This window comes from Cannabis sativa, chromosome 5, assembly GCF_029168945.1.
Source record: "Cannabis sativa cultivar Pink pepper isolate KNU-18-1 chromosome 5, ASM2916894v1, whole genome shotgun sequence".
Classification (NCBI taxonomy): Eukaryota; Viridiplantae; Streptophyta; class Magnoliopsida; order Rosales; family Cannabaceae; genus Cannabis; species Cannabis sativa.
Genome location: NC_083605.1, coordinates 69,314,425 through 69,386,513, shown reverse-complemented (window position 1 = coordinate 69,386,513; position 72,089 = coordinate 69,314,425). Strand labels below are relative to the sequence as shown.

The following is a 72,089-nucleotide window of genomic DNA, read 5'->3' as shown; positions in this document are numbered from 1 at the left end:
TTGGCATAGGACTCAATATGGAAATATTGATGTTAGGATTAAAGAGCTTGAAAGTAAGTTGAATAACTTACAAATGCTCCCTACTGGCTCAAGAGACTGAAAAGCAGAAAGTGAGGCCTTAGACAGGAAAGAAATTTTTTGGAAACAACGTGCTCGAGTTTCTTGGCTAAAGGAAGGGGATAATTGCTACAAGTTTTTCTTTTTATCAGCTACTATTAGAGGAAGGCGCAACACAATTGAGAGTCTCCTGGATAAAAATGACATATGTATTTCCAGATGTAGCGACATTGGGAAAGCATTCGCCGAATTCTTGAGGGATATTTTTTCTAATTCAAGATCTAGGACGGACCTAAGCTGCTCTGATCTAATTCAGAATAGATTGTCCCCAGAGGAGCAGGAGGATCTGGTTAGAATCCCCAACTTTGACGAGATTCAGAAAACTTTGTTTGCCATGGGCAACCATAAGGCTACTGGACCGGATGGGATGTCAGTTATGTTCTTTAAGCATTACTGGGATTCTATGGAGAAGGATTTTTGCGAGGCCATCTCAAATTTTTTTTACCACTAGTAATATGCAAAAGGGGGTGAATGCTATGAATATAGTGCTTATTCCAAAGATTTGAAACCCGGAGCGGGTGCATCACTTTAGACCGATTTCTCTTTGCAATGTGTCTTATAAGGTGATATTGAAAGGGAAATTTAATTTTTCATGCTTACATATACTTATTTTTTTTCCCTAAACTCATAATATTTGATATTTGTGGAATATGTCACATTTTATAATATCCCTAAAATACCCCCCCTTTTACATCACCCCCTCTCTCTTCTTTTCTCTTTTTATTTCACTGCACTGTCGAGCCATCGGGCCCACTATCGGGCCCATCGGGCCATATCAAATTCTATTTTTTACACAGGCACCGGGCCCACCATTAGGCCCACCATCGGACCCATCGGGCCATATCAAATTCTATTTTTTCACACAGGCATCGGGCCAACTATTGGGCCCATCGGTTTAACCATCGGACCCATCGGACCTTTGTCTTCCTCAATTTTCCTGTGATACCATCGGACCGGTGTCGGGCCTGCATCGGGCTGCATCGGGCCCGACGAAATCAAACCCCAAACCCAGATTTTTTCCAAATCACATCTAACAAAAATAAAAAGAAAAGATCCGAACCTTCGACATCTCCGTTCAAAGATCAGTGGTAGAGGGTTGGAGTCGCATCTCACGGTGGTCAGTGGTCTGGGTAGGCGGTGATTTGGTGCTCGGTGGTGGTGATTTGGTGCTCAGTGAGGGTGAGATGATGAGAGAACAACGAGAGAGATAGAGGAAGAGGGAGAGAGTTGAGGTTTGAAAAATGAGAAGGGTATTTTTGGGTTTAATGTAAAGTGGTCATATTTTTTTAATTTTGAAATGCATAAGTTTAGGAAAATAATTTCCCCCATTAGTATGCATATATAATCAAATTTCTGTATTGAAAATCATTGCCAATAGGATTAAGCCTTTTTTGCCCCACCCAGGCAGCTTTTATTCAAAAGGTTTTTTTGCTATCAAAATTGATATGGTAAAAGCTTATGATAAGATTAGATGGCAGTTCATTGAGCATGTTCTCACTTGCTTTGGTTTGCTTGTCATGTTCAGAAATTGGGTTTCTTAATGTATATCCATTACTTCTCTTAATGTGTGCCTAAATGGGGTCAGGTTGGCACAATTCATCTGTCATGTGGTCTATGCCGGGGATCCACTCTCTCTGTACCTTTTATTTGGGCAGCTGAGATTTTGTCCAGTCTGTTTCAAGAGGCCAAATGTAATGGTAGTATCCGAGTCATTCGTCTTTCCTGGGGTGGTCCTACTCTGTCCTATATTTTCTTTGCAGATGATTTAATATTGGTTGGGAGAGCCTCTCTGGAAGAGGCTAAAGGATTCTGGCTTTGCTTTGAGAATTTTTGTGATTGGTTTGGGCAGCAGGTCAACAAGCTAAAAATGTAAATCTTTTTCAGCAACAATACATTGAAAGTTCTGAAGAAGCGCATTTAAGATGAGTTGGGGATTAGGGAACAGAAGGCAATGTGAAATATTTGGGGCTCCCTTTGTTCCGATCAAGGCAAAAAGATGCAGATTTCAAATTTATTCTAGATAGCCTCACTTCAAAGCTGGAAGGGTAGAAAGCAAAAGTGCTTTTGAAAGTAGGAAGAGCTACTTTGATAAAATCAATGGGGCTTTTGATGCCTTTGTACACAATGCAAACTACCAAGCTCTCTAACCGTCTTATTGCCAGGATTGACAACTTGGTCCAGGATTTTTGGTAGGGATCTGAGAAAGGAAACCATAGAATCCACCTGAAGGCATGGGAGAAATTGTGTCTCCCCAAGTCTAGGGGGACTTGGTTTTAGGAAAGAGAATGAGATGAATCAGGTCTTCCTGGCCAAGTGGGGATGGAACTTGCTAAATGATAATTGATCTCTTTATTGTAAGATCTTGAAAGCCAAGTATCTCAGAGGAAAGAAGCTGCTTAATTGCAACTACAATGACTTAGATTCCTGTATCTGGAAAAATGTGATAAAAGTGAAAGAGATCTTAAGAGAAGGAGCTTGTAAAAGGGTGTCTGATCGTAGGGATACAAGAATTTAGGATGATCCGTGGGTGGCTCATGGCAGATCCTTTTACCCTGTTTCTAATGGGCGGCCTGCTAAGGGTTTACACAAGGTGCCTGACCTTTTATCAGTCAATGGGAAATAGGATTTATAGAAATTGAAGTGTATTTTTGACAATGATACCATCTCTGCTATTTTGAAAGGAGGAAATCCAACTGGTCAAGGAAAGGAAAAATGGATATGGACTAAAGAGCATAATGGGCTATTCTTGTGAAAATTGGCCTCCTTATTCAAGCTTTTAAAAGAGTCCCTCATTGCGAGGTGTCCCCACCTCTTTGGAACAAGCTCTGGAATGGTAGAATCTTGGAGAGGCATAACGTGCTTTGGTAGAGTATCCTTTCTAATGCACTGCCTCTGAGGGCCATTATCAATTTAGAGATTCCGTGTGGATGATGTTAACTACCCAATTTGTGGGATGAAGGAGGAATCAACTGAACAATTATTTCTTAAGTGCAACTTGGCTTTCCACCTTTGGTGCTCTTCTCCGCGGGGTATTTTTTTGGTGTCAGACTCTGGTTTCCGTGTTTAGGACTGGGTCAAGTTCATATGGAGCTTAAAAAGTAAGGGCATCAATGCAGATGAAGTCTTTTTATATGCTTCGGTCGTGGTAGATACAATTTGGCGCGTTAGGAATGAAAATGTGCACAATAATTATCATTCTAATGTGAACCAATGTATTGATGTTATCCATTATTCTTATGCAAATTTGCAAGGTCCTCTCCTCCCTGCTGCTTCCTCGATCCAAAGAGATGTTTGGTGGCCTCCTCCTCAGGATTGGCTAAAACTTAATTGTGATGTTAATGTGGGATCAGAAAGCTCTTGCATTGCGGTGGTGGCTAAAAATCATTCTGGTGAGGTAGTTTGGGCTAATACAGCAAGTTTGGACTTATCTGATGCTTGTTGTGGCGAGGCAGTTGCGTGTTGTTTAGCTCTTGAAACGACAAAGCTTAAGAGGCACAAATTCATCATCGTGGATAGTGACTCAAGAGTGGCGGTCGATCTCGTAATCATGTGTCCTTGGTTTGGAAGATTGAAAACTATTCTTCTTTTTGTTGGAAACTCTCTAGATGTTTTGATGACTGTGTTTTTACTTGTATACCTAAATCTTGTAATTTTACCGCCCACAATGTGGCCAAGTAGGCCTTTACCCACAAACAATTTGGTAACTTAGAAATTTTTTCTATTTTGCAAGAATTATTTTGTAATAATCGTGAGGTCTAATTTTATTTATCAATGAACACTCATTTTTTTTTTTTAAAAAAAAAAAAAAAAAAAAAAAAAAAAACTAATTCATTTCTAGTTTAGCAATTAAAAGTAGTTTCATTCAATTCAACCATATAATCTCTCACTGGCCCTTAAGGGCATCTAAAAGCATCTCCTAGTAGTACATAAATAACTGAAATGCTTTTCCTTTTCCTTTTCCTTTTCCTATTCTTTTCTTTTTTTTATGGCTCTAGATCTAAGTAGAGAGTGGGAAGCAAATTAAGAAAGGCATTCCCACCAAACCCGCAAACCCTCAAAAAATTTCATTCTTTGTTCTTTCTTATATCTTTTTATTTATTTATTCATTCTTTTTAAAACTTTTGTTGTTGTTTTTAATATGAACCAAAAAAAAAAAAAGCTAGCGTAGGCATTCCAAAAGTAGAATCCTGACCACCTCCACGCAACCATTTGCCCCTCTCAATTTCTCTTCCCAAAATACCCTCATGCTAGATTCTCTATCCATCCTCATACATACTATGTATTTATCCTTCTACCATTTTTCCTCTTGCTCCAAATAAAAGTAAAATTCCTTTAATTTTTTATGTTATTATTCCACCATATTAGACAGAAGAAATCTCCATAAAAATTAGAAACTTAAAATTTTCTCAAAAAAAAAAAAAGAAAAGAAAATTAAAAATGTATACACAATACACATCAAATAAAACAAAACTGGTATAGTAGTTAACATTTGATGAGATGATGAGGAATGTCACATGCTTTTAATATGGGGTGCCCTAAACCTCTGTAGACCACTATTCACCTCAAACCTTTTTTTCCCCTAGAATTTTCCTTTGTACAAATTCCATACACATGAAATGTATGTAGCATGTGATTGTCCAAACACAAGTTTCAAATTATCATATTATACCATTTCTTTTTTCAAGCATTTACATTGGTCATTTAACTCTAGCTAGAATATGTATGTATCTTTTGGTCAAATCATAAGGAATTTTTTTATATATTGTGTGAATACAACAAGAATCGAATGCATATATAAATAATTTTCAATGATCAACCAACATATTTGACTAAGTTTGATGATGAAAATTAATGTTTATCCAACTCAAGGTCTTCGATCTGAATGTATAATTTAATAAGTGTGATTAATTATTACTTATGTAATTAAATTATTCATTTCCATTGAATTTACACATTAATTCTTATATATATATATGTATGTTTTCCAGTATGCATCGTATTCTAATTGTAAGAATGTAAAGAAAGGAGAATGGAAATGAAGCTCGACCTTGCAATGGTAGGCTTCAGGCTTTTGTATATCAATAGTTAGTTACATTAGATAAAACAATATACACCAACCACCAACGGAAACTGTAACAGACTTGTAACTAACTAACAGAAAATAAAAGCCAACGAGAAAACTAGTCCTGACTATCTCTAACATCTCCCCTCAAGTTATACTCATTTGTCTTGAGTGTTAACTTGTTTTTGAAATAGTTAAATTGAGGAATGTGAAGAGGTTTAGTGAGGATGTCTGTAATCTGGTATGAGGAATCCACGTATTGAACATCCAGCTTGTTATCAAGTACTCTGTTTCGAACAAAGTGAGCATCAATTTCTATATGCTTGGTTCGAGCCTGATAAACTAGATTTGAAGCTAGAGTACCAACTCCTAAGTTGTCACACTATAACACTGGGACTGTTGACACAGGAATAGACAACTCAGGGAGAATGGATTCCAACCATATGATTTATGATGTAGCTAAAGCAAGAGCTTGATATTTGGACTCAGTGCTGGATCGAGCAACCACACTTTACTTTTTGGAACACCAGCTAATGAGGTTACTGCCTAAGAACATGCAATAGCCAGAGGTGAACTTCCTGTCATCACTGCATCCTGCTTAATCAACATCTGAGTAACCATGAAGATTAGGATCAGAACCAGCTGTAAAATAGAGGCCTAGTGTTGAAATACCAACTAAATATCTCAGAATTCTCTTGTAGGCACCCCTATGATCAATTGTTGGAGTTTTGAGATACTGACTGAGTTTGTTGACAACAAAGGCTATGTTTGGCCTTGTCATTGTAAGGTACCACAAAGCCTCAATTACACTACGATACTATTTGGGATCAGCAAGAGGTGTGCCAGATGAACTAGACAACTTAGCGATTGCACACATTGGTGTTGGCTAAGGTTTGGCATCTGTCATATTAGTTTTTGTCAACAAGTCATTAATGTACTTGGTTTGAGTGAGATATATAGCATTGGAATCTCGAAGAACCTTAAAACCAAAAAAGTAATGAACTGAGCCAAGGATTATGAGAGCAAATTTGGTGTGAAGTGCAGTGATGATATTGCTTATTTGAGCTTGATTTTCTCCTGTTATTAAGATATCATCTACATATACTAACAGTAGTAGCAACTTGCCATCTATTCTTGTAAAGAACAACCTTGTGTCTGATGTAGAATTTTTGAATCCCCAGTAAAGCAAAGTGGATTTGAGAGTGTCAAACTAGGTCTTAAGGGCCTGTTTTAAACCGTATATTACCTTATTCAACTTGCAGATACAGTTGGGAAACTAAGGATCAATGAATCCTAAAGGTTGGTACTAGTGCTGCACACGGGTCGGATTTTCGGGTTTTTGGGTAGTCGGGTTCGGGTTTTTGGATTTCGGGTCTTGGAAATGCATAACCGAACCCGGTTTTCGGGTGGTCGGGTATGGCGGGTTTCGGGTCGGGTATGCGCGGGTTGGGCGTGGTCGGGTTCGGATGTTACTGGGCTGAGCCCGAATGTCATTTCTGAGCTTAAATATATATTAATTTTTAAAAATGCCATATTTTTTTTAATTTTACCACATTGGCTTTTGAATTCCCGAGAAAAGGCTCAACAACCAAGTTTCATTTATCACATTGGCTTTTTATTTTTATCTCATAGCTTTTGAGTTTCCAAAAAAAGTAGGTGGTCCCTACTACCAAAGAAGACAATACTTAATTGTTTGTAATAGTAGGTACGGTCTCCAAGCTCTCCTCTCTAATATAGTGTATTAGTGTGGAGCTTTTTTTTCTTGGAAAAAGATATTAATAAAGTAAACATCATCATATAATTATACATTGCACCTTTTTATAAACAAAATTAATTAATTAATTTTCTTTAGTATAAATGCGGATAGAGACTCCTTAATAATTAGAGTACTTCGTAAATGCCACTATTGTGTACATGACTCATGCTCTTTTATTGTTCTGAAAGACTATTCATCTACTGTATTGAATGAACAGTAAAAAGTAAAGTGTATAAACTAAAAATTAATATTATTTTTCGGGTCACGGGTTAGAACCCGACTAAAAAAAACAACTTTTTAATATCCGAACTCGAAACCCGTGTGGGGTAATTTCAAGTTGAACCCGATCCGACCACACGGGTTTTAATGTTTTCGGTTTTTTTGGCAGCGGGTCGGGGTGGGTGGCCGGGTTTTTTGGGTTTGCGGGTCTAAATGTTCAGCCCTAGTTGGTACATATAAACATCTTTCTTTAGATCACCATTAAAAAATACATTATTGACATCAACTTGTTGAATGTCCCAACCGTTTGTTGCTGCAAGAGAAATAATTATTCGAATTATAGCTTTATAACAAAACTGAATGTTTCTAGGAAATCTAGTGTTAGGCTATTTTTAGCCTAAGTTTTGGGTCACATTTTATAGTTGTTTTTCTTCTTTATTATTATTTTTGGAATAGAATTACGCTTGTTTTCTTTGATTTCAGGTTTCTACACTTGGAATGTATAAATTGGACAAATTTCGGAAAACAATGATCTATAAAATAGAGGAAATTTTGAAAGAGAAAAAAAGCTAAAACTTCAAGCCTAAATTCGACTATATTCTAATCAAATTTTAGATAAAGTCAAAACATAAAAGTTTTAGATCTCTTTTTTTCCTTTCCAACGCATCTTGAATTAGCTCATTTGGAGTTCGTATGAGAAAGTTATGCTAATTTTACTAAAAGAGGTCAAGGCAGAAAAAATTGGGTCCAGTGGCCGCGGCGATACCACTTTTGGCCGCGGCAGGGGACTACAGAAAGCTCGTTTTTTCACTTTTCTACAGTCGCCGCGGCGAGGACATTGCCCGCCGCGACGCCGACTTCGTACAGGTTAAGGATAACTTCGTATTTTCTCGTTTTTGGGCTAAAAAACTATATTTAAAGGAAAGAGGGTCGCAAATTAAAGAGGGGAGACCATATGGAACCCTAAAAACACAAGAAGAAGGTTTTTGGAGCGAGCATGGGCGATCTGCAACAATCCTCCATCTAGTTTCTTTCTCTTCTCTTGATTTTTTTTATGTTTTTATTTGTGTTTAGTTTAATTATGGATTCGATTATGAGCTAAACTCTCTAGTTAGGGATTTGATGGATATTGACTGAGATTATTCTATGGATTAATGTTATTTGATTGTTCTTTCTTCCTATATTATTGTGATTTATTCATATTTGTGCTTATTTCATGTTTAAGCTTGATCACCTTTTGCATGTTCTATGATCTCAATACAAAATCTGAAAAGTGAGTATTGAGAATGCTCTAAATGAATAGACATAGGTTTTGATGTGAAACGAGAGTATTCACATAGCTTATGTGACTTTTAGATTATTGCTTAATGCAAATTGTATGTCGTTCTATCTCAGAGATGCAGTAGTTGGCATACAATTTAGGACCTTTATGATCTGAAAAGAGTTTAGGTTAATTTATAATCTGTCATCACATAGGAGGAAGAAGAATGGTTAATTAGTGTTAATAATTGGGTAATCAAAGCAATTGAAATCATATCCCTAATTTCACATCCATTGTTAAACCTTTTATTTGTTTGTTTTATTTACTTTTGCTTAGTTTATTTTGTTCAAAGTTTATTTATTCGATTGCCAAATAGAAAGAAGAATTTAATTGATTGTTACTTAACTACAGTCCTCGTGGGAACGATCTCACTTACCTGAGTATTACTTGTTAAAACGATACGTATACTTGCGTGTTGGATTTATCACAACATCTAGTCCAGGTGTTTGCTGAAATCCTTTTACAACTAGGCAAGCTTTGTGTATGTTGACACCCCCATTTGTATTGTATTTAATTCTATAAAGCCATTTGTTAGGATAATTTTTATGTCTGTTGTTGAGGGAACAAGAATCCAAGTCTTTTTCTTTTTGAGAGCTTGGAATTCTTGGTTCATGGCTTTGTTCGAATGAGTGATAGCAAGGGCCTATTTTACTGTTGTTGGTTCTAATCTATTCTTGACTTGTGTAAAAAAAAGCTTTTGGTTTAAACACTCCTGCTTTAGATCTTGTAACCATAGAATGGTTGTTGATAGGTAGAGTGGGTAATGGCTATGTGAAAATAGAAGTTGAGGAATGTGACTCTTGTTGAGGTAAAGGGTATGGAAGTGTTGAGTCTGTGGATGGTGTTTGACTTAAGCTTGACTGAGCAGAGTATGAACTATGTACAGAGGATATTTTGTGTTAAGTTTGTCCAGGTGAATGAACAATATTATTTGAATTCTGAACAAACTGAGTGTTGTTAGCACTTTGGTGTGGTGTGGGGGCATTGATAAAGTTGTGTGCTTGAGGTACAGAAAATGAGTTAGAGTAGACCACAACAGAAGATGACTAGGAAGAATTTGATGCAGGGAAAAGTTGAGTGTATGGAAACTCAGACTCATTAAAGTTTACACTTCAGGCTACATAGACACGCCCATTTGGGTGTAGACATCTGTAGCCTTTTTGAATGCTACTGTACCCCAAGAGCAAGCTTTTGCTCGATCTAAAGGCCACTTTGTGAGAGTTATATGGTGTTAATAGAGAGAAACAGGAGCAGCCAAATACTTTTAACATGTTGTAATCAGGTGGCTATTTGTATAGTTTTTAAAGGGAGACATATTGTTGAGTATGGGGTGGGCAACCTATTAATCAAGTAGGTAGCTGAAGCATAAGCTTCCCACCAAAAATTGAGTGGCATATTAGCTTGAGCTAAAAGAGTGAGTCCCATATCAACTACATGTTTGTGTTTCCTCTCAACAAGACCTTGCTGTTGATGAGTATGAGCACAAGATTGTCTAAGTGTGATCCCTAGTTGATGAAACTGGATGTACAGAGGTGAGACTCTTTACCAAGGTCTATTTGGACACTTTTTAGTTTGGTTTCAAACATGATCAACAAATTTTATAAATGAGTGAACATATTTGTAACTTCATATTTTAATTGCATTAGAATATCCACACAAACCTAGCAAAGTTATCAACACAACTTAGATAGTACTTGTAGCCATCTCTAGAAGAGTAAAAAGAGGGGGCCCAAACATTTGTGTGAATCATTTCAAATGGAGCTCTTGTTTTATTGTCAGTAGCTTTAAAGCTAAACTAATGCATTTTGTTTTAATTGACAAGCATCACAAAACAAGGGTTCTTTTTTTACTCCAAGACACACTTGAGCTAAAACTCTTGCTAGAATTGGCTTGGTTGGGTGTCCCAACCTACAATACCATACAGAATTGGTTTTATTTTTATCAAGAACTGAAATACTAGAAGTTGTACAATTAAAGGCTGGAGAAATACAACTAAAATTAGGTTTACATGACTGTAACTTGGATGAGACAACAACATTGGAAGGGGCACATGAAGTTTGTAGAATCCATCACTAAGAGAGCCCTTTAGAACAACTTGCTTCGTTTTCTTGTCCTTGATAAGATAGCACATAAAGTTATATTCAAGAACAACACTATTATTAGCTAGTAAACTTAGAAATGCTTATTAAGTTTTTGGTGATATTTGGGACATGAAAGATATCTTTGAGCATTAAAGATTTAGTAGGAGTATTTGTAGGAATAGAATTAGAACCAACATGCAAGATTGGGATAGAGGCACCATTGCCTACAATTACTTTGGCGTTTTCTTTATAATCAGTGGTCTTGTTGAGATTATGTGTGTCTGTCGAGAGGTGATTTGTAGCTCCAGTGTCAAGATACCACGTGCCAGGTGATTCTTCAAGAATAGTAAATTCAGAGATGTTAGCTTGGGGATTCTTTGTCGGAGATGTTGAAGTAGAAGCACCTAGAAATTGAGGACTAGTAAATGTGATATCGAATCGATGATAACACTTTTGTGTAGTGTGTGTACGACCATACAATTGACACACAGATTTATTGCCTCTACCACCATGATTGGATGTTGATCCTCTGCCTCCTCTAACACCACCTCTGTATCCACAACCACGACCATTGATGGAAAGATTAGCAATGTTAGCTTGAACATTATTTAAGGCAGAATACAACAAACACCAACATAAACTATAACAGACTTGTAACTAATTAAAAGAAAATAAAAGCCAAAAGGAAAACTAGTCTTGACTATATCTATTACTAATAATTAATTACAAACACTCTTCATATTATAATTTTATTTTATTGCTTTTGGTTCACTTTTTATTTTTTACTTTGTATAATAAATTTCTTATGCTCTAAATATATGCATTGTTGTATATCGAAATCTATCAATTATGAAGAGTTATTTTCATAGATATTAAAGTTTGTGCTCTACTTATTTTTTAAAATATATTTCTTTCTCATATATTAGAAGTAATTTTAGTGTTGTAGTTTATCACTAGTGAGAATGGTACATATGTATTTTCAATAATTGGTTAGGTAGCTTATAAATTATACAATAAAAAACAACACACAATGTGTATAATATAACTATGACCATATGGTCTAATGAAGTAAAAGATATATTAAATTTAGCAAAAAAATAATAAATTCTATATTTACTATTTAGTATATTTTTTATAATTATGCTCCAACACATATAACAAATTAAGATGCAAATTCACATAAAAGATAATTATGATAATAAATTAAAAGAATTGTTAAAAAGTATTACTGGTACCCAGTACTTTTCTCAGTATCATATTACTATTGGTGTAATTAAGTATTAGGTCTTATATAACTTAAGAAAATAACTTTTAGGAAATATCGTTAATTAATCGTGGAGCGTCGCCTATAAAAAACACTAAACACTATTGGTGCCAATAACAATATTAATAAATTAAATATATTTTTATTAAAAAATAAGATAATATTTATATTATAACTAAAAAGTGTATTAAAGTAACTCATTAATACTAAATGAAAATAATATAAATAAAAAAAAGGGAATTTTACAAAAATACTGCTTTTTGACCAAAAGTTTACATTTATACTGGGACACGGCAAAAACAACTTTTGTACTGCCCAAGCCCAATTTCATTACTTTTGTACTGCCCAAGCCCAAGATCATTTCATTTGTCATGGAACGAGTACAACACACGGAAACGACCTTGTTCGTGTGTGAGGAGACGCCGGAGACGGAAATCACCAAGAAAAAACCATTAAATCCGGCGAAGAGTTTTTTGAAAAGGAATCAGAATTGAAGAACAACACGAACAGAAAACCGTCCCAACAAAATAACAGAGGTAAACACAACAAACCCAAAAAATAATTTAATTCTTAAGAAACCAAAAAAAATTAAAAATAAAAAAAAAAGGATTTAGATCTGAAGTTTTAAACAAAAAAACTAAAACACAACTGTGATATTCTTTAATTTATGATGCAAAAACATAAATGAGGGTTGTTCTATTGTTAATTTGATGTTTGCAACACAAAATGATTTCGAAAAAAAAAAATCGATAAATTGGAACAATTATTCAAACACAACATCAGGGTTGTTCAAATGTTGTTTTGCGGTCAGTACTACAACAACATTCATAAATATATGTATCAGACAAATATAATAATAAAAACTTTAAAAAAAATAATGGGTATTTCTGTTTGGTTGTTTTTGTGTTGTTTTATTGTTGTTGTTTTTTTTTTTGTTGATTTTTTTTTAAGTTGTTTTGCTATTGTTTTATTGTTGTTATACAATTGTTTTAACATTAAGTAAGACCCTGGAATGACAGGTAATGGAACGTGTACCAGTACTCATCAAGAGCAATGGACAATGGAATGAAGATCACAATTATGAGAACTATGTGGCTAGTGGAGAATTCATACCAACAAAATGCAAGTACGAAGAGCTATGCAAATGCGGTTACTTCATTGGGGTGCGAAAACACCGGCACAACACTACAAATACGATGCCGAAGCTAAAGAAGGAATACCACTTAGATCAAAATATGCAACGATCGAAGCCTCTACTTTTACTTGGAATTGAAAATGAAGGAAACGATTTCACAACATATCCACTATGTGTGAACCGGGAAAACAACAACAAAACACGTGCGCAACACCAAATTCGATATCCACAACAAGACCGAATGAATATAATGTCGCAATGATCGAAAACAACACAACAACGCTTGAAAACAACATAACAACAACAGAATCGTACACAACAGGACGGAAACGGTAGAAGGGGAAAAGTCGAAACAATAGAAGATGAGGAGGACAAATTCGACATAATTGACTATGCAAATGCAGTTCTTTGAAGAAATGGTGGAACAACTTGAAAACACCGATAAAAAGCCTGGATCCGAAATTGACATCAACAATGCAAAGTTAATAACGAGACAAGCAACACCCCGAAGTGGAAAAAGGACAGCATACAAAGACAAAGAAACACTAAAAATGTCCTCGGCTACTACGCAATCAAAACAACTTTCGGTACAAAGTGTGGAAGTCCTTGCTCTCGAAGAATACGATCCGAAATGTGTTTATGAAAGCCGCAATTAGTCACTTAAGAGCATCGAGAAATGGGCCAACAAACACATTCATAATCGGGAGGTTTGTTTTTTAATAGTTTTGTAATGTTGTTTTTTTGGCATCCTTAACAAATGACTGTTTTCACAATTTGTCTCTTGAAATACACATGATTGGTATACGCAACAGTTTTGTTTTAATATTTTTTAATGTTGTTTTTGTTGTTTTTTTTTTTTTCAATAGGTTCTCAAATATGCACACATGCCCCATAAATATAAGGCATGAAGACCAAAGGCAAGCAACATCGAAGCTGATAGGGGAATGCATAAAGCCGAAGTTCTTGAACATAAAGACCAAAGCAACGGCGATGGACATAAAAGGGGAGTTGAAATACGAGATTTGGCATCAAAATGAACTATATGAAAGCTTGGAGAAGTAAGGAACATGCGATAAACGACTTGAGAGGAAATCTTAGTGACTCGTACAGCCTAATACCGAGTTTCTTACACATGGTGGAAAAAACAAACCACGGATCATTTGTGGATCCGAAAACGGCGAGAAGACAACATGACTTGCTCTTTGTTTTCATGGCGTTGGATGCATCCATAAAAGGGTGGGGAGCATGCGGACCGATAGTTGTTGTGGACGGAACGTTCCTCAAAGCGACTTATGGGGAACTTTGTTGTGCGCATGCACACGAGATGCGACGGTCATATTTTTCCACTTTAGCGTTTTGTGTTGCGGTGCGAGAATGACCAATCTTGGAAATGGTTCTTCAAAAAATTTAAAGAAGCGTATGGTGTACGGGAACACCAATGCCTAATTTCAGACGAAATGAAAGCCTCATCAAACGACGAGAGAAATCTATCCGAAATTGCACACGATTCTTGCGGTTACCACATTTTGAGCAACCTTAAAACAAGCTTCAAACAACATGCCGCCAAATACACCGCCATTCTTTGGAAAGCGAGTGAAAGCCTACACGAGAAAAGCAATTCGAGTTCCACATGGCTGAATTGGATGGATTGGACAACGCATAAGACCTTACCTCGAAAAATCGGGTATGAAAAGTGGTCGAAATTCATAGCCAAAACAAGAGGTATTCCACAATGACATCAAACATATCGGAATCCTTTGAACAGCTGCAAATTTGGCAGCAAGGGAGCTACCCATTACAACGCTGCTAGAATGCTTGAGAGCATTGGTGCAACAATGGACGCATACTAATAGGACAAAAGCACAAAACACCTTCAACTAAGCTATCACCAATCGGAGAAGACATACCGTTGAAGAATTACACATACTCATTGAATGCGGAGGTAAAATATTAATTATGTTTTTTTTTTGTAGTGTTGTAGTGTTGTTGTAGTCTTTGTTTCAATAGTTTTGTATTGTTGTTATATGAATTATGACTAGGTTTGATTTTTTTTTTCAATAAAATTTAAAACGAGTTAAAGCGACAAACAGTTACTTGTTTGAGGTAACAAGAATGAAAGAATCGTGGGAAGTAGACCTAGAAAAAAGAACATGCACGTGCAACGAGTTCCAAATAGATGAAATGCCATGCGGGCACGCAAGGGCCGTGATGAGGAGATGAACATGGACCCGTACACACCACTGCTCGAATTCTACACAAAAAAATGGCCGGCAACTTATTCGGGGACGGTTTACCCGATAGGACACCAAAGTGAATGGGGAGGTACGGAAGAAGTGAAAAATATTACGATCTTGCCTCCACATGAAAGAGTAAAATCGAGAAGACCAAAAACATTAAGAAGGAAGAATTTGGATGGGAAAGGGATCAACACTGACAAGTGCGGCAAATGTGGAGCGGGGGCATAACAAAAGAACATGCGGCGAAGACGTAGAAGGGAATGAAAACAACAACGGAACAACAAAGTGAAACAACAAAAGAAAACTACACTTACGTTATGAGAATTAGATATTGAGGAATTTAAATTTACGAAATAAACAAGGGAATACGGTTTTTTATTTGAAAAACATTGATTACATTGGGAATTGTTGATACTTCAGATTGGATATTAAAAGATGTTGGATACTAAATTGAATATATATATGAAGTTTGTTATTGAAACGGTTTGTGCTTTTAATAGTGAAATGAATATTTGGATTCAAAAAACGAGATAAACTATAAGAAAAAAAAAAACAAAAAAAGAATGGATCGAAATGAAAAAACAAACAACTTTAACATACCAACTTGTTTGTACATAAAAATAATAAGAAAAAACATACAAAAATAAAAGATTACATATTGTCCACACAAAGCGTAAGGAAAAACAACAGAACACCAATGTTTGTTTACGAAAAACAACAAGAAAAACATTAAAACAACATTAAAAAACTATAAGAACAATAACGGTCGATTGAAAAAGCAAATCACTTCTTGGGGAAGGTTTGGGAGGGCCTCGGATTCACTTTCAATGTTCTCGGTTTGCTTCTTCATCCCATACTGATAAAATACGCAGCCAAACGATCGCGGTGAATTTCCACATCAAAATCAGAGGATGGGATGGGTTTGCCATCAATGAAATACTCAGCAAATGATGCAACAAAAACACCACAATCACTGGAAAAAAAAAACAATAAAACACAAAAATAGACAACATGATAACAACGATAAAAAACAAAGTCAACAACAAAAAAATAAAAATACAAACAACCGGTGAAAAAACATTGAACACTAAACATAAAACTTACTTTGTGACTGCTCGGGTAAACCATCAACAAGACAATAGGGAATCTGCCCATAGTGCTAAACTTAGTTTCGTTGCGAAGGCCTTTAAAGTCTAACATAGAGAAGTAATATGGTAAAATAACGAGAGAAAGGCTTGCAAGCCTCTTTGGCAAAGCGATCATATACCTCCCCGAACGCAATGAATTGTACAGATATATGCGCCGTCAACTATGTTAAGACGACCACAAATCCAATGATCTGTAATTTTACATTGATAGGCATATGACATGATCAACCAAATGCCAAGGAGTGGCACATAATATCTTACCACCTTGAATGTCTTGGGCCACATTGTGAGAAAGAGACAACAGATATATCGTTGTTTTCCTCAACAAACCTCTCATACAAAGTTGTTATGCTAGAACAAAAGAGGCAATCGAGTTGTGGTGACTTTGATTTTCGGCTCGGCGAGTACATTATTTTCTTACGAAGATAATAGAAAATGATGTCAATGTCTTTGAACAAACGAGATAAAAAAAAGTAAGTGAAAAAACATTCAAACTTATGAAAAACTAACGAGTAACAACACTTAAAAACATTAAAAAAAATAGATAAAGAAAATAATATGTAAAATAATAATAATAATAAAAAAAAAACTTACAGAATTGGTAAGGAAACAATTAGGGTAGGCAAGGTTGTGAAACCACATCTTGTTCTTGATGTCCTCGACACCAAAACGAAATGGCGGAAATATAGTGTCCTTACCCTTACAATACACATTCGTTGTTGTGCTAAAAAAAAAAAAAAAAAAATCAAAACGAAATGAAAAAATAAAAAAAATAGAAAACAATAACGGATATACACCGGCGAAAACACATACAAAAATACTTACTTAGATTTGTGCTTTCTAAGACACCGAATCAACCCACTTGACAAAATCGGCTTCCAATTGCGGATCAACGGGTTCACCAATCTTGTTGTCCAACGGGCACAAACCACGCACATATTTAACGACCTTATACACGGAATCATCGGGAGAAGCAGGGGATGAACTCGATTTAGATGCCTGCAGAAGCAAGCTCGATGAATGGGGATTTCAAAAACGGCTCCTTTCTTCGATCCCTCTTTTGAGGACGTAAAATAGGAGTCTCTTGAAAAACAACCATTTCGAAGATTAGTCTTCTCGAAGTGTCAACGGGAGCGGGGGGCATGAGTTGAGGAACCAATCTAAAAAAGAGAAAGGATAAATAAAAAAGACTTATGTTTTAATTTCCAAACGAAGCAATTAAAACACCATAAAAACAACAATATAATACCAAATAAATACAAATATAAAAAAAAAAACATAAACACAAACCAAATTCTCCATGACTTTAACAAAGCGGATGCAATTGTTGCATCAACATCAATGTTCTCCTCCCCACCTTGAGGCTAATTCCGAGTGATAACAAAAAAAAACGGTAAAACACTATTAAAAACAAACACAAAACACGAGAAACACACAAAAAAAGCACAAACCAAAAATGATGTCCAAACAAGAAACACACTTTGTTTGATCTGCAATAGGTTCCACGGTTTCGGAATTCTTGGCATCATCGACCTTGCCGTATCATCATCCCTCGAAACAACCGCGGGGACAACAACACCCTCATCGTTACGAACATCGCCGTGTGAGCCTCATCTGACCGGCACCAACACCATCTCCACCGGATCATCATCATCATCATCGGTTTCATCGTCATGATGATCATCTCCCTTGTCATCGTCGAATTTATCATCCTCGTCTTCCTCCGAAGTGGAATCTTCATCATCCTCATTTTCTGAAGTACGAAGAGCATCTTCAGACTGAGATCCATTGTGAGTGGGACCACCTTGGGATGACTGAGAAGAAAAAAAGAATAAACATAAGTAACTGTATAAAACAACATAAAAACACTATTAAAAAAATAACAGAAAAAGTAATGACAATTTTAAAAAAAAAAACCTCAATAAGAATGTCCAGCTTCTTGTTCATCTCGACAGATTTCATAAGAATCCCTTGCCTTTGTGACAACAACAGATAAACACTTTTTAAATTCCTCAAACTCAACTCGGGAGACATTCTCATGAGCGATTGATGAAGAAGAACCCATCAAGCCGAGTTGACCGACGAGGCTTGGAACCACCTTTAATTTTGAATTTCACGGCCTCGGGAGTAGTCTCACCAGGAGAAAAATCAGTGAGGCTCAAACTCAATCTCTCAACGGAAGTTGGAGTGAGGTTTCTTAATTTTAACTGAAACAACAAAAACCAACAAAAAACAATATGCACATGAAACTGAAATTATAAAATAACAACAACAATAAAAACATAAAGTGTAAATAATGTATACAAAAACAACATTAAAACAACAGTGAAAAAATAATAAAAAACAACAGGATTACCTCTTTCAAAGACCGATCGAAAATGAGGGTGTTCATGACATCCATTTTCACCATACCCTCCTTGTCCTTGGGTAATTTAGGCCAATTCAAGATCCTTGGAATGCCAACATTTGAGTACAAGGATAGTTTCCCAATAACATACGGGCAACACTCGAAAAACCAGAATTGAATAGCCAAAGGAAAACCCAATAACCTGTAATACCCACCATCCTCGTCACTACGAACTACCCTCTTATAACCAGAATCTATCTTACCCTTCAAAGAATGCATAGTGATATCAAAACAATGCTTGCCCCACCCAAATTCATTATATCGACCACTATCCACAACATCTATTTCCTCAAACGAAACAACTTTACCCGGGGGACCACCTAACAAATAACACTGCACAAAATACAATACAGCCAACTTCACTGCAAGATCGTCGTTATCCTTAAGATTGTCAGCAATAAAAGCAGTCTGAATAGCAGCCTTGGTAATTTTTTTGTACCCCTTAAAACAAGATTTGACCAATTCATTATCATCTTGCTTAAACTTATAAAAATCAGAATCAACATGACAATCTAACCCCGTGACCAACGCAAACTCTTCAATACTAAACCTAAGGTATTTCCCTTGGACACAAACCCAAACTCCAACCCATTAGTGAACCTCCCTCGACGCAAACGATACGCAACAATTGGTAATGAATTATGTACTCGGGAATTCGAAGAAAATAACCAAACACGAATTTTGAAAAAATTTCCAATTGCCTTTCAGTTAAAATTCTCTTAATGTCACCAAGAACGAGTAATAACTTGAGATGTTACTACTCACAGAATGATAAAATTGAGATCGAGTGTACTTGCATTCCCAATCCTAAAAAACAGAACAATGAAAACACTGATAAAACACCAAAAAAACAATACGAAAATAACAACAACAAAAAAACAACCAAAAAACATAGAACCGAATGCATAACATCACAACCTCAACCGTCCTATTAACAGGAATTTCTTCAGAAACACCTGATGATGGCAACACCTTCACAGGGGATTTACCCTTGCCCTAAAATAAAAAATACCAACACCAACAAAACAACAAAAAAAAAATTAACAAAAACACAAAAATAAATCGAACAATATATATAAAACAATTACAAATACATAAACAAAAACAAACAAATACCCAGAAATATGAACCTCAAATATCGAATTTAACCAAAAAACAAAAAACCCCAAAACAACAACGAGATAAATAGTAAAATACCTTAACAGAAACAGGCGACTTAAGAAATTCAGAATCCAACTCAAAATCTGAGTCTGAATTTTCAACAACAGTTCGAGGTCTTTTTCCTCTAGTGTTCTTCGAAGGTCCAGCAATGGTTTTTCTCTTAACAGAAGGGGAAGTGGGGCTAGGAGGGTTCTCTTTCAGATTTTTTTTACCCATTTTTGATTTGGGTCTGGTTTTCTGGGATTGTTTTCTGGGTTTTGTAACTTTGGCCGGAGATGGTGATGAACGAGTAACGGCCATTATGAAGAACTATGAAGGTATTTATAGACAAAAATAATAAAAATGGGAGGGAAAATGAGAGGGAAGTTTAAGATAGTGGGATGGGATTTGAAAATTTTTAAAATGAAAAAACTACCCACTATTACAACCGTCTAAGCAAACTGGAAAATGGGGAAGAAGATGAACAGTTGAAATGAGAGAGAATACCAATTACAAAATTTAGATTCGAAAATAATATGAAAAAAATAAAAGAAAAATACATAAATACAACACTTTTTCATCATAACACATAACCGTCAAAATCAAAACAATTACTTTTTTTTTATAAAAAAGAAAAAAAAACGTGGCAAAACCCTATCGTGACAAGTGGCAATGAAAACAAACACCACTCACATCAAGCGGCTAAAGTTTTAAAGGCGATAAAGCCGGCCAAAAAAAAAAAAAAAAAAAAACAGTATAAATGTTGAAAATGCCGTGCAACAGTAAAAAAGTTATAAATTGGGAAAAAACAGTATAGGGTGTAAATTTCCCTAAAAAAAATGCATTGACAAAAAAGTACATTAATGCTAAAATTATATTGTGCCAAAAGTACATTAATGCTAAAAGTGTCTCAAAGTAACTTATTAATTATGTGCCAAATTTGACACGAAGTTATATATTGTATTAAATTTGATTTAATTTTTAACATGTATCATATTTGGCATAAATTTTAGCACACTATTAGAGAGTAATATTTTACAAAAATATCAATATATATAGCATTGCTAATTGCACCACTTATTTGATATTAAGGTGGTGTTTAATTGAAGGTAATAGAATGAAGTGAAAAGAGATTAATTTTAATTTTATTTTGTTTAGTTGTATTCTAAAGTATTATAATTTCATCCAATAGAATGACTTTTCTACCATTTTGGAACTATTTTATTTAAAATAGAAGGAAATATCATCCTCGTGCAAAATAAAATAAAAAATTATTATAAATATAATTCTTTTTTATGAATTTTAAATTATTTTTTTGGTCAATCAGATAAGTGTATTGATTCTACAACATATTTTTACAACACTAGCATCACCAATTATTAGGGGGTGTTCACAGGGTCGATCCTAGGCATTTATTTTAGGGGCCCAAATAAAAAAATTACCTATGAAAATATATATATACTTTTAATCATTTTTAAAAATATCATTTATCTTTATTGTACGGGCCCAATTTTTTTTCCTATGGCCCATTTCAACTTAGGCCTGGCTTTGGGTGTTCATTAAACCACTTAAATCGCTTAAATCGACCGCACCGCAAAAAAATGTGGTTTGAAATTCTTTGCGTTGCGATCGCAGTTTAAATTTTTCTTAAACTGCGCGGTGCAAATCAGCCCACGAATGACTACCCGTGTCATCTCGTATTGAGACTCGTGACCAAGACGCACCACAACGTCTCTTAGAGATTAAGGCCACATCCTGTTCTAGTCATACCGGCAAGCCAAGAGAAACATACCCGTTAACCTCTGGCAGAATTCTTAGACGCACTACCGGGCCAGCCCGATAGTGTCCACGAGTATTCCAACTCATGGAGACATATGAGTCCCCTCATGGTCCTCATATGCCCGCCCTACTAGTCCCACTAACTAGTAGTAGCTCACTTGGCACCAAGGTGCCCTGGGGTGGTGGAGAGCTAACACCAGGTACTCCCCCTTAAAGAGCATTCTAAGCTTTTAGCCTTCTACCAAGAACATACATGAGTTTGGCTCTATAGACATATGGCAAAACCATATACAAAATCACAGAGTTTCTCAAATCTGATTGCACCATTGTATTCGTATACCCAAATAAATGGTGAATACCAAGTCCCGTCTGAATCTGGACAATATTGAAGATATTTACGAAAATGTCACTGCCGTACAAACTAAGCATCAGCATGAACAACAACATGCGCCACCACCTGATCGCCACTTGGCCAACTTGTGGCCATCAGATAGCTTGTAACGTGCCATCTTGACATGCACGTTACACACCGCACCATTTTTTGCAGTGCAGTTTCTGCAGTTTTATAGTTTGGCAGTGTGGGTGCGGTTCGAAAAGTAGGAAAATTTGCATGTGCGGGTTGGTTTGAAAAAATAGTCAAAAACTGCACCACCCGCAATGCAAACACCCCTACCAATTATAGTAGGACTGTCACTATCTTTACAAAAGTTCCAAGAGTTCTATATCTTTTTTTGCCACTTTATCAAAGATAATGCTCTTTGCTCTTCTCTTTACATCAAGTTTAATTCTTTTTACAATAAAATATATTGTGTATATCTTCATATTCTATAGAGTTCCATTTCTTGTCCACCAAATATGATATATGGTTGCTGCCAGTGTAGCTATGAATACTTGGCACCCAAACCTATTTATTTTAGCATTTGAGATCTATCTCATCACGCCATGAACACTATTGGCACGAGTAGTCCACCTTATCCAAGTCTTGACGCTAGCCAATACCTGATTACTAAAGTAACATTTGAAAAAAAAAAAGATGCTTTCATGTTTCTTTGTTCAGCCCACATATTAGGCCTTCTTCTTCTTCACATATATTGTATTTAAATAATCTAGATCTCAATCTTAGCCTATTTAAAATCACAAGCCAGAAAATAATTCTATGCATTGGTATAGACATTCGATCCCACACTTTCCCTTGCCAGTATACAGTTGGGAACTTAGGGTAGAAACATCTATAAGCATCATTAATCAAATACGTATGTCTTGAATCTTTTGGAAAGGTATTTAGCTCCATCAACTTCTTTTTGACTCGAACCACTTGTTTCTAATACCAACTACTGTTGGGAGGCACCTCATAGACCCTCTAGTTCTCCTCCCTTATGTACCTTGTATTCACCCATTTGACCCATAGTGTATCCTTCTTTGATTTAATTGCCCATGCTAACTTTTCTGTTGCCGCTTCATTCCATTCTTTGATTCTTCTCAACCCCAAGCCCCCTTCCTTTTTGGTTTTGCATAAATCATCCCATGCCACCAAGCCCGGTCCACTTGTATCTACTCCTTTTCATATAAAGCTTTTGCAAATTGAATTGACTTTTTGCATAACTTGTTGGGTTTTATGCCCTAAATAAAATTCATTTCAATATAATCAGATTTACTTATTAATATAGATCAGAAATAACATTTAATGTTGCATGGTTCACATGATTTATTTCATGATTATATGTACATAATGTATAAATTCATCTGAAACCCTTTTCACATACTTGATCCTGTTTATTGTGCTGTCAATACATTGGAAAGTAAACATGACTATGTGAATAAAGTTTTCTAGATTTATCAGACATGGGGTTTTATTGATATGATAATCTACAACATAGTTTACTTGCATTTGGAGAAGTGCTATGTTCTTTCCAGAGCATTGGTTAAAATAAAGCTCAGGTTAGATGCATGGAGTATGCATCGGAAGGGACCGATATTGAACTTTGACTTAGATTTATTAAACTTACCGTAATATCTATTCAAGTCAATATCGCCTAGTTAATCCTAGATCAAATGATCTTAATCCTGTTATGATTAGGCTCAATCTCGAAAGGCTATTCGTGTTCTTTGATTTGTTAGTTAAGCCTACTTTTAGGTCAGGGTGATACGTACATTTTGGGAACACGGTAGTGCAATTGAGTGGGAGCACTAATATAAACATGGAATCTATAGCTTCTATCTGGCGAATAGTAAGTAAAGGATGATCTCCTTCGAGCTTGATCAAACGAAAATAAATGGTGGAGATCTCATTTCACATAAGTTGAAATATCATTTATACGGGGTTAAGTGTTTTAAGGATTAAATACATTGTAGGGTGTAACGCTAATCTAATCCCTTTACAGTGTAGATCATTCATATAGAGGATCATTGATCAAATTAGGATTATAACAATGGATAACTAATGATGTGTCTATATGGTGAACATATAGAGCATTCTATATACTGAGAGTGCAATTCTAAGTTCTATGCGTAGGTTCAACGAAGAATTAATAAGTTAGTGAATTTTAGTAATAAATTCTTGATCTACTTATTGGAAGCTCGGTTATATAGACCCATGGTCCCCGCACTAGTTGAGATAATATTGCTTGTAAGACTCATACAATTGGTTTTGATTAATCAATTATAATTCTCAAATTAGACTACGTCTATTTGTGAATTTTTCACTAAGTAAGGGCAAAATTGTAAAGAAAGAGTTTTAGGGGCATATTTGTTAATTATGATACTTTGTATGGTTCAATTAATAAATATGATAAATGACAATATTATTTAATAATTATTTATAGTTATTAAATAGTTAGAATTGGCATTTAAATGGTTGAATTAGAAAAATTGGCATTTTTGAGAAAATCAGATGCAGAAAAGGTAAAACTACAAAATTGCAAAAAGTGAGGCCCAAATCCACTTTGTATGGCCGGCCACTTTTGTAGGTAATTTAAACTGATATTTTCATTATTTTAATGCCAAATAATTCAAACCTAACCCTAGTGGAATGCTATAAATAGATAGTGAAGGCTTCAGGAAAATTACACTTAAATTTTCTATTTTTCCTTCAGAGAAAAACCCGAGCCTTTCTCTCTCCCTATCTTTAGCCGCCACTTCTTCTTTCTCTTCCCTCTTGAATTTCGAAATTCTTAGTGTGAGAGTAGTGCCCACACACAGCAAGTGATACCTCAATCATAGTGAGGAAGATCGTGAAGAAAGACATTCAACAAGAAGGAGTTTCAGCACTAAAGAATCAGAGAAAGAGATCCAGGTTCAGATATTGATAATGCTCTGCTACAAAAAGGAATCAAGGGCTAGATATCTGAACGGAAGGAGTCATATTATTCCGCTGCACCCAATGTAAGGTTTACTAAACTTTATATGTGTTTATTTTATCGTTTTAGAAAGTTCATATTTAGGGTGTTAATCAACATACTTGTGAGTAGATCTAAGATCCTGGTAAAATAATTTCCAACATAACTTTCATGGGAAGGATCGTGAGTTGTGACCAGTAAGAGTGAATTGCCATTACCCTTGAGGATGGTTCCACAACTAGAGGCACTTCTTCAATCCTGCCCCATTTCCTTGATTTCTATATTCGACCTTTTGCCACTCAAGGAGAGGATCAAATTGTTATCTCTAACATCTTGACTGGCATCTTCAGTCTCCTTTCCCCTATCCAATCTTTAGCCTTGGCCAGCCCATTCACCACGGATGAAATTAAGACAACCCTGTTCAACCTTTTTGGGGATAAAGCCCCTGGTTTTGATGGTTTAAATGCCCATTTCTACCAAAAAAATTGGCATACCATAGGACAGGATCTTTGCATAGCCATCCTCGATGTCCTCAATAATCACTCTGACATCTCCCCAGTCAATGAAACAATCTTGGTGTTAATTCCTAAGAAGAAGAACTCCACCACTCTTTGCAATTTCATACCTATTAGCCTATGCTCCACCGTGTATAAGATTATATCCAAGGTTTTAGCCAACATGGTGAAAAATGTTCTTGACTCCATAATCTCTTGTAATTAAAGTGCTTTTCTCTCTGATAGGCTTATCTTTGATAATATCTTCATTTCCAATGAGCTTATTAATGCCATACACTATAGGAAAAAGAGGCAAATAGGGTTGGGCTGCTCTTAAACTTGACATGGAGAAGGCTTTTGATAAAGTTAAATGGAGCTTTGTCAAAGCCATCCTTACTCATGTTGGTTTTCCCCCAACCTTTATCTCCCTGGTAATGAGATGCCTCTCCTCGGTTGTGTATCACATCTCTATTAATGGCACCCTTTTTGAGAGCATTACTCCTACCAGGGGTATCAGGCAAGGTGATCCCCTCTCACCCTTCATCTTCTTGTTAGTGGCAAAAGGGTCTCTCTGCTTCCATTTGTGTCAAGGAGCATGGCAATCACTTTGTTGGGCTCAAGATTTGTAGAAATGCTCCTATGATCTCTCACCTCCTATTTGCTGATGACAACATCTTATTCACCCCTGTCACTAAAAGTTCCAACATTCCCATCAAGGAAATCTTGAGCTCTTATCAAAAGGCAACTGGGCAAACCGTGAACCTAGCCAAGTCTACCGTAATGTTCTACCCTAATACTACCAATGTTTCTAAGGATTTTTTCAGGAACTCCCTTAGTCTAGATTGTGAGGGATTCATTAGTAAGTATCTTGGTGTACCTCACTGCACTGGTAGAATGAACAACTCCCATTTCCATTATATTGTTCAGAAAGTTTCCTCTAAAATGAATATCTGGAATGGGAAATTTTTTTCAAGGGCTTTTAAGGAAACTCTTATCAAGGTCGTGGTCCAGACTATACCATCGTTTGCTATGTCTTGCTTCAAACTCCCCAAAACCACTTGTCACACCCTGCATAAACTTATTGCTAGGTTCTGGTGGGGTTCTTACAGTAACAAAAGCAAGATACACTGGAAAAACTGGTTCATCCTTTGCACTTCTAAATTTTATGGAGGCCTAGGCTTCAGATCCCTTACGAATCACAACCAAGCCTTAATTGCCAAGCAAGCTTGGAGAATATGGGCCAACCCTTCCTCCTTGCTTCACACTCTCCTTAAAGCTAGATACTTAAAAAATAATGATTTTCTTAATGCCCTTAAAGGTCATTGTGCTTCAAATACCTGGAGAAGTCTCTTATGGGGGAGGGAGCTCCTATAGAAAGGCCTTGTTTGAAAAGTGGGAACTGGCAGGTCCACTCCTTGACCGACCCTAACTGGGTCCCAGGTTTGCACTCGGTATCTTTCTTGCATAACTTTAATCATCCTGATCACAATGTCTCGTTTTCATTGATAATGATAGTTGCTGGAATTTCTTTAAACTTCACCAATTTTTGCCTCCATATCAGGTCCAAGAGATTCTCAAGATCCCCATTGACCCTTCCTCAAATGATACCCTAATTTGGAAGCATCATCCCTCTGGAAATTTCACTGTCAATTATGCCTACCATTTAGCCAACTCCAGCCCCACATTAACATTACCATCTTCATCCAATACTGACTGCTTTAAACACTGGTGGATAACCGTTTGGAACACCAAAACCCTCCCAAAATTAAAACACTTCACCTAGAAAGCTTTCTACCACATTCTTCCTTGAAGTCTGAACCTTTTCCATAAGAAATCTCTTGCTAGCCTCTACTGCCCATTTTCAAACAACAATGTAGAGTCGATTACCCATGCCCTTCTCCACTGTCCCGGGGCTAAGTCTGTGTGGAAACATTCTTCTCTCAAAGCCTTTTATCTTTCAAATTTTAATTGTGATATTAAAAAAATTTATCCAAGAGGCTTAGATTACCTTAATAATGATACTTTCACTCTATTTATTAGCTTAATTTGGTAGATTTGGAACAGGAGAAACAATGCTCTCTTTAACCGAACTACTAACAATCCCATTGAGGTGGAAGAATTTGTTTGTTCATTATTGTAGAATGTGACAGTCAGTAGTCCCGTGATCCGTAAGGGGAAATACCGGGTAAGCTGTACAATCCCACACCGCCTGGGGAAGGTCAAGTGGGATGATTCTGACACTGTGTAGGTATGGGACTGCACAGTTGAAGAGGGCTTAAATGGATTGATTGGTACTACCTATATCAACAAGGTGCATCTTGTTTTTCGGTAGCCTATCTCGAAAGAACTCCACAGTTAAGCGTGCTTGGCTTGGAGCAATTTCAAGGATGGGTGACCTCCTGGGAAGTTTTCCCAGGAAGCGTGTGAGTGAGGACAAAGCACGCTGGAAACACTCGTGTTGGTCTGTAGGGTCAGTCATCAATCCAGGAAGCAGCTAAAGTGACGTACTCGTGTATAAGAGCCATTCATTCCGTGGGTGTAAGGACCCAATGGAGGCTTGAAGCGGGGATGTTACAAATGGTATCAGAGCCTTGACCCAGCCGGAAGTGTGGTCGACGAGGACGTCGGACCCCGTAAGGGGGGGTGATTGTGACGATCGGTAGTCCGTGATCCGTAAGGGAAATGCGGGTAGCCGTACAATCCCACACCGCCTGGGGAAGGTCAAGTGGGATGATTCTGACACTGTGTAGGTATGGGACTGCACAGTTGAAGAGGGCTTAAATGGATTGATTGGTACTACCTATATCAACAAGGTGCATCTTGTTTTTCGGTAGCCTATCTCGAAAGAACTCCACAGTTAAGCGTGCTTGGCTTGGAGCAATTTCAAGGATGGGTGACCTCCTGGGAAGTTTTCCCAGGAAGCGTGTGAGTGAGGACAAAGCACGCTGGAAACACTCGTGTTGGTCTGTAGGGTCAGTCATCAATCCAGGAAGCAGCTAAAGTGACGTACTCGTGTATAAGAGCCATTCATTCCGTGGGTGTAAGGACCCAATGGAGGCTTGAAGCGGGGATGTTACATAGAATTATCAAGAAGTCCAAACTCTCACAACCCCACCTCAGCCCTTTGGAATACATTGCATCGGATCAGGCCCCAACTTCACAAAATGAACCAGCAGCTCATTCTCTCAAACATGGTCAATTACTGTTGATGCTGCCCTTGATTTAGTGTAGCTTAGAACAGGTCTGGGGGCTTCAATTCGAAACAGCCAGAACCACCCAATTACAAGTTTTTCTCTCTCAAAATGGGGTGCCTCTACACCCCTTTTTGCTGAAGCTCAAGCACTTTTGGAGGGCCTTCATTGGTGTACTGCAATCAAGCTTCCTCTTGTATATATTGAATCAGATTGTTTACAGTTGATCTCAAAGGTTAAGAGCTTTTAGAAGGACAACTTAGCTTTGCCCAGTGTTATTGAGTTAATTTAGAAATCCTTATCTCCATTCCCTAATTCTTCTCTTCACCACATCTCAAGGAATAATAACTGTGATGCCCATCAAAATGCTAGGGAAGCTTTAAGGCAGGATAAGGATTGGGTTTGGAGGATTTAGCTTTCCCTTCCTACTTTTGTAACGGTTTCGTGGTTTCTTTGATTTTTCTCTCTTTTGTTACAGTTACTTCAAAAAAAAAAAAGCTAACTTTATCAAAATAAAATTCTAGTACATCTAATTCATTTATATATTTAATATTTAGCATATTCAATTAAACTAACAAATATACCTTTAATTCAAATTAAAATACTCACAAATATATAAACATAAATCTGTAAAAAAAAATAACTTTAAAAATTCATGAATATATAAATAAACAAATATATAAAAATATAATTTATAAAGTAATAAATAAATAAAATATTTACAAATTAATAAATAAACAAAATATATAAATATCTGTCGACAACGAATTTCTCGACGGTCACTCGGTGGTGGTGGCTCAGTGGTGATCCGTAACCCAAGACGCAGTGGTGGTGGCTCAGTAAGGGTTTTTAGAGATTGTTGGGTCAAATGGTCAAAGAAGAAAGGAGTGAGAGAAGTGGTGGTGGTCGTCATTGCCACATGAGAGAGAGAGAGTGAGAGATAGAGCGAAGTAAGAGATTGAGTGAAAATGGAGAGAGCGTAAATGAAAGAGAGCGATTGAGGAAGGAGAGAGAGCGGACGGAGAGAGCGATTGAGGAAGGAGAGAGAGTGGACGGAGAGAGTGAGGACGATAGAGAGCTTGAATCGGTGGAGGGGAGTGTCGACAGTGGTGGAGGCGATCGCTGATGATCGTGGAGGGCTTAAATCGGTGGTGAAGGCCTCGAATCGCCAAAGATGACAAAGAGACCAGTGTGAGAGAGCGAAATGAAGTTAAGATCTAGAATTTGGGGGTTTAATAAGGCTTTGGCATTCCTGACGATTAGAAACCGTCACCATAGTATGCCCGACGGTTTCTAACCGTCGAAGTTCCCATTACAAAAGCCCGCTCAATTTTTATGTGACTATATTAAACTATCAGGGATGCGATACGTCTATTTAAAACTGTTGAGAATACCCAATTACAGTCGACGATTTAAACAGTCATGTAACTTTATTAGCGACAGTCCTAAAAAAAACCAATTTGAGGACCGACGGGAATAAGTCATTTTGTAGTAGTGTAGGGCCGAATGTGACATTTGAAAGAGTCCGACAAGGCCAAATTAGAAAATTTGTGGGTGTACACATCAGAAATTTGTGGATTTTTTGAAAAAGGTCAAAGGACCCAATATTAGATCAGGCACACATTGGCCGAAAGGTCCCAAATGGAGGTTAAAGGTAGAGGCAACAAAAGTTTTTGTTTGGTTCTGATACCATGTTAAAATTTAGGAAAGTACGTAGGGTTTCATTTTAAAATCAATTGACAATAGAAAGAGTAACACATTCATTTTATATATGATGTTTTATTTCCACACATTAGTAATTTGATACTATTTCTAGTATACCTATATAAAATATTTCATCAACTAGACTACAGAATAGCATAATATTTTTTTACCATATCTCTGAACATAATATGAATATTTTATTAATAATTTAAAACTGTCTGAAAAATATACTTAATAAAAAAAATATTTAGTAAAATTAATTGATTCATATGATTTTAAAGACATATTTAAACTAAGAAAAAAAGAATATCCACACACAAATTTGGATTAAATTACAACACAAAATATAAGTTAGTAAGTTTTTAATTTATAATACTTTATATTTTTTTAGAAATTAATAGATAAGAGAGCAGTGGTTTTTTTTAAAAATATATCTTACTTTATTTTTTCTTAAAAATATAATAGAAAAATATTTTGTTTAGTAACTATCATAAGTAACTGAATAATACAATATCATAAACACTTCATATGATAATGTTCTCGTAAATATGTTGAACTTTGATTTATTATTATTATCTTATCCCATTTTTATTTAAAAAGAGAGTAACTAGTTCAATCTTCATACCACATTTGTAGAATAGTCTTTAGAGCATCTCAAGGAGATTGTATTTCTCCATTTTGCTGCTCCAACGTAGCTTTATATGTGTGCTACGGTGCACGACATATATATATACTGTTAGAGATTTTATTACAATGGAAGAAAATCAAGATATTGCAACTCTATTGTAATACAATATAAGGACCAACAAAGAGATTAAATAAATGTTACAACAACATAATATACAATATATATTACATATATATATGAAACGTAGAAGAGAAGATAGAGTACACAATATTATATAACACACACATATTATTTGAAGAAATATATATATACTCACTTACAACCTTAAGTGTAGATTAGTAGGGATCACCATGACTTGAACAAGGTATTGCACCTTTCTTCAAAAGCTTATTTCCCCCTATCTCTAAGTACTAAGGGAACTCTCATGGAAATAGCTTTGGGAATTATCAAGCCTTAGAGTTTTCTAGCAAAGTACTTTTTTTTTAATAGAAAACTTCCTCTCCAAAATGAGCACCTTAGACCTCTTTATATAGTGTTTAGAATATCACCATTTGAAATTCAAACTCATAACCCCTATAAATGTTATGGACTCAAATATAACTCTTACACACACCATAACTCCTATAGCATTAAGAATTTCAAATAAAGGTGTGTAACATCTTTTACACTCTTAATGTTGGTGATAATGGTGGAAGTTACTCATAGTAACAACTCCCCAAATGTTACAAAAAGATGACAACTAATATAGTCATATGTTACATATTATTAGTTTATTACACATATTTAATCTATATATTATATTATTATAAATAATATAACAATCCCCCACTAGATTAAATATTATCTCTTTAGTAACAAACTTGTAACATTTGTAACATTTATTTAATCAATCAAAAATATTATATCCAAATATAACATTCCCCCACTTTGATTGACTAAATACACACTTCTAAAGAAATCTTGCTTAGGTGCATTAGGTAAAATGTCTTTCGACTTGAATTTTACCTTAGTGTAGTTACCACAAAGTTTGATGAAATTTTGGTTGCCGTAGCATTGAACCATTATTCCTTTAATACAAATCGGTGATAACACACACACCCTCGCTAATGCTCACTTGAGACCGCATGTCTCGCTCTTGCACCGTTAATGGCCATGTGCAAAATTCCAATTCATGGACTCTCTAGAGAATAACTCTAAATTCTCATAAGAGGCGGCACCACCTCTAGTCCATATAGGTGGAGTTTTAGTGTCTCACCACTCTTTAGACACTTCTTAAACTTAAGTGAGTTTTCTTAAGCTTAAGCTCCATTAAAAAACCTTTCGATTTTAACCCTAAACTTTCACACGTACTCATCCATAGATAGGACAATTGAGTACCATATTCACTCTATTGACTTGTTATTACCTATTGAACTTAATACTAGATTTTTACTAGTGTTAAGATAGGTTACCATCAATGAGTGAAACATTAAGGGAGTTTAAGTCCTATCCCTCAAAAATTCATGCTTTAATCTTGTACGGAGATTAAGCGATTTGTTATAACCTCTCACTATTGATTCCATGTGAATCATGCATGCCAAAATATAGTGTTCACTTTGTGACCACTTTTCTCCTTAAGTACTTAAGCTTTGAAAATTTAATCATAAAAGATTAATTTTCACACAACTCAAATTCTCAATTATTTTGATACCAAACATATCAAAAATACACCAATTTAGACACCAAACATGTCTAAATTCTCATATTTTATTTTTAGACACCAAGTATGTCTAAACTTTCTCATATTTTGGAGTATACACCCCACACTTTCACATTTCATTATCAAGATAATATCTTGATTTTAAAATATAGAAGACCACTTTGTTTCTATAATTTCTCTTAAATTTAATTTCCTTCTTGAAATTATTTTCACCAAAATTTGACACCAAATATGTCAATATTTTCACTTATGCACATAGCCAAACTTGATTTAGAATTTGAATTCAAAATCAAAAATATCAACAATGTCTCATCACATTTTGATTAAATTTGTGGTTCACCCCCACATTTCTACCATAAAGTGTATATTAAATATCACCTTTTTGTATTTTCCTCTTGAAATGACTTTTTAAGGTCACTTTGAAAATACTATTTGTTATTTTTAGTTTTCTCAACAAAATTAAAATATCAAACTCACATCACCACTTTGATTATTTAAGATTCAAAATTGCTTCTCCAATTTTGTTATCTTTTCACTATTTTTGAATCCACATTGATTCATTTACTTTTGAGTCCAAAATTGCTCTTCCAATTTATGGCTCATTTCACAAGTTTGGATTCACTTTTAATCCATTTGTTCTTGCTTATGACAATGCAAGTCCAATAAAAGTGTAACTCTCATAGTCCACTTTTTCTTATCTCAAATATGAGATGCTTATCTCTTATAACCCAATAAAATATGTAAAAAATTCTCAAAAGCCATCTTTTATTATCTCATAAAGTGAGATGTTCACTACCAAATTGAAAAAGAATTTAAAATATTCTTTATTCACAAAATAGATGATAATAATTTCCACATCAATAGCAATAAACAATATTATATTATTACTATCAACATTATTATCATAATATATAACTCATACATTAATATAATATGTATGTTACTAATCAACATCTTATATGTAACATACACATGAGATCAATATTAAATTCACAATATATATGTTACATATCTCATATATATAACATATATACTATAATATACATATATATCATATACACATAATATATACATTAATTACACAACTATATATGTTACATACCTCACACATATATAACATATATATACACATTAATATACATGATATATATTATATACACATATATAACATATATTATGTATGCATGTCTCATATAAATATACAAAAATAATTATTTCTACATATTTAATCTCACTAATATATATTATATCACATGCTCTACATATATATAATATATATTACTCATATATGCATGTTATATATTATATATCTCACATATATATACACATATAAACATGTTATAAATTTAAATATCATATTCTATATTACTATATATAACAATATGATATAAACTCATGATCACATATATAAACTCATATATATATCATATATATTACTATCATATAAAATGGTAAATCACAAAATATACACCACCATGCTTTTCACAAAATCCCTTATCCTTATATTCTCACAATCTTGATTTATCACCTCTTCCATTGAAAAGGGATAAGCTTTTGATTGTTAGAGATTTTATTACAATGGAAGAAAATCAAGATATTACAACTCTATTGTAATACAATATAAGGACCAACAAAGAGATTAAAGAAATGTTACAACAACATAATATACAATATATATTACATATATATATGAAAGGTAGAAGAGAAGATAGAGTACACAATATTATATAACACACACACACACATATTATTTGAAGAAATATATTTATATATATACTCACTTACAACCTTGAGTGTAGATTAGTGGGGATCACCATGACTTGAACAAGGTATTGCACCTTTGTCCAAAAGCTTATTTCCCCCTATCTCTAAGCACTAAGGGAACTCTCATGGAAATAGCTTTAGGAATTATCAAGCCTTAGAGTTTTCTAGCAAAGTACTTTTTTTTAATAGAAAACTTCTTCTCCAAAATGAGCACCTTAGACCTCTTTATATAGTGTTTAGGATATCACCATTTGAAATTCAAACTCATAACCCCTATAAATGTTATGGACTCAAATGTAACTCTTACACACACCATAACTCCTATAGCATTAAGAATTTCAAATAAAGGTGTGTAACATCTTTTACACTCTTAATGTTGGTGATAATGGTGGAGGTTACTCATAGTAACAACTCCCCAAATGTTACAAAAAGATGACAACTAATATAGTCATATGTTACATATTATTAGTTTATTACACATATTTAATCTATATATTATATTATTATAAATAATATAACATATACCGTGTATATTTCATTTTTTTATTATTCTATTATATATAATATGTATTACTTTTTTGTATAATTATTTTAGAAAATGGTAAACTGATACACTTCTATTTTTTTGGCATTCGAAAAAAAATTATTTTTCTAACTGTTGTATATATTGTACTTATTTAAGATATATTGTAAAATTTTAAGATACTCAAAAAAATAATACCCCAAAAATATAATTCAAACAATCTTTTGTACACGTAAATCTTTTATACGCTTGCATAATAAATTATATGAATAGTATTTTTTATAAGGACTTTTATTTTTACATTTTAAAACCGTTTTTTTGTTATTTTTACGGAATTCTACATAGAAACTTCTATTGCAATTAACAGAACAACTAAAATCGCAATCAAAATACTTATAGCAACCTACATAGAAACTACAGGAGAAACTATTTTAGAAACCCAAACAGTAAATTTGAAAAAAAAAAATTAAAAAAATAGTATATGAAGTAATTTTTCTTAGAAGTATTAAATTTTTGAAAATTTTCTATTAAAATGATTTTCTAATAATTTAAAATACAACTAAATAAAGAAATGAAATAAAAATTATTATTTTTTTCATTCTATTTTATTTTATTACCTCCAACTAAAATCCACATAAATTTAACAATAGTGTGACCACATGAATACGTTGGAAATGATCTTCGAATTCTTCTTTCACCAGCACTACTGGTTTTTCTTGGTCATAAAATCTATGCAAATTTTAATGTTCTATGACAGCACTGGTTTAACACTACTGCAAAGTTTTTTTTTTATAATAAATCACTACGGCAAAGTTAGTGTTGAGAATTTTTTTGATAACACATTACGTTTAGCAAGATTTTATTTGGGATATAATCCTGAAATCAAATCGATGACCCCATTATACAAAATTTTACATAATCATTTTTTTCACATATTGAAAGAATCTTAGTTGAGAAAAAGGAATACACTGACATGGGACAAATTGATAAAGAAAAAGGTTATTTATGTAAATATAAATTTGAAACAGAACCTTCTAAAAGAAAAGCTAAAACAAAAAAGAATGGAGTGAAATTTGTTATCACAATTCTCAAAACCTTTCCTCTTTCTCTACTTTTCCTTAACAACCAAGTCTTCTTTTCATGCTTTTTCTTCGTCTTCTTCTTTGCTCTGTGCTCTGCTACTTATAAATTTAACCCCATATCTTCAACCAAAGCTTTCTCTCTTCCTTTCTTTCTTTCTTTCTTAGTCTCTCTCTATGTGTTCATCAATGGCAGGTGAAGCAGAAGACACATATGCCAAACCCCAAAAGGTAGTTTCAGACCCAAAGCAACAAAACCAAAGTAACAATAAGTTTCAATCTAATTTTCTCTATAAAGCAGCCATAGTTACAATTTTCATGATCGTTTTACCACTTTTCCCATCACAAGCTCCTGATTTTATAAACCAGAATTTACTCACCAGAAGTTGGGAGCTCATCCATCTTCTCTTCGTCGGCATAGCCATCTCGTACGGTCTATTTAGTCGCAAAAACGACGACGTAGAGAAGGAAAACGGCAACAACGCAAAATTAGACAATGCCCAATCTTACGTCTCCCGATTTCTCCAAGTTTCGTCGGTTTTCGATGACGAATCTGAGAACCCATCTGTGTCTGATGACAACAAGGTCCAAACTTGGAGTAGTCAGTACTACAGGAACGAACCACCGATGGTCGTCGTAGCTAAAGAAAGCTCTGTTACAAACGAAAATGGCGGAAACAGCAACGGGTCATCGAGAACTGGAGAAAGACCGCTGCTTTTACCGGTTCGGAGCTTGAGGTCTCGGATTCCTGAGTCGGACATTGAAAACGGTGCCGTTTCGAGCTCTGGTGGTGATGTTTCTCGTTCGAACTCGATGACCGGTTCTAGAAGGTTTTCGAGCAATTCGAACCGGGAATTTGGAGGGTTGGATTATGATAAAGTGGAGGAGAAGTTTAAGGAAAGTGTTGTTCTTCCTTCTCCGATTCCATGGCGATCGAGATCGGGAAGGTTAGAGATGAAGGAAGAGATTGATGAATTCAGTCGGGTCGAATCTCGGAATTCGGAGCCTCAACCCGCCCGTTTGACCCGACCCAATTCGTTTCCCTCTTCGACGAATACTCCATCGGAATCCCAAGCCAAGATTTCGGAGGACAGAGTTAGAAAGAAGACGATATACGACAGGTCGTATCCTCCTCCACCACCACCGCCACCACCGTCGTTTCCTTACAAATCATCGTCGTTTAAACCAAACACTACTTTCTCAAACGACAGTGAGAGTTTGGGTTGTAATAATAATCAGAATAATCCAAGTATCAACAAACTTCGTAATGAGGAGGAAAAAAGAGAAGAAGAAGAAGAAAATTTGGTTGAGAAAATGATGATGGAATTTGATCAAGAAGAGACAGAGAGTGAAGATGATGAAATTGGAAGTCGTTTGGGACAAAACGATGTCGTTGAAAGCCCAAAAGAGAGTCCTGAAACGACATCGTATAACAGTAGTGTTGGAGATGGAGGCCCAGATGTGGATAAGAAAGCTGACGAATTCATAGCCAAATTTAGAGAGCAAATTAGGCTTCAGAGAATCGCATCCATTAAAAGATCGAGTGCCCAGATGAGTAAAAAATTATCAAGGTAAACGAAAAAACAGATTGAAGGACATTTCTTCCAACTATTTTTAGTATTTAGTCTCTCTTTTATCTCTTTCTTTGATAGGTTTTATATAAAGATATTCATATATGTATAATGTTTTAATTTAAATTTCAGGTTATGATGATAGTTTTTGTTTTAAACAAAGTGATCATATGGTATACAAAGGATTTTTATTGTTTGTTGTTTTGCCACAAAATTTACTGAAGTGGTATTGTTCTTCTTATAAAAAGACTTTGGTGATATCTTATTGGTTATGGGAATAAATTTACATGCACACATGAAAAAATGCCTGAAAAATTGTTTGTTTTAGAAGAAAGGAGAAAATAGTCATATGAAAACTAGAGAAATTCTAAAGGGCAGCTGATAACAGGTTCTACAGATTATTAATTGATGATAAAATGAGATTATTCCTTTTTTAAGAAATACTCAGTGACAAAAACGTGCCACACACATCAAAATAAATTTAATTTAAAATATGTGGTAATTTCAGAAGTTTAAAATCATACTACAATTTATTATAATTTCTTCTCAGTTTCATAATTTTGAGTGAATAACAAATTACTAAACATGACAACTTTCAAATGTATGTTGGTTACATTGACAACAACACAGAATGAAGTCACGTCTCAAAATTTATAAACCATTTCTATATAACCAAAACTTCTTTTAAGTATGCCAGAAACCTTCGAGAAAAGAAAAGATTAGTAAACTTGCGAAAGTGTAATATTATTAACTTTTGTATGTTAAACGGACATACAACTGTTAAGAGTAAAGAAAGAGAACGAAAGGGAAAATCTGAGAAATGAATCTTGTATTAGCAAAAGAGCTCTATATATACATGATACAAAGGAGAATACATTATTTAACTTACTAACAGAAAGTAGTTAAAGATACAGCTGTACAAAAGAAGAAACTAACTAACTATTAACAATAGTAGCTAACTTCTTAACACCCCCCGCAAATTGAGCTGGGATAGAGATGCAAGGCTCAGTTTGTCTCTCAAAAGCTGAAATCTGGAGGTGGACAGAGGCTTTGTAAGAATGTCTGCGAGTTGATACTGAGCTGGAGTATGCTTCACGAGAAGTCGATTATTAGAAATTCGTTCACGGACAAAATAAAGATCAAGCTCAATATGCTTTGTTCTTGAGTGAAGAACAGGGTTGGCAGACATTAAAACAGTGCTTTGATTGTCACACCAAATCATGGGAATAGGAAGCTGTGCAAAGCCAATCTCAGTGAGCAACGATTGCAGCCAGACCATTTCAGCAGTGGCATTTGCAAGACTCCTATATCAAGCTTCTGTGCTCGAATGAGACACAGTTTTCTACTTCTTTGAACTCCACAAAACCAGATTTGATCCTAAGAAAATGCAGAAACCCGAAGTTGATCTTCGATCATCAGGATCGGATGCCCAATCTGCATCACAAAAACCTGTCAAAACAAGTTTGGAGCAGGTTTTGAGGCGTAGCTCGTGATCAATAGTCCCTTTAAGATATCGAAGAATCTTTTTGACAACTTTGAAGTGAGGCTCAAGTGGATTGTGCATAAATTGGGACACTTTGTTGACAACATATGCTATTTCTGGTCGAGTAATTACAGCATATTGTAAAGCCCCTATAAGACTTCTGTATAGATGGGGATCAGGAACAGGATCACCAATGAGACCAGAAAGTTTTTCAGAGTTGACCATTGGATTGGGAAGAGAGTTAGCACAATCCATTGGCTCTATGGAATAAGTCACTTATATACTTCTTTTGGCATAAGTGAAGTCCATCAGAGAGATGAGTGACTTGAATGCCTAAGAAGTAATCAATTTCTCCCAAATCTTTAAGTGCAAAAGTTGCATTAAGAGCTATAATAAGGCTGTTTAATTTATTGAGAGAGCTACCAGTAACAAGAATGTCATCCACATAGACAAGGATGAAAATGATGGAGCTTGCTGTAACTTTCAGAAACAATGATTGGTCAGCTTTGGCTGAACTAAAGCCAAGAGTGTGCAAAGCTGTCCTGAGTTTGTCAAACCAAGCCCTTGGGGCTTGTTTTAGTCTATAGATTGCTTTGTTTAACTTGCACACTAGGTCTGGATTGTCAGGATCAATAAATCCGGGGGCTTGAGTCATGTAAACTTCCTCAATTAAGTCTCCATTTAGAAAAGCGTTGTTGACATCGAGTTGTCTTATGGTCCAACCATTGGAGAGAGCAATGGTTAAGATCACTCGAATTGTGGTTGGTTTTATAACCGGGCTAAAGGTTTCTGTAAAATCAAAACCATATTGTTGGAGGAAACCTTTAGCCACTAGTCTTGCTTTAGGTGTAGAGTTAGTACCATCTGAGTTCTCTTTCTCTCTAAACACCCAGTTGGAACCAATGGGTTGCCTGCCATGAGGCAGATGAACTAAAACCCATGTTTTGTTCCTTTTTAGAGCAACAATTTCATTTCCCATAGCTGCATTCCACTTTGGAGACTTAAGAGCAGCAGCAACTGTAAGAGGAGTTTGAGAGGCCAGTAAAACTTTGGGCTTGTATGTACCAGCTTTAGCCCGAGTTACCATAGGGTGACTGTTGGTAATAGGGGCATGCTGAGTTGCTGTGGAAGTGGAAGCAACTGTGGTATCAGGAACAACAGTAGCAGGAAGAGACTCACTTGATGTAGTTGGAGGCAACTGTGGTGAAGCAGTAGGAGATACCGGTCCAACAACTGTAGGAATCTTAACAGAACTATCATCAGAGTGAGGTTGCTGCTGGTTTGGTAAGACAGGTGCAACAGGTGGTTGTTCTCGAGCAATGATGGGAATGGTGGAGGATGCATTTGGTGAAACATAAGAGCAAGAAACAGAGTTATTAGTAGAGATATCTGTAAATGGAAAGTGAAATTCATCAAACAAAACATCTTTAGAAATAAAATTTCTCCCAGAGGAAGAAAGACACTTGTATCCTTTGTGTTTTAACCTATAACCAATGAAGGTACACCTTTCAGACCTAAACTCCAATTTGTTTTTATTATAAGGTCTGGTATTTGGATAACAAGCACAACCAAATACCTTTAAAGTGGAGTAATCGGGTGTTTTGTGGAACAATTTGTGAAGGGGATTGTCATTGGCTATGACATGAGTGGGAAGCTTATTTATGATATAGCAGGAAGCTCTTATAGCCTCATCCCAATAAGAGAGAGGCATAGAAGCCTGAGCTAGTAAAGTCAAGGCCGACTCAACAAGATGTTTGTGTTTTCTTTCAGCTACACCATTTTGTTAGTGAGTAGTTGGACAAGAAAACTTATGAGAGATACCATTTGTGATTAAGTATGGTTCTAAAGCTTGGTATTCATCACCCCAATCGGATTGGAAAGATATTATAGGTAGATTCAGCTCTTTTTCTATTTTGGTTCTGAAGTTAATGAAGGTTTGCAAAGCTTCAAATCTGGCTTTGAGAAGGAAAACCCAAGTGTACCTAGAAAAAGCATAAATAAAGTGTATATAGTACCTATAACCACAAGATGAAAGCATGGGACAAGGCCCCCAAATGTCAGTGTGAATTAATTGGAGGGGTCTTGTGTACACAGTAGTAGAAATGGGGAAAAGGAAACTTGTGAATTTTTCTTTTGCAACAAGCATCACAAAAATCAGTTATGCTTTTATTTCTTTGGGGAATATTACATTGGGCTATTATGGCAGTTACATTTCTAGCTGAAGGATGAACTAGTTTCTTATGCCACAAAGAAAACAGATTACATTCAGATGTAGAAGTAGAAGCAACATTTGCATTAACTACAGTGTACACTTTATTAGAATGAATAAAGGATGTGAGATCAGATTTGGTGAGTTGTGAGGGATCTATGACAAAGAGACTGTGCCTAAGATGGCCTTGCAGCAGTGTCTCCTTCGAAACCTGATCTTTGATCAGACAATGATTAGGATAGAATTCAAAAAGGCATTGTTATCAGCAGAAAATTGAGACACTGAAATCAGATTTTTTGTAATGTGGGGAACATGTAGCATTCTTCTCAAGAATAGAGGTTTATTGGAAGTAGATGAGTGGAAAAGAGTATTACCAATATTTTGGATTGGAAAACTAACCCCATCACCCATGTGCACCTGATCTTGACCAAAGTAAGGTTGTTTTTGAGAAAAGTTTGCAGCATTGGGAGTGTAGTGAGATGTAGCACCAGAGTCAGGATACCAAGCTTCATCTGTCACTGTATCTGCAGTAGCAATATTGGCTGACTGTTTGGGGACATTCGCAGCACCAACACCAAGGAAGTCAAGATTGAAACGTTGATAACAACGAGCTGCAAGATGACCAATTCTGGAGCACAATTGACAGACTGGTTTAGTGCCTACGGACATGTTTGAAGGTACTGTAGGAGCAGATGTAGTAGAAGCTCCTCTGACTGTGTTGGAGTTGTTGTTCTGATATGGATTGGGAGATTGAGTGGATCTGGAAGAGACAGCATAAGGATTCCACAATCCACGTGTTGGGTTTTGTGCCCTAAATAAAACTCATTTCAATATAATCAGATTTAGTTAATAAAGATCAGAATAACATTTTATGTTGCATGGTTCACATGATTTATTTCATGATTATATATATAATGTATAAATTCTATTAAGTCCAGAACATATGTATTTGTGAATGATTATAGTGTTGTCAGCACAGTAGAATATAATCTTGATAATATGTTCGAAAGTTTATTCCCTGATTTGTCAGTTCACTGGATTTAGACTGGCATGATAATCAGCGATAGGTATTCTTACACCTTGGATAAGTGTTATGTCATTTCCAGGGCATTGGCAAAGTTTACCAGTATTAGATGTATGGAGTATACATCGGAAGGGACCGATATTGAACTTTGATTAGATATGTTAAAATTTACCGTAATATCTATTCAATTCAATATCACCTAGTTGATCCTAGATCAAATGATCTTAATCATGATATGATTAGGTTCGATCTCAAGAGTATTATACATGTTCTTTGATTTGTTAGTTAAGCCTACTTTTCGGTCAGGGTGATACGTACATTTTGGGAACATGATTGTATAATTGAGTGGGAGCGCTAACATAGATATGCAATCTATAACTTCTATAGGTATTTAGAAGTGAAACGATGATATCCTTCGAGCTTGGCTAAACAGAGATAAATGGTTGAGTACTCATTTCACTTCGCTAAAATATCATTTATACGGAGCTAAGTGTTTTAAGGATAAAATACATTGAAGGGTGTAACGGTAATTTAGTCCCTATTCAATGTAGATCATATATTAGAGGATCATTGATCAAATTAAGATTATAATAATGGATAATTAATAGCGTATCTATATCGTGGAACATATAGAGCGTTCTATATGACTGAGAGTGCAATTCTAAGTTCTATGCGTGGATTCAATAAGGGTTTAATAAGTCAGTGAATTTACTTGGTAAATTCTTGATCTGCTTATTGGAAGCTCAGTTATATAGGCCCATGGTCCCCATACTAGTTGAGACCATACTGCTTGTAAGACTCAGTTAATTGATTTTGATTAATCAATTATAATTCTAAAGTTAGACTATGTCTAGTTTATGAATTTTCACTAACCAAGGGTAAAATTGTGAAGAAAAGAGATTCTAGGTTTTATTTGTTAATTAAGAGACTTTATATGTCTAATTAATAAATATATTAAATGACAATATTATTTAATAATTTATTTTTAGTTATTAAATAATTGGAATTGGCATTTAAGTGGTTAAATTGGAAAATTGGCGTTTTTGAGAAAAATGGGATGAAAAATGACAAAATGGCAAAATCGCAAGTGGGGCCCATTATCTTATACATGGCCGGCCACTATGCATTTAATTTACCATTTATTTTTTTCATTATTTTAATGCCAAATAATTCTAACCTTAACCTAAGTAGTTACCTATAAATAGATAGTGATAGATTCAAACTTAACTCTGTCAGATGAAATTCACTTTCAGAAAAATTGAGCCTCTTTCTATTGCTTAGGCCGAAACCATTGTTCCTCTTTTCTTCTTCAATAATTTTGAACCTTGATTGAATGAGTGAGTGCCCACACACATCAAGTGGTATCTCAATCATAGTGTGGAAGATTGTGAAGAATCCAATCAACAAGAAGGAGAATCAGCATCAAGGAAGGAGAGAAAGAGATCCAGGTTCATATCTTGGTGATGCTCTGCTACAGATTGGAATCAAGGGCTAGAGATCTGAACGGAAGGAGTCATTATATTCCGCTGCACCCAATGTAAGGTTTCCTAAACTTTATGTGTTTATTTCATTGTTTTATAATTCATATTAGGATGTTAATGAAACATACTTGTTAGTAAATCTAGATCCTGGTAAAATATTTCCAACACCACGACCTTGATTCAAGATGTTGTTGTCTGCATTATTGGAAAAGGAAGGAGTACTTTGTGGCTTTGATCTAAAGCCACAGTTAATAGCAAGATTAATATAATTAAGATCTTTGCTATGGCTTTCCATTCTATGTTCTTAAGACAACAGCAATGTCTCAATTTCAGCAACAGTGTAGTTATCATTTCAATAATTAACAGAGATAACAAAAGTATCATAAAGAGAAGGAAATCCTTTGAAGATTTCAGATATGTGATCTTTAGTAGAAATTTTGTGACCAACAGACCCTAGTTTATCAACAAGAGTTTTTATGCGAAGAAGATAGTCATTAACAGAAAGAGATCCTTTCTTGCAATTCTTTAACTGAGTTGTGTAAAGATCTATTTTGGCAGAGGTTTGAGTGACAAAGTATACCTCAAGAGTTTTCCAAATGTGAGCAGAGGTTTCAACTCCAACAATACAGGTGAGTATGGCATCTGACATGGATGAGAGTAACCAGGAATATAGAAGTTGATCTTGAACCTCCCACTCTGTGAATCGAGGATTGACCTGGCCAAGAACTTCATCTTCTTGAGTGAGATACTTGGATGGAGGTGGAGAGGAATCAGTGATGTAATCTTGGAGACGATGACCTCTGATAGCAGACAAAACTTGGGGATGCCATAGCAAAAAGTTCGAATCATCAAGTTTAACAAAAACTTTGTGAGCAAAGACAACTGGATTGAATGCTTGAGTATTTGCAGCAGCCATGGAAGCAGAGAAACAGAACAACGAAGAAGAAAAAGAGATACAGCCACAGATGTGAAAATGGCGGAAGCGAGAAAAAAGCTCTTGATACCATGTTAAGAGTAAAGAAAGAGAACGAAAGGGAAAATCTGATAAATGAATCTTGTATTCACAAATGAGCAAAAGAGCTCTATATATACATGATACAAAGGAGAATACATTAACTAACTAACTAACAGAAAGTAGTTAAAGATACAGCTGTACAAAAGGAGAAACTAACTAACTATTAACAGTAGTAACTAACTTCTTAACAACAACCACTACTTAACCGTAAGAGATAGAAATATGGCCATTATATACCGCTCTTTGTGACCAGTGGCCACATACCTGCACAAGTAAGAAATATATCAGCATACAGATATACATGCCTTTTTTATGTGTATATATTTATCTTTAACCAATACATTTATATATATAAGGCTGCATCAAAAGGAAGGGAAGTGAGGTTTTATTTATAACCAGATCTACATACAAAGCTTACTCGAAAAAGAATTCAAATGTGTTTCACTTGTTAGACCACCTCCAATAGTTATTCTAATTAATGTAGAATTTACGCTAATTTAATGTAGAATGTGTTAGATTATTTAGATATGAAATGCGAAGCATATATGATTGGTATGTAAAGCGGAATAAATTATAAACATATCGAAACTGTATATGCGATAAAAGGACCGAAATATCTCTTGTCATTAATCTTCGGCTTCAATCTCCAGCGATAGCTTCAATATGGAAAATTGGGCTTCCAAACTCTCTCAGCTCTCTTTAGATGGATTTTGCTATTTTCACAAAATGAGTGAAGAGGTCGAGGACCGAGATCCTATATTTATAGGTGAGATACTGCATCAATATCTGTGCCACATTAATTGTCATAATATTTTGACAATTAATTCAAAAAATCAAATCAAGTAATGAATATCGTAATTTGAGCATATATAAAATATTAACCAATTAATTGTGTCAAGATTTAATGAATATAAAATATTCATTTATCTCAAAATTAATTTATTGGTTTTATTCTATAAATAAAAAATATTATAATATTCTCTCTTTTGGGCAGTATTTAGATTTAACACTCAAACCCATCGTTCCTCATTACATAATAAGTATATGAATTATAGAGACATGTCCTCATTATACGACAAGTATTATCTTCCATGTATTACAATATGTTTACTATATAACAATGTACTTTATGTGACAATGTAGTTAAGCGAATAAATCCTAAACCTTATGTTTATTCTGGTCCTCTAAAATTTTCTTAAATATAGAATTAAGATGCTCATAAATATGAGAAAATATCAAAATAAAAGTTATAGTAATAATAACTTTATTTGTACAAATTACATAAGGGAACCAAAGTCTCTTGATCCTTAAATATATAAGGTGGCAAGTCTTTTGTCATAAGATCGACAATCATCAATTCAGTACAAATGTCTTGAATGACCACTTTATTTTTTTTAGCACGTTCTTTAATAGCTAAGTACTTAATGTCGATGTGCTTGACATGTCAAAGACTTATGATCGACTTGAGTGCAGTTTCATTGATCATACTCTTAAGGCTTTTGGGTATGGAGAAAAGTTTGTCAATTGATCACGAAATTCTTATCTTCAGTGTCCTTCTTGATTTTATTGAATGGTGGTTCGCTAAAGCAATTTTCCCTTCCCGTGGTATTCGACAAGGGGACCTTCTCAAGCTTTAATTCCAATGGCAACAAAAGAAAAGTTATACTTCACACCTCTTAAAGTGATTTTTTTGAAAAATAGGTAGAGATGGTACCATTTTTAAGTCCAACCAACTAGCACTAGCAGTAGCGGTATGTTTGAAATTAAATTTTAATGTTGTGAAGGTCAGATAGAAAGACATAACAGTGAATATAATTTATGGAAAAAAAAAAAAGATGGGTCAAAGTATATTTGTAAGATTGCTAAAAAATGTGTAAAATGGAAAGTTATCATAATTTTTCTGTTCAAAAGAAGTCCAGTTTCCTTCAAAGAAAAAAGAAAAAAAATGAAGTTCAGTTAAATGAATTTTGTTCAAGGCCACCAATTGTTTTGGGCTGGCCCGGCCAATAGTAACCAACATTATTATGAGATAGTGTCATACACTTGTAATTAGTCGTTTTATAAGAGATAGTTACGTGGTTAAATTTTTATTGTTGTTTTATTGTTATTTTTTAGTTGTCCTACTGTTGTTTTTAGTTGTTCTGTTTTGTATTTTACTGTTGTTTTATAAAAACACAGTATTTTTGAAAAGATTTCCGTGTGACAGTATTTTTGTAAAAGTTAATCCAAATTCTAATATTTTTGTAAGTTTCTCTATTTTAATAATTTTGAATTATAATATGTACGACTCTCCATAAGGAAATTACACTCTATACCCTTTTTATATTGTCCTCTTTTATTTTTACCCTCTTTTTTAAATTCTATCATTTTTACCTCTTTTTCTAAACATTATACCAATTTTGCACCTATCACTTCAAGATACACTCCATGTAACTCTCTTATGTCAGGGTATTTTGGGTACAATACATCTAAAAAGAGGTATTTTTTAATTAAATATAAAATTAGAGATAAATTTAATTAATAGATTAATAAAAAATGTATTCTTCAACTTATCCCACATGAATTGCATTACTAGTGGGTATAGTATTTTTAAAATATCTTTAATAGAGTGTTATTAAAATGGTATATTATTATTAGAAATAGTCTTGCATTACTAAGATAAAGAAATTATTTCTCATTGTGAATTAATTTTGAAATGTATCTTCCCCCACCTTATCCTACACATTTTATTCCAACTTTCTCAACTATACAATCCTAAATTCTAACAATTGTCATGTTTTTTTTTTTTTGGCACAATTTGACTAAATGAGACTGTGTAAATTGTGTGTAAAATTTTGCATAATATGTAAGATGGGCTAACTTTGTACCAAGCTACTTTTTTTTAGGGGATAATTACATAAGATACTTTTTTTTTATATAAAAAAAAATTATATTTTTACGTTTAAAGAATTTTTTTATATTTTTATGATTTTTCATAAAAACAAAAAAGAAAATTACACATAAGTAACATGAAAATAACATCTAAATAATATTAAAATAACAACAAAAAATAATATACATATAATAAAAAATCAACAACAAATTAACAAGAGTACAACATAAAATGACCTTATTTTTAGTAACTAAAAAAAAAATCGTAAAAATATTTAAAATTCCATGAAACCGTATTTTTGTAATATTTTGTTATTTTTGTGTATTTGTGAAATAATTCCTTTTCTATTGAAGAAATTAAATATTTTATGAGTTTTTGTAGTATGTGTTTTTTTTAAAAAAAAATATTTTCTAAGATTTATTTTTCTAAAGAAAAAGAAATAAAAAAATATGAGAAAAACAGTGAATAATTAGTTACTTCTTTAGGGTAACAAGTTATGCTTTAAACAATTTTTTTTTACTATTTTTCTGATATATTTTAATTTTTTTAAAAAAATAATTAATTTTTAGAAAAAAGCCACATTTTTTTAAACTTATGCTTTAAAAATCATAAAAATAAAAATTTAGCTTTTCTATTGTCACTGTTATAGTACGAATTTTTGCCTAAAAATATGAGTAGTCTCGTGGAAAGTTGTCATGTGGATCCAATCTTTAACAGAAAAAGATGATTTGTTGCATGGGTATGTTTGTATTCACTCATGTGTTGTTAACTGCAAAAAATACTATTAACCGTAGAGAGCGTTGTTAACCGCAGAATGTGCTGCTAATCGCAGAAAGTGTTATTAACCGTAGAAAGAAGAAGTGTGGACATAGCAACCAGTGCAATCAGAAAGAACGATTAGTTCTCCTCGCATGATGTGAATTTGCGGCAGGGTTTACTCCCATACTATGTTCCCATAATCAAAAGATAAGTAGAGCTGAGTGAAGTTAATATTGGTCACACATATACTGATTATATGTGATGACCAAGTATATCACTCCTGCAATTACATAGGTTTAATCCGAATGACTAGTGTGTCGATGACTCGTCGGGGACTCGGATGTTCCAAATTGTCAATGCACAGAATGTTTGATTATGCGATCAAGGGTGAAGGCAAACATTCAACGAAATAGGCCTAAAGGCCCATCCTGCGAGTACAACAACATAGAGCCCGCAAACTCGTGTGTATGAAATATGGATGGACAACCTACGAATTATCAAGTAGCATAAATTGCTGCAATTAAGTCAAGAACAAATGAAATTGTTCTTTATTTATTCTTTAAACGTTTATTTTGATTTAATATTGTCATTTATTGTAAAAACTGTCTGATTTAACTATTTATGTAATCCTAAAGAACACTTGCTTTCTATATAAAAGGGCAATCTGAATCAAATAAATTAAGCTGAAACTATTACTTAAAGTGAATTAAGCAGACCAAACTCTAACTGCACCACTATAATTCTCTTGTCTCTTCTACGTTTCTACTTTTGTTTTTGTCTATTTCGTAGCTATTACTTTGAGTACTCGGTATTCTAAGTAAGTACTCACATAACTGCTAGCGAGTATTCTAATTTTGTTTGAATACTCGCAATATTTCGTATTATCAAAATTCCTCCGACAACAGTCACCTATCTCTATTAGGACTGAACATTTTGACCGAGTTTGACTCGGACCCGGCCAACCCGTCCGGACCTGACCCGGTCAACCCGTAAAATTAAAAAAACTCGTTCTGTTCAGGAGGGTCGAGTCCAACCGGTACACTTTCGAGCGGGTTCGCGGGTTGTTTGTTTTTGGTCACTGGGTTTTGGGTTGAACCCGAACCCGCCCGCCAACCCAATCACTTTTTTATTTTATTTTTATTACATATATAATATACTAAAAATAAAAATAAAAAACCCTAAAATCTAATTATTTTATTATTATTACATAGATAATATATTAAAAATAACAATATATAATATATTATATGTAGTTTGGAACTTGACTTTGTATTTTAAATTTGAAATGGATGTATTTTTATTTTATTTTAATCTAACAAATATAGGTTATGGTGTTATAAGTTTATAACTTATATGTTTAATTTTATATATGGAAAAAATTACATAAAAATTTGATTTTTTTTTAAAAAAAAATTAAGAATTGACCGGGTGAACCCGTTGACTCGACCAACTTGAACCCGCAGATATGCGAACTCGCGAGCCTGAAACCCGCAAACCCAAATCATTTCATGGGTTGAGTCCGGGTACAATTTTGTAAACCCGAAACTCGATCAACTTGCCTGATGTTCATCCCTAATTCTCTACTGTGATGATTTACTTTCCAAAATTAGTGGTAAGACCTGTTTTCAGAACTGTAATACGAGAGAGAGAGAGAGAGAGAGAGAGAGAGAGAGAGAGAGAGAGAGAGAGAGAGAGAGAGAGCAGGATCTCAGTAAGTATATAGTGGAAGGGGCTTGACTCTTGAGTTTGTGCTCACAAGTCACAACTGGATTTAGGTAAAGATCTTTTGGTGGAATCAGTATAAAATCGATCTCTGTCATTTCTGTTTTGTCTTCTCATTGTTTGATCATTTTATTATTTGATAACAATTGCTGTTGTGTTATAGTTCTTAAATTTTTCCCACAATTGTTGAGTTTCCAACTTTTTTTTTTTGGGCCTAAGAGTTGAGTTTTCAACATATTATGAGATAACAATAAACACATTATCAAAGAAATTTTCTTTGAAATGAATAAAAATAATAAAAATCATAAAATTTGTTTAAAAAGTAAGAAATTGTGCTGCCTATATGTTTCGACAAAATATAATTGTTTGTTCTTACACAAACAGCTTCGTAGTAAGCTAAAAACAATTTATTTACCTTTTTTATTTTTGGAAACAGTACTATGAAATGTTTGAAGAACAAATGACTCTCCTAAGAATATGAGCCCTATGAGTATGACCATTAATCTTTTTTCTTTACTTTTTCGTTGAATTTTTGATTATTGTATTATTCAAAACTGAAACACAACAATAAATTCTGAAGCAGAAAATCAGATATGCAGGACCATATAAATGGAATCATGCATTACTTTACAGAGAAACCCAATCACTTACATTTTTCTATCTGAGATATTATACCATAATAATAATAATGAGGACCCACTCTTTGGTGGCTACAAACTAATGAGTGTCTCATCTATACATATTTGCTGGGAAAGATTAAAAAAATCTGCCAGAATATTCTTTTCAAAGGGAAAGACCAAGTTGGGGGTCTCTTTAGTACTGTAATTACAAGCATCTAATAATAATGGATTTCCCCAACTTAAGTGTTGAATAAAGATAGAATGAGAATCCCCTAAAAAATTAAAAATAAAGATTTGAGGAGAAAGAAGAAAATGACAAGTTTAGCAATAGCATGATAGAAAATGAAAAGTTTAGCAATAATGTTTGCCTTTCAAAGCATGGTATGGCTAAGCAAAACACTATTAGTCTAAAATGATAAAATTTATTGGCTACTTTACTACTTTGTGAATGATGAGCATAGCATCCCTTTTCTTTTTATAGCATCAACAATAACTTTAATTCACATTCACAACCATTAGAGAAACAATTGTCTCAAACCATATAACACTCACCTAATTTTCACCAAAATTGAAGGGGAGATATATATTAACATAAAGCACAAAGCAATATAATATTTGGAAACAAAAATTAAGTGTTAAAAGAATGTAAAGTTTGACTTACATGATTATAAAAACTATGATTTTAAAACAATAACATTAAGCGATGATTAGGGGATTGTCAAAGACTAAAAAATTCCATAGAACTAGGAAGTTGTCTACACATTAAAACTTTCTTCTGGGTCCATCATGTTCCTAGTTTTCATTTCAATATTCAACTCTACTATAATCCTAATTTTCTTTCCTCTATTAAACTTAAAGTATAATCCCACTATTGGTGTTCCAAATCCGGACCCACAAGCCAAATAAACCCAATATTTAAAATCGAAAAGATCCCCACAAGTGTTTCAAATTTTTATCCTACCAAACAAAAGATTCAAACAGAGAGATACCATAGATAAATATAGTATATGATCCGATACTCTTAATAATCTAAACCACTAAACAATATCGACTATTTTTTAAAAGATGGACAAATTCCAAAAATTAACAAATGTTAAAAAAGTAGAAATTAATCAAATTTAGAATAATAAACTTTACAAGCAAAGGTTCCGCTTCCATAACCATCTAAAAGGGTACATTTTTCTCTTTTTTTCTTTGGGTTCAAAGATTTGAAGCTAGAAGTATCATATTAGCACTTAAGACTAGTATTAGTAAAAGTCTTCTTTTTTTTTTCCTTTTCATAAGAACTAATCTAAATTCTAAACATAGGAGACAAACCTCCCAACAAAAGAGGATGATGGGTGCCATCGAATAATACAAAACTTGAAGACCCACCAAATCATATTTCCCAACAACCATATCTCAGACTCCACCATTGGAATTTCAACCATTGTTAATGGGTGCACTTTTACATATGGAACTTCCGTACATACTTATGCGACACCAAATTTTTTCTTTTTTTTTTTACTTTTTAAATTATTTAAACAAGGACTTTTGGATATTCAAAAATGACCAAACTGCCCCTAACGTTACGATATCTCTCTCTCTCAACTTCTGTGGTGGAGGGCATCGAACGGCCGATGTTGAATCGGAGTGGCTGCTGCAGCCCCCCAAGGTCCGACGGGTACGGGCCGAGGGTGAACCGGGACAATCGCTTGGTGATGGCCCCGGGACTCGGAGGCGGCGGAGGAGGACGAGGGTGGGACAGCCACACGCTCACACGAGGGACACATGGTGAGAGTGGTTGGTGGGGTCATTTGCATGTAGAATTGAGGAGATAATTTCAGTGCTCTCAGCTCCTGAACTTCCTTCTGCAACCGCCTATTCTCCTCCGTCAGATTCTCACAGCACCTCTTCAAAAACTCACAATCAACCTCGGTTTGCTTCAACTTAGTTCTGCAACCACGCATAAAAACAACACCAGGTAAATAAAGCTGTTTTCAAAGGTAAAGCTGTAATATTTTTTGAAAATATTACACGATTTCCAAAACTACCCCTATAAATTTCGAAAAATTACACACCTTGCCCTACGGTTCTGGAACCAGACTTCTACTTGTCTTGGCCTGAGGCCTAACTGCTTGGCCAACGCACCCTTTTGCTTCTGCAAATAATAGAGAAAATAGTTCTGGTCAATTTTTTGTTTGGTTCGCGAGAAAATATATACAGTGAGGAAAATCTAATGGAGTGACGTGAATTGTGTTGTATTTTCCGTGTACTTACTGGATTCAGAGTGTTGTGCTCTTTGAAACTCTCTTCGAGAATGGCTGACTGGTCCTTGGAGAGTCTGAGCTTCTTTCTCGAGGTCTCACCGTCTTCTTCGTCGCTGATACCTCGAGAAGAATCTCTCTCCATCTCGTTATCGTCGACATTAATTGCTTCTCTCTCGCTCCGTTTACCGCTAACGCTAGAGACCGTACTGTTCGGTGATGAAACACCGGCTTCGTCTTCGACATCCACCGTCGACGGCAACCGGTTCACGTCGATTCCACGGAGAAAAGTTCGAGTCTCAACTCGGCACGACTCAGAATTCGGATCTAAACAAAAATTTCGGAACAATTTTAATGAGATTTGACTCAGTGATGTTGTAGTCTAAAAAGATCTGTGTTAATACCAAATATATTATATACATGTATACACCAATCAAAAAGTAAAAAAAAAATGAAATTTTACAAAGGCTTAGATCTGAAAGATACGTATGCTTTTGTAAAGAGGAAAAGGGGAAAGGAAAAAAATAACGAAAAGAGAAACAAATAATATAGTATTAGGCGTGAAAAAGAAAAAGTTAAAAGGATGTTTGTTTCTCGGGAAAGTTTAGCAGATCTGCATTTAGCTAAAATAACACATGCAGATCTAGAATCCAAAGCAAAAGAACAGTTGTAACACATATATCATTTTGTTTCGTTAAAATAAAATAATGATCCACACCTGCAGAAGAAGGAAAGGTCGCATTCCAAGAAGGTTTCTGATGAGGATTAACATTGAAACCAGAAGAAGGCGAAGAAGAAGAAGTTGACAAAGACGGAACAAACGAGGAGAGCAAGAGATTATTAAGCTTATTATTATGATCATTATTATTATTATTATGAGTAACAGTACTCTTCGTAACCGAGTGACGATTCTGGTTAGGAAAACTCAAACTCAAGCTCAAACCCAGATCCTCTTTCTCAACCATCATCGTTTCCTCTTACTTTGCTTTTGGTGTTTGGATGGTGAGAAAGTGGGTTTTTTTTTTCTTCTAGGAATTGCAGAGAGAAAGAAAGAGAGAGAAAGAAGTTATGAGGGTTGGTATGTCTGGAGAAGAAGAGTGGGGATGTTGGAATGGGTTATATAGAAAGTGATGATGAGAAAAATAAGAAAGAGAGAGAGAGAGAGAGAGAGTGGTGTGTAAGTTCAATGATGACTTAGGTGTCAGGGGAGCCCAATTATCTCAATCATAGCTTTTGCCCCCCAAATAATGCCAGCCTAACTCTGCTCCTCCTTGTCCTCTCTTTCTACTTATGTCCTTTTCCCTTTTCAATTTTTTTCCAAACATATATATTTCAATTTTAACTATATCATATCACTACTGTTTTTCCTTTCTTAAATCATAAAAAACCTAAATAAATAGATAAATTGACTTTACTGCAAGGTGTTTTTATTTATTATTTATTCTTTGCTTTTTATTTTTTAAGTGATTATTTTTCTTATATTTGTAAATTTAATTTTGGTATACTAAAGTATATAATTTTTTAAATCCTTAAATAGATAGGAGATGTACTAAAACAGCTCTTTTAATTTTTTCTTATATCATTAATTATATTTTTATCTATTAAAAATACTATTTTTGTAGCAAAGGATAATGTGAAACAAAAAAGGTTACAAGCTCTTCTAAATTTATATTAAATGATTAAACTATTGTTCCATAAAAAATATATATATTATCATGGGTAAATTCATTTCTCCCAATCTTATGGTAGAGAGATTCAATATGGTAGTTCTTTTTGTTAGTAGAAGAATAGTACCAATACTACATATGCCAAAGACCATTTCTAGTAATTTTATTGTAAGTTACTAATTTATATTAGAATCCCACAAAGACAATTACCTAGAGGAATTACGGATATCATGATAAACATAATCATTATTATTATTACTTAGACACCTATAAATCCTACCAATATATTTGAGAAAAATAAAAATAAAAGAAAAAGGTTAAGTCTTAAATGGAGTATTAATTAAAAATGAGCGCCCCATCTGTTTTTCTAGGTTACATTAATAATAATAAATAGGAATCCAATGAAATATGTTACAAAATATCACATCATCATCAATACTGTTTGTTTTGAAACTGAACACCTAATGAAAAATTGATATGATCGTATCTTATCACATTCATAGGTATAGAAACACACTATATTAATAGTGTTTTTTTTTTAAAAATAGGGTAAACTATTTTGATAGTGTTTTAGACTTCCTATAAAGCTCATTTTAATTTGAATTAGTCACGCGGTACTTTATAATATTTACAATGAATATGTGACAAAAATATGAACCTCAAAGTAAAAAAATAAATAAATAATAAAAAAAAAGTTATTCTTTACTATGTAAAAAAAATCCACTATTTGCTTTTTCAGCTATGTTATGACTTTCTTGCACCTTTTTTACACACAGGGCATGATTCATGTTCCCATGACTGTGTTTCATGTCTTTTACTGTACCAAAGAACAAAACAAAAGCAATTTAGTTCTCTTCTCTAATTATTATATTATTATTGAGATTGGATTCTTTCTTCTGAACCCAAAATAATTTTATAAAAAAAAAAGGTTAATTCTAATAAATGGGACTTTTTCATTTTTCACCTAGTATATATTACATATTTATTGTCATGTTATACCTACTTCGAGATCATCTTTCTCTATATTCACCAAGATTTACATAATCAATTATTTCAATTTCAAACGGTATTATTTTAGGAATATATATATCAAAAATTTATTCACAATAATATATTTATTATTTATTTCAATAACGCAAACTAAAATTATATATCTAGCTATTATAAATAATAATTACTACAATTAATCATTTTTGCCAATAGTATTTTTATTTGTAATATAAATTCTAAGCATATGTTTCGGAAAATGTTTTGTTATAATAATCTAATGTCTTTAAGAAAGGAATCCAAAAAGAAAAGTTAAGAAAGAGTAATGGAAATTACATGTTCAAAACTTTACAGTAATTTTTTTGATTTAATTTTAGGTAACTTTCTCTAATATTTGAGATAGAAAATAAATATAAGGGGACACGTACCGACATCTAATGAGTTAATTATGTCTTTGTCAAAAAAATAAAAATAAGTATGTCTTTGGTCCTTTTGGTAAAGAAATTTAACTTATATATTAGATTTTTATTTAATTTTTTTTATTTTTGAAAATGTTGTTAGAAATTCAGAAACTCTCTAACTTAATCGCATATTCACTTCATTTTACAAATAAATAAATAATAATAATAAAAAAAAGGAACATCTTAGCATTTTTTTTCCAACCACATTTACTTTAATAACTTTGTGCACAATTTTCTAATATGTGTTAAATATGTAAATAATTATATTAATATCATTAATTACGGGCAAAATTTGCATACATGCAACCATATAGGGAAGCACCATAAAGCTTAAGAACTTAAAAAAGAGGTAATACATGGTAGTAATGATTTAAACAAAATTTAATATAATAATTAATATTATACGTACTAACCACACAATAAATGGCAGTTCCTCAAACTGAGAATCTCATTAAAGAATGACCTAAAAAAATAAAATCAATTTCACCCCATGAGGAAAAAGTTAGCAAATCAAATAGAATCTTAAGCATTCATGTGGTGGGTCCCAAATACACCTGAGCTTATCATCACCGTTGGATTAAAAGATAATGAAACGGTGAAAGTAGATTATCAAGAGGGGACCCTAGAGTGTCTCATAATTGGGCTGGACAAACATCAAATCAAAGACTGGATGGCTATGATTGGAGTTTGACAGATAAAACTTCCCATTCTATCTCGTCAAAAACTGGGTCCCACCTCATCCCCTTATTTTTATTTTCTAAATAATAATAGAAAAAATCCTTGCATGCGAGTACCACGTGGGTCCCCCGTCGAGGGAGGTGGGTTCCGACGAAAAAATACATCGCTTTCTCACTCTTTTCTTCTCTTAAACCGAGTTTTACGCTTTCCCATCGCGCGTGTCCTTCACTCTCCCTTAAAAAGAAACCAACTCGTTAGAGCGTGTTGGTTAGTTCCCACAAGAGCGTCTAGCCAAAAAGAAAATATCATTCCTAAGTGGCTGAGTTGAATTTAGCCGAAGCCTTTTAGACCGGCTTGATAGAACTCACGCCTTTCTTATATTTGTTTTTATTATTATTATTGTTAATTATTTTGTAATATATTTTTTCCACCAATTGAGATGAAACTGGTATCATAAATAAGAGAAATAAAAATGGGTAATGAATTATTTTAGTCAAAGTCGCAGTGTGTAATCCGTGTCACTCATTAATGAGCATTCCATTTATTTAGTATTTTAAGAGATTATTTTCATTGACTTTGGGGTTTATTTTTCTTTTTCCTTTTAAAAATTTTAAACTGCTCATCAAATTAAGAAAGGTAATAAATTGTTGTGCGTGACCCTATTCAGTCAACTTTTAACTCCTCAACACTGGCAACGCCAGCTAGCAAAATTAACGTCAAAAGCTTTCAGTTATTCACAATATAAACGTTAAATTTAGATTAAATATTATTTTGAAAACAGCTTTATAACGTATTAGAAAGTAAATTTTATCAAAATAAATTTATTTAATTAATTTCATTTAATAAGAATTTTGACAAAAGCTTATAGAAGCCGAGAGAGACAGGGGACAAGGAAGAGTGGATTTCACGTGAAAGAGTGAGTGTGTGGTATTACTATTACTACCGTTTTGAGTTAAAAAAAAAAAAAACGAAAGAAGCGTGGGAGGAGAGAGAGATGCCACGTCAGATAAGTCACGTGGACCAACATGTCTAGGCTGGGAACACGTGGATTCACACGCACACTACCCCTTCTAACCATACACGTGGGACCCACTATTCTTCGGGTCACACAGTCGTGCGTGCTATTTTGTCTCTCTTCTATCCGACATTATAACTTCTCACAATCATTTGAACTCTCAATTCTACTCTCCTCACTTTCCCACGCGTCTACTCTGGCGCGTTTACCATTCTCTGTTTCCTCAATCATTTGGTGCCACCAACAAACATGCATAATTACAGAAACTTTACTCCTATCATTTCTTTTTTATTATATGAAATATATAATGTGTTATTTACGAAAGGAAAAAAAAAATCTCAAGAATAGGTGTGTATTTCTCGCATCACACACTCATTACGATTTAGTTTCCTAACAATAATTTATTTTTCATCAATAAATATAAAAAAATTAGTAATGTGTTTGTTCGAATTTCATGACACACATCATATTCTTAAATTTTAATAATAAAAGTACTGTTCTCAAATTTTTTTTTTTTTGAAACAATACCGTCCCCAATTTAGTTTACAATCTATTTTACTATTTCTAATTTTGTACAATGTTAATAAATCTGATTTTTTTTGGTGATCCATCTCTTTCTTTTTCTTCATATTTATCTCTCATCTCTTTTCTCTATTTCTAAAATTAATTTCTAGTTACATAAAATAAAATATACTATTGTAATTTATTTTTTAATATAATTATTTTGAAATAGAATATATATATATTTTTACTATTTTCAAAAAAAAAATATTAGATTGTTTATTATACCAATCATACTGATTAGTGTTGGGTTTTATGCCCTAAATAAAACTCATTTCAACATAATCAAATTTACATTAATATAGATCTGAAATAACATTTAATGTTGCATCGTTCACATGATTTATTTCATGATTATATGTACATAATGTATAAATTCATTTGAAACCCTTTTTCACATACTTGATCCTGTTTATTGTGCCGTCAACACATTGGAAAGTAAACATGACTATGTGAATAAAGTTTCCTAGATTTATCAGACATAGGGTTTTACTGATATGATAATCTACAACAAGAGTTTACTTGCATTTGGAGAAATGCTATGTTCTTTCCAGAGCATTTGTTAAAGTAAAGCTCAGGTTGGATGCATGGAGTATGCATCAGAAATGACCGATATTGCACTTTGACTTAGATTTATTTGTTGGAAATTTATTTTACCAGGATCTTAGATCTACTCACAAGTATGTTTATTAACATCCTAAATATGAACTTTCTAAAACGATGAAATAAACACATATAAAGTTTAAGAAACCTTACATTGGGTGCAGCGAAATATAATGACTCCTTCCGTTCAGATATCTAGCCCTTGATTCCTTTCTGTAGCAGAGCATTATCAATATCTGAACCTGGATCTCTTTCTCTGAATCTTTGATGCTGAATCTCCTTTGCTGATGATCTTTCTTCACGATCTTCCTCACTATGATTGAGGTATCACTTGATGTGTGTGGGCACTACTCTAATCACTAAGAGAGATTCGAAATATTGAGGAAGAAAAGAGAGAGAGAGTAGCGGCTAGAGAAGAGAGTGGAGGCTCAGGTTTTTCTGATTCAGAAAGTGTGTTATTTTCCTGAAGCCTTCACTATCTATTTATAGCATTCCTCTAGGGTTTGATTTGAATTATATGGCATTAAAATAATGAAAAAATCATTTAAAAAAGCTACAAAGGTGGTCGACCATACACTTAATGGATTGGGCCTTGGGCTTTGCAATTTTGCAATTTTAACACCTTTTGTATCTGATTTTCTCAAAAATGCCAATTTCCTAATTCAATCATTTAAATGCCAATTCTAACTATTTAATAACTATAAATAATTATTAAATAATATTGTCATTTATCATATTTATTAATTGAACCATACAAAGTATCATAATTAACAAATATGCCCCTATAAACTCTTTCTTTACAATTTCGCCCTTACTTAGTGAAAATTTCACAAATAGACATAGTCTAACTTGTGAATTATAATTGATTAATCAAAACCAATTACATGAGTCTTACAAGCAATATTATCTCAACTAGTGGGGGGACCATGGGTCTATATAACCGAGCTTCCAATAAGTAGATCAAGAATTTAGCACTAAAATTCACTAACTTATTAATTCTTCGTTGAATCCACGCATAGAACTTAGAATTGCACTCTCAGTATATAGAATGCTCTATATGTTCCACCATATAGACACATCATTAGTTATCCATTGTTATAATCCTAATTTGATCAATGATCCTCTATATGAATGATCTACACTGTAAAGTATTAAATTACCGTTACACCCTACAATGTATTTATTCCTTAAAACACTTGACCCCGTATAAATGATATTTCAGCTTATGTGAAATGAGTACTCCACCATTTATGTTCGTTTGGTCAAGCTCGAAGGAGATCATCCTTTGCTTACTATTCGCCAGATAGAAGCTATAGATTCCATGTTTATGCTAGCGCTCCCACTCAATTGCACTACCGTGTTCCCAAAATGTACGTATCACCCTGACCTAAAAGTAGGCTTAACTAACAAATCAAAGAACACGAATAGCCTCTCGAGATTGAGCCTAATCATATCAGGATTAAGATCATTTGATCTAGGATCAACTAGGCGATATTGACTTGAATAGATATTACGGTAAGTTTAATAAATCTAAGTCAAAGTTCAATATCGGTCCCTTCCGATGCATACTCCATGCATCCAACCTGAGCTTTACTTTAACCAATGTTCTGGAAAGAACATAGTATTTCTCCAAATACAAGTAAACTCTGTTGTAGATTATCATATCAGTAAAACCCTATGTCTGATAAATCTAGGAAACTTTATTCACATAGTCATGTTTACTTTCCAATGTGTTGACGGCACAATAAACAGGATCAAGTATGTGAAAAGGGTTTCAGATGAATTCATACATTATGTACATATAATCATGAAATAAATCATGTGAACCATGCAACATTAAATGTTATTTCTGATCTATATTAATAAGTAAATCTGATTATATTGAAATGAGTTTTATTTAGGGCATAAAACCCAACAAACTCCCACTTGCACTAATATAAAACAAAAAAGTGCGTTTCAAATAATCTCAACACCTTGATATACAAATCAAGTGTAGTAGTAGTAAACTCCTCGTAATAGGATCTGAAAGGTTGAATTAACCACAACCTTTTCTCCACTATTACTCTTCCTTTAATCACAAAATCATTGATAATGTGAAATTCCTCTCTATATGTCTACTCTCTTGGGATACTGGATTCTATACCTTTGGCAACTACTTTTGGTTAATCAGGAAATTAACACTAGTAGTTTAAGGCAATTTGGAATGATGCCAAAGATGTATAGAACTTTCCTTAGACTGAATAAGTACCTTTCCTGCAACCTTAACATTCAGTCCCTCTCTGGTAGACCTAGAGACTTCAGATAGGTTTTTACACTTCTCCAAAATCACTATTCCACCCCAGAGTAACCACCATCTTATCAGAAAGATTTACTAGCACAAAGGCAAATTTCGAAATCTGATATGGTGTAGTCTAAGAGTTTTAAACACACCCTTATAGACTAACATATAGTTCCTCTTCTTAATCTTAGGATTTACTTGATTGTCTTCCAATGTTCTTCTCCGGATTAACCGATACCTACTCATTACTCCCACTCAACAAGTTGAGTGTCCGGTCTAAGGCATACAAAAGCATATCTAAGACCTCTCACCGTTGATATAAGAAATTCTTTCATGGCTTTATCTTTTCTGGAATAGTTAAGACTTTTCCTTAGATAAATAAAATCTATACCTAAGAAGTTGTGAAGCTTCTATAGATTGCCATTAGAAAGAAAATGCTTCAAAGATCTTACTAAAGTAAGTTGCTTGCATTAGAGTAAGTAATTACTGTGTATACCACAAGCCATAGGTTTAGATAAACTCAAACCTATAATACTAGGAACAGGAAGTTTTGTTAAGTCCATTGAATGGACTTATAAACGAAAATTTCCTTTTATGTCCTTGTAATAGAAAACTTTAGGTTATTCCATGTGAATGGATTAAACCATAGTTCTATTGGCTTTCTTCTTAGTTTCTTATCTTGACAATCCATTACTTGTTTAAACTCACAATGGATTTTAATCACTAGTGTCTCCCAAGTCATAAGAAGGTGAGTTCCTAGAAACTCTCCCACTACGACAAGGTACCGTGAATTATGTCTAAGAAAACTAAATGGTATTGATCTCTTCTGGTTGTGACAAGACAACGAGGGCAAGTGGGATCATCATATGTCATATAAGATGATAGAACACTTTTGGAATCAAGAATTAAGTATCTCCTTTATTTGCTACTTGTTTTTCCGGACTTAGTCATTTTCTTAGAAAAGTAGTATTTGTTTGAACAAACACTTTCTTATCTATTGACAATGGGATGGTCCACCCCTAATCACTTAGAATAGCTAAGAAACCATGGTTAACAGTTCTAGCTTTTCTTAAGATTTTGATTAGGTCATCCATGAATCTAGTAATGATTTACATTAAGTATAAAACCATTACATCATTCCGAAATTGTATTACCATAGAAGGATTTAGGCAACGACTAGTAACTCAATCATCAACATGCAACTCGAAATTTCGGGGAGGTAAGTTTGGATATAATTCAAAAATCAATTTAATGATCTTTGAACCGCATATCTACTAACTATTTCTCCACCCCTATCGATTCGCAAGATCTTTAACCACTTACCTTAATGGTGTTTAACCATTCGCTAGAAATTAATGAAATTTTTCAAACATTTCAAATTTCTTTGCATAAGGTATAATCTAGAGTTATCGTTTTAACAATACAACGAAAAACTCATATCCACCCCCGAATGTACATTCATCTTCGAATGAGATGAACTACTTTCGGGATATAGGCATATTAACTCTTTGCGAGAGATTGATCTTGTCAAATCCACTATGAACAAGATACAAATGCCATAGATTAAGAAAATGTGGTAAAGTGTCTATGATGACATAGGTTTAGTTACATCAAAGAGTTCTTAGAATACTTCAAGTGGATCCCGGTCACGTATCACCTAACTCACATTCCATACAAGCTTTTAATCCATTAATAAAAGATGGATATTAAACACTTGAGAAAGTGTAACCGTATTGTATTACGGAATTAGAAATTTAAGAAAATTTCTATTTGGAATCTAAAATTAAAGTCAAAGACTTAAATTCAACCAAATTTAATGAGTAATTCTTTCTTGGACCACCACTACTAATACAAACTCTAAGTCAGATTTGCCCATTACAAGTAGGAGATTTCTAAGATTGAGGATTTATATCAATCGGGGAATAGAATTTCGGGGTTATAATCATATGCGTCATTTAATTTCTTAAGAGAAAATATAATGACATGAAATGATTCATAGACCATTCATCCAATGATATATTTGAAAGCTAATTCGAAATGAATAAGCTAAGAGGAATTAGGATAATTTCGTTTAAAATAAGAATCCAACGATGCTTCGATTAGCGAAAGTCAAAGTAATCTTATTTATATAATCTTCTTGTTTCATATCGTAAAAATACTAGTCTAAGGTGTCATCAATTGATGAACAAATTAGATGTCGCATATACAATATTTATCTTTCGAGATCTAACACTATTATGTATGTCTAATGGTGAAAATCCATTAGGGATTTATCTCATTAGATAAACAAGCCAAGTTAGACCAACAATGAAGATTCGAAATTAAACTACAACTTAATAACAGAAAATAACATGGTTCAATATAAATTCATACACAATTCAGAAATTATAAACATATAGTAAGTAGGAATGACAAGTGAAAATACTAAAACTTACAATCCTAAATAATTTCCAAGGTTTTCAACAAACTGATATCAGTGTCCCGTTTAGGCGAGAGTCAAAGCTACCAGTCATTGAATAGAGTTGTCAGCTCGTCTAAAATGTTAAACATTCTAGCAACCTTTTATTCGATCAAGATTGGAATTCCGCCGTTGTCCCGTTTAGGCGAGAGTCAAGGCAATTCTATCTTATGAGCTTCCACCATTGTTTCATAATTTGCAAGTCAAGTATGGTCGCCACCATTAGGGTGATCCATACCATACAAAACACTTACAAACTACTTATCATGCGAGGTTAAACGGTGCGAAATTGCTAATGAACGTTCCTCCATTAGGGAGGATTACTCACTAAAACAAACGCGGTGTAAAACCCACAATGGAGATCGAATGTCTCTATAATAAAGCTCATTATTTGAAAAGAGTTGTATTTTCTTTTATTCTCTTTATTTATTCTATTTATTTTAAATATATATTTATTTAATTAAAATTTCCAATTTAGAATGAAAAATTCTAAATATAAATTTTAATTTAATATTTATAAATTTTACTTAGATGGATATGAAAATAACATGAATTATTTCCATCTTAGTAATAATTTCCAATAAATATTTAGAAAAAAATATTTAAGTTGTTACAAAATTAAATTAATTTACAACTCAAATTTAATTTTCTATAAATATATATTGCATTTCGAAAAATTAAAGTATATAAGAATACAATTTTCGAAAAATGCATATTAAAATAAAAAATAAATCCTGGAAAAAATTATTCTAATTTAATGTTGGCCCAAAATTAATTAATAAAATTAATTTACAACAAAAAATATAATTTTCCTATTTAATTAAATATATAAGAAAAATTACAAATATTTAAGTATGATGATGAAAATCAACTTAAATATTAATTTTCTATTTAATTAAATACACTAGAAAAATACTTTAAGCAAAAATATCACCTATCTAGATTTTCCTTTGACTAATTAATTCTATTTCTAATAATATACTTTAATTCAATTTATTTTAAATTAATCAATAAATGAAAAAATCATTGATTTAAGTTGATCCAAGAATTAATTAAAATAATTAATTTACAACTTAATCTATTTTTCAAGATAAAATTCGAAATTCTAGCATTTAAGAAATGCAATTTCGAAAATTGATTAATAAAATAAAGAAAAAAAAATATATTTTGAAAATTATTTAAATTTAGTTGAAAAAATAAATTTCAACTAAAAATAATTTTCTATTTAATTAAATGTCATGAAAAAGAAATATTTAAGTATGATGATAAAAATCAACTTAGATATTTAATTTTCAAATTAATTAAATGTATTAAATTCAAGAAATAAATAATTAAGTGTAGAGAAGGCTTAATTATTAATCTCTAGTTTAATACTAGGAAAAAATATACTTAAAATAAATTGTACCAAAATTAATTATTAAAATTAATTAATTTCACAATGTATAATATTTTCCTATTTAATATTAGAAATAATAAGTAGTTTAGAAATAACTATCTAGAAAATATCTTATTTGACTAAGTATCTTTTCCACAAAATTTGAAAAAATATCTAATTTAAGTTGTATTAGAAAAAAATCTAGAACTTAAATATTTTTCAAATTTAAATTTAATTAAATATCAAAAATTAAGTTGTAACCACTTAATTTGAAAATATTCCATTTTAAGTTAATATTCGAAAAGATATTAACTTAAAAAATATCTAAAGAATCTTAATAACCAATGCCTAAAATTCCTCAACTTAATTTTGAAATTTTGAATTCAAAAGATATTCAGATTTAAGTTGGTTAGTTGAAGATAACTAAATATCAACTTAAATAGGAATATTTAATGAAAAATTTAAATTAAGTTCCAGAAAGAATCTAGATGGTTATAATTCTATATTTAATTAAATACAAGAAAATACACATAGTTTAGCTTAGAATAAAAAAAAAATTCTTTAAACTATGTTTTTCTTAAATTAATTTCAAAATAAATGAAATTAATTATGTTGCTAATCAATTTTAATTAGGTTAAACTAGTGTAATTAACCTAGTACAGTCATTCAAATCAGGCAAATGGGCCTTCACAATTGAGGTGGTTTGTGTGAGGGGGTGCTGGGTTCAGTATGTCGTACCCACTTCTATGGCTCCCAACTCTCACACAAGGCCCAAAAGAGAGGAATTTAACCTTAATAAGAACAACTGTTATTCATTGAATAAGCCCAATAACTAAATGGGCCTAAATAAATTCTATCAAGAACTATGATAATTTATTTTAGCAACAACAACCTATATGTATCTATAATCAAATTAAACACATAGGCTCACACAGGCACACTTTGGATGGGTCCTATCATGTTGCTAGGTCATACACAGATGAAAGAAGATTGTAAAATTTACCTGTTACAAATTATTAACTTGACCAAGGGAGCCATCAGATCATTAGATCTGGCAAAAAGTAACCATGGCTATTTGCAATCAAGTAATAATAGGTTTTGAAAACTTACAAACAAGCTAAAACACATACTCCTGCAACAGGGTTAGTTGGATAGTTGGATGTAGGATTTATTTAATTTTAAATTAAATATTTAATTTCGAAAATAATTAATTAAATAAAAAAATAATTTTTCGAAAAATTTAAAAAAAAATTTGAAAAATTCGAAATTTTTTTTTTTAAAAAAATTAAAATTTAAAATTAAACCTACAATTTTTGAAAAATTAGGTTTCAACCAACCTAAATATCATTTCAAAAAAAAATTTGCTAACTACTTTTAAATTTTAAATGTTATTTTATAAATAAAAATTAAATAAAAAATTAGAAAAGATAAATAAATATCTTTTTCAAATTTTAAATTTAATTTAAATAAATAAAATAACAAAATTTAAAAAAAAATTAGCAAAATATCTTATATCATTTAAAAATTACATAATTATAAATATCTTATTTTTAAATTTAAAATAAGATAAGATATAATCAAATTTTAAAATAAGATAGTTTTTTTTTTTTCTTTTTAAGCAAAAAGATAAATACTAATTCTATTCGAATTCAAATTACACTAATATCTTGAATTAATTTAAAAAAAATTAAATTAATTCAAAATGATAATTAGAATTGAATTAGGAATAGTAATAGTATATATACAAAACCATACAAAAAATTGGAAGTTAATTCCATGAAAAAGTATGAAAAATTGAAGAAAAAGGAAAAAATCCGAAACTGTACGGACAGTTCTGCGATCGTGCGAAACTATCAAGACAAACCCCGATTTTGTCAAATCTTCAAAAAATCATAACTAATTCAAATAAAATCCAAATTGAGTTCTGTAAAAGGCTAACTTGCTTAATTTTTTCCATACTATCCAATAAAAATAATTCCAGAAACGAAATCACAATTATTTTTCACGAAAATTTCACAAACATCAATCAATCATCAAATAACACTCAATACAACATGATACCATCCAAAGAACATACAAACAATCGTTTTAAAGTCCAAATTTCTTGCAAGTAAATCAATTACCATGGCTCGATACTCAGCTTGTTGGAAATTTATTTTACCAGGATCTTAGATCTACTCACAAGTATGTTTATTAACATCCTAAATATGAACTTTCTAAAACGATGAAATAAACACATATAAAGTTTAAGAAACCTTACATTGGGTGCAGCGGAATATAATGACTCCTTCCGTTCAGATATCTAGCCCTTGATTCCTTTACGTAGCAGAGCATTATCAATATCCGAACACGGATCTCTTTCTACCGAATCTTTGATGCCGAATCTCCTTTGTCGATGATCTTTCTTCACGATCTTCCTCACTATGATTGAGGTATCACTTGATGTGTGTGGGCGCTACTCTACTCACTAAGAGAGATTCGAAATATTGAGGAAGAAAAGAGAGAGAGAGTAGCGGCTAGAGAAGAGAGTGGAGGCTCCGTTTTTCGATCTCGAAAGTGTGTTATTTTCTCGAAGCCTTCACTATCTATTTATAGCATTCCTCTAGGGTTTGATTTGAATTATATGGCATTAAAATAATGAAAAAATCATTTAAAAAAGCTACAAAGGTGGCCGACCATACACTTAATGGATTGGGCCTTGGGCTTTGCAATTTTGCAATTTTAACACCTTTTGTATCTGATTTTCTCAAAAATGCCAATTTCCTAATTCAATCATTTAAATGCCAATTCTAACTATTTAATAACTATAAATAATTATTAAATAATATTGTCATTTATCATATTTATTAATTGAACCATACAAAGTATCATAATTAACAAATATGCCCCTATAAACTCTTTCTTTACAATTTCGCCCTTACTTAGTGAAAATTTCACAAATAGACATAGTCTAACTTGTGAATTATAATTGATTAATCAAAACCAATTACATGAGTCTTACAAGCAATATTATCTCAACTAGTGGGGGGACCATGGGTCTATATAACCGAGCTTCCAATAAGTAGATCAAGAATTTAGCACTAAAATTCACTAACTTATTAATTCTTCGTTGAATCCACGCATAGAACTTAGAATTGCACTCTCAGTATATAGAATGCTCTATATGTTCCACCATATAGACACATCATTAGTTATCCATTGTTATAATCCTAATTTGATCAATGATCCTCTATATGAATGATCTACACTGTAAAGGGATTAAATTACCGTTACACCCTACAATGTATTTATTCCTTAAAACACTTGACCCCGTATAAATGATATTTCAGCTTATGTGAAATGAGTACTCCACCATTTATGTTCGTTTGGTCAAGCTCGAAGGAGATCATCCTTTGCTTACTATTCGCCAGATAGAAGCTATAGATTCCATGTTTATGCTAGCGCTCCCACTCAATTGCACTACCGTGTTCCCAAAATGTACGTATCACCCTGACCTAAAAGTAGGCTTAACTAACAAATCAAAGAACACGAATAGCCTCTCGAGATTGAGCCTAATCATATCAGGATTAAGATCATTTGATCTAGGATCAACTAGGCGATATTGACTTGAATAGATATTACGGTAAGTTTAATAAATCTAAGTCAAAGTTCAATATCGGTCCCTTCCGATGCATACTCCATGCATCCAACTCCGAGCTTTACTTTAACCAATGTTGGAAAGAACATAGTATTTCTCCAAATACAAGTAAACTCTTGTTGTAGATTATCATATCAGTAAAACCCTATGTCTGATAAATCTAGGAAACTTTATTCACATAGTCATGTTTACTTTCCAATGTGTTGACGGCACAATAAACAGGATCAAGTATGTGAAAAGGGTTTCAGATGAATTCATACATTATGTACATATAATCATGAAATAAATCATGTGAACCATGCAACATTAAATGTTATTTCTGATCTATATTAATAAGTAAATCTGATTATATTGAAATGAGTTTTATTTAGGGCATAAAACCCAACATTATTAAACTTACCGTAATATCTATTCAAGTCAATATCGCCTAGTTGATCCTAGATCAAATAGTCTTAATCCTGATATGATTAGGCTCAATCTTGAAAGGCTATTCGTGTTCTTTGATTTGTTAGTTAAGCCTACTTTTAGGTCAGGGTGATACGTACATTTTGGGAACACGGTAGTGCAATTGAGTGGGAGCGCTAACATAAACATGGAATGTATAGCTTCTATCTGGCGAATAGTAAGCAAAGGATGATCTCCTTCGAGCTTGACCAAACGAACATAAATGGTGGAGTACTCATTTCACATAAGCTGAAATATCATTTATACGGGGTCAAGTGTTTTAAAGAATAAATACATTGTAGGGTGTAACGGTAATTTAATCCCTTTACAGTGTAGATCATTCATATAGAGGATCAGTGATCAAATTAGGATTATAACAATGGATAACTAATGATGTGTCTATATGGTGGAACATATAGAGCATTCTATATAACTGAGAGTGCAATTCTAAGTTCTATGCGTGGATTCAACGAAGAATTAATAAGTTAGTGAATTTTAGTGCTAAATTCTTGATCTACTTATTGGAAGCTCGGTTATATAGACCCATAGTCCCCGCACTAGTTGAGATAATATTGCTTGTAAGACTCATGTAATTGGTTTTGATTAATCAATTATAATTCTCAAATTAGACTACGTCTATTTGTGAATTTTTCACTAAGTAAGGGCAAAATTGTAAAGAAAGAGTTTTAGGGGCATATTTGTTAATTATGATACTTTGTATGGTTCAATTAATAAATATGATAAATGACAATATTATTTAATAATTATCTATAGTTATTAAATAGTTAGAATTGGCATTTAAATGGTTGAATTAGAAAATTGGCGTTTTTGAGAAAATCAGATACAGAAAAGATAAAACTACAAAATTGCAAAAAGTGAGGCCCAAATCCACTTGTATAGGGCTGGCCACTTTTGTAGGCATTTTAAACTGATATTTTCATTATTTTAATGCCAAATAATTCAAACCTAACCCTAGTGGAATGCTATAAATAGATAGTGAAGGTTTCAGGAAATTTACACTTAAATTTCACACTTCTGAATTAGAAAAACTGAGCCTTTCTCTCTCTACCTTGGCCCCCACCCTCTCTCTCTCTTCTTCCTTGATAATTTCGAAATTACCTTAGTGATAAGAATAGTGCCCACACACAGCAAGTGATACCTCAATCATAGTGAGGAAGATCGTGAAGAAAGACTTTCAGCAAGAAGGAGTTTCAGCATCAAAGATTGAGAGAAAGAGATCCAGGTTCAGATATTGATAATGCTCTGCTACAGAAAGGAATCAAGGGCTAGATATCTGAACGGAAGGAGTCATTATATTCCGTTGCACCCAATGTAAGGTTTCCTAAACTTTATATGTGTTTATTTCATCGTTTTAGAAAGTTCATATTTAGGGTGTTAATCAACATACAAGTGAGTAGATCTAAGATCCTAGTAAAATAATTTCCAACAATTAGTTACCGCTTTACAATTTTTATTTTATTTTAGTTAATAAGTGAAGTTCATTTTAGCAGATATTAGACTAATCTCTTGGGCTTGTGAGCTTCAGGCCTGACTTCGCCATCTCGATGAGGTTTATGTTACTGTGTCACCACCAAGAGTCTTGCCACCCCCACATCCTTCGCCTTCAACAAGTAAGTACTTCACTCTTTTTAAATTATGATTTCTTTCCTCAAAATGCTTGTTCAAATTCTAGGGAGAACATACGAATTTCTTGTTGATGATTTAGGTTGTATTTTGCATGTGGGTTATAGAATATGGTAAGTGGAATTTAGGTTTTTGGACCGTCTAGAACTTTCTTGAGATTGTGTGTATAATTTGGCATGTATAATGTCTATAACTTAAATAAAGATTTGTAAACTCTATTGATTATCCATTTTCTGTGAATCGAATTCTAAATGTTGTTGAACATGTTTGAATTTGAAACCCTTTGTTTGGAACTCTTAAGGTTCCTGATGAAGCACTAGGAACTTTCTGTTTACTCTTGTGTTCCCGATCTGATTATTTGGGAGCAAAGTTCTATGGGGATTTTGCTTCCAAATGTCGGGTCTAGCGGCGACCTCTCCAAGAAGTTCTAGGGGACGATTCTCCCGTACCCTGACTATTTTCTTTAGCGTGGGTATTTAACTGCTTGGTTTTCTTTTAATTTCTCTCAAATTAACCATCATGTCAGACATCTTTGACCTCGAGGGAGTGGAGTTGATTGAGGATGCAACTCAAGGAGTGGAACCGAATGAGGAGCAATCTTAAATGGCTGCTCCTAAAATAGTATATAACTCCTCTTAATGGGAGATGGATCAGATCTCTAACAAGTTTCTTAACTACAAGGTGCTAAAACATTACTCCATGGAACGGGTCCATCATATATCAGGCCTTTGTTGGAATAGGCCTTCGTGCTTGGGGAGTCACCAACCGTGTACACACATGGATTCGATGTCTAGAGCTGAGCACATATTCTGTGCAGAGCACAATTGCCTCTCAGTGCTACTTCTCCAATATTTGCGCTGAAGTGGGAATTGCACCCATCCATTTCATTCTGCAAGTATACAAACTTCTTGACAGATGGCACATGCTCTGCGTAGACCGAAAGATTGAGGTCCCCACTCCGGTGTAGGTATTGTATTTCTATAGCATTAGATCCCAACTCATGCAGAAGAATAAGTCCAAGATTGGGTTTTACTAGCTGAAGCAACGCTCTGGGGTAGTTTGCCCAACCAGCAGCATAAGGCATGTCTCGAACTTTCGGGATTACTAGTTTGTCACATCTGGTTTCCCATTGAAGAGAGTTTCAACATTGTCATTAGACTTTCCAGTTCCCAATTAGCATCACTATTTTTTTCTCA

General features: G+C 33.6%; 4 protein-coding genes across 4 annotated transcripts; 1 reads left to right on the top strand and 3 right to left on the bottom strand.

The window, feature by feature from the left end:
- Window positions 1-16,038: 16,038 nt before the first annotated feature.
- On the bottom strand, window positions 16,039-20,597 carry LOC133038467 (uncharacterized). Its single transcript, XM_061116632.1, has 9 exons — window positions 19,945-20,597; window positions 19,666-19,743; window positions 19,494-19,554; window positions 18,697-19,328; window positions 18,402-18,547; window positions 18,258-18,315; window positions 17,960-18,154; window positions 17,203-17,339; window positions 16,039-16,165 (listed from the first exon to the last, which is right to left on the bottom strand). The coding sequence occupies exons 1-9, from the start codon at window positions 20,206-20,208 to the stop codon at window positions 16,039-16,041; spliced, it is 1,698 nt and encodes a 565-aa protein (XP_060972615.1). The 5' UTR covers window positions 20,209-20,597.
- Window positions 20,598-36,054: 15,457 nt separating this feature from the next.
- LOC115717324 (uncharacterized) lies at window positions 36,055-37,912 on the top strand. The gene has a single exon (XM_030646296.2). The coding sequence runs from the start codon at window positions 36,261-36,263 to the stop codon at window positions 37,656-37,658; it is 1,398 nt and encodes a 465-aa protein (XP_030502156.2). The 5' UTR covers window positions 36,055-36,260; the 3' UTR covers window positions 37,659-37,912.
- Window positions 37,913-38,996: 1,084 nt separating this feature from the next.
- On the bottom strand, window positions 38,997-39,362 carry LOC115718013 (uncharacterized mitochondrial protein AtMg00810-like). The gene has a single exon (XM_030646982.2). The coding sequence runs from the start codon at window positions 39,360-39,362 to the stop codon at window positions 38,997-38,999; it is 366 nt and encodes a 121-aa protein (XP_030502842.2).
- A 12,568-nt stretch (window positions 39,363-51,930) lies between these two features.
- Window positions 51,931-54,360, bottom strand: LOC115716393 (homeobox-leucine zipper protein HAT4). Its single transcript, XM_030645179.2, has 4 exons — window positions 53,804-54,360; window positions 53,099-53,412; window positions 52,900-52,979; window positions 51,931-52,774 (listed from the first exon to the last, which is right to left on the bottom strand). Exons 1-4 carry the CDS (start codon window positions 54,051-54,053, stop codon window positions 52,426-52,428), a joined length of 993 nt encoding a protein of 330 aa, XP_030501039.1. The 5' UTR covers window positions 54,054-54,360; the 3' UTR covers window positions 51,931-52,425.
- Window positions 54,361-72,089: the final 17,729 nt, after the last annotated feature.

What these genes read in the sequence shown, in the direction of transcription:
- LOC133038467 (XM_061116632.1), bottom strand. Translation starts at nt 20,208, where the DNA reads ATGGCCGTTACTCGTTCATCACCATCTCCGGCCAAAGTTACAAAACCC. An exon ending in TGTGAGTAGTAACATCTCAA is followed by an intron (nt 19,329 to 19,493) that starts GTTATTACTCGT and finishes AATGGGTTGGAG; the next exon opens with TTTGGGTTTGTGTCCAAGGG. An exon ending in TGGAGATGGTGTTGGTGCCG is followed by an intron (nt 17,340 to 17,959) that starts GTCAGATGAGGC and finishes TTGCTTCTGCAG; the next exon opens with GCATCTAAATCGAGTTCATC.
- LOC115717324 (XM_030646296.2), top strand. Translation starts at nt 36,261, where the DNA reads ATGTGTTCATCAATGGCAGGTGAAGCAGAAGACACATATGCCAAACCC.
- LOC115718013 (XM_030646982.2), bottom strand. Translation starts at nt 39,362, where the DNA reads ATGGTCAACTCTGAAAAACTTTCTGGTCTCATTGGTGATCCTGTTCCT.
- LOC115716393 (XM_030645179.2), bottom strand. Translation starts at nt 54,053, where the DNA reads ATGATGGTTGAGAAAGAGGATCTGGGTTTGAGCTTGAGTTTGAGTTTT. An exon ending in AGCACAACACTCTGAATCCA is followed by an intron (nt 52,980 to 53,098) that starts GTAAGTACACGG and finishes TATTATTTGCAG; the next exon opens with AAGCAAAAGGGTGCGTTGGC. An exon ending in TTCCAGAACCGTAGGGCAAG is followed by an intron (nt 52,775 to 52,899) that starts GTGTGTAATTTT and finishes GCGTGGTTGCAG; the next exon opens with AACTAAGTTGAAGCAAACCG.